Raw genomic sequence first — 72,089 nt, forward strand, 5'->3', positions numbered from 1 at the left:
AAGCGAAAGAGGGACAAGACGACTCTTGCTCGCAACAACCGAAGCAGGACTGAGGTCCCGAGGACTGAAGCAAGGAAATTCACGACTAATGATCTAAGGCCAACCAGGCAGTTTCATTCAAGGGACAAGGACTTCACGTACCGTCCAGGGGTCACTTGCTACGCTTGTGGTGAAGAGGGACACTATGCCAAACAGTGCCCAAAGCCAAGGAACTCGGCCCCCAAGCCGAACAATGGTGGGAATAATCCATCCCCCAAGCGCAACAATTTCAGTCCCAGCAACAATCACAGGAAGGGTCACCCGAACCATGTGACCAGGGAAGAAGCCCAGAATGCCCCAGATATCATGCTCAGTACATTCCCTGTCAACACAGTACCTGCCATGGTTTTGTTTGATTCTGGAGCTTCCCATTCGTTCGTTTCGAAGAGTTTTGTTTTACAACATGGTTTTCCGATACTTCCCTTGGAAAAATCTATGATCATCAAGTCCCCCGGAAATAAGCAGATCGCTCAGAGTTACTGCCAAGGAGTGATCATTGAGTTCGAAGGACTACAGTTTCAAGCTAATCTTATCGTGTTGGAAAATAAAGGACTGGATGTCATCCTAGGGATGGACTGGTTGACCACCAAGAAGGGATTTATTGACTGTTTCAATCGGACCGTGATTCTCACTCATCATCACGGCAAGACAATAAAGGTTACAGCTCAAGAAAGACCACGGTCACGGCGACCAAAGCTGAACAAAGTGGACATTTCAGAACTGAGAAAAGTTCTAGTGGTGTGCGAGTTTCCTGACGTATTTCCTGAAGAACTACCAGGCATGCCACCAGACTGAGAAATAGAATTCAGCATCGAACTAGCACCTGGCACCGCTCCCATCTATAAGAAACCTTATAGGATGGCACCCTCAGAATTGGTAGAGTTGAAGAAGCAGATAAAGGAGTTATTGGACAAAGGATTTATTCGAGCCAGCTCCTCACCATGGGGTTCACCAGTGCTGTTTGCCAAGAAAAAGGATGGGACACTGAGATTGTGTATAGACTATCGAGCTCTCAATATGGTCACCATCAAAAACAAATATCCGATGCCACGGATAAATGATTTGTTTGACCAGCTCGCTCAAGCCAAGGTGTTCTCAAAAATTGATTTGAGATCGGGATACCATCAATTGAAAGTACGGACAGAAGATATCCCTAAGACAGCCTTCACTTCCAGATATGGATTATATGAGTTCACAGTAATGCCATTTGGATTAACGAACGCCCCCGCATATTTCGTCCACCTCCTGAACAAAGTGTTTATGAAATTTATGGACAAATTTGTTGTGGTGTTCATTGACGATATTCTAATATATTCAACGACACCAGAAGAGCATGCTGAGCATCTCAGAATTGTTTTGGGAGAATTAAGGAAACATCAGTTGTACGCCAAATTTAGCAAGTGTGAATTTTGGCTAAGGCAAGTTGGTTTCCTAGGCCACATATTAACCCAAGAAGGCGTTGCCGTAGACCCAGAAAAAGTCAAAGCCGTACTTGACTGGAAGCCACCAGCCAACGTAACAGATGTGCGGAGTTTCCTTGGAATGGCCGGATATTACAGAAGATTTATTGAAGGATTCTCCACTGTGGCAAAACCAATGACCCAATTGCTCAAGAAAGACAAGAAGTCGTATGGACAGAAGCATGCGAGAAAAGCTTCCAAGAACTCAAGAAGAAACTAACAACCGCACCGGTCTTAACTGTGCCAGACATACACAAGAGTTTCGAAGTATATTGTGACGCATCCCGGAAGGGCCTCGGATGTGTGCTGATGCAGGATGGCAAAGTTGTCGCGTATGCTTCCAGGCAACTAAGGAAGCATGAGGAAAATTATCCAACTCATGACTTGGAGCTAGCAGCGGTCATCCATGCACTCAAGGAGTGGAGGCACTTTCTGTTGGGAAATCGTTGTGAAATATATACGGACCATAAGAGCCTTAAATATATTTTCACACAGCCAGAGCTAAATTTACGCCAACGACGCTGGTTGTAATTGGTCAAGGACTATGATGTCGGCATTCACTACCATCCAGGGAAGGCAAATGTAGTGGCTGATGCCCTTAGTCGGAACCCCAGCCTGGACAACGACACTCCACAGAACTTGAGGCCTGAGTTTCAGCAGGAGTTCGTTAGACTCAACATGGTGTTGGTCTCTGAGGGCACCGTATCGAATCTGGAGGTACATCCCACCCTAGTGGAACAAATTAAGAAGGCTCAGCAAGGGCACCCCAGCATCGAAGGAATAAAGAGAAAAATGAGTCTTGGCAAAGCTTCAGAGTTCGTCACAGACAGTGAAGGAACATTATGGTACGGGGACAGACTTTGCGTACCTAACATTGAGGAACTCAAGCAACAAATCCTAACCGAGAGCCACACTGCTCCATACTCGATCCACCCTGGAGGAACCAAAATGTACAAAGACATTCAGGAAAGATTTTGGTGGCACGGTATGAAAAGGGACATAGCCGCATTTATTGCTTGTTGCGATTCATGTCAACGCATAAAAGCCGAGCATCAAAAGCCAGTAGGGCTGCTGCAACCAAACAGGATACCTGAGTGGAAGTGGGATGAGATTGGGATGGACTTCATCGTCGGACTACCTCGATCTCAACGCGGAAATGGTGCCATATGGGTCATAACAGATAGGCTAACCAAGGTAGCCCATTTCATTCCCGTAAAGACGACCTACTCCACACAAAGGCTAGCCAAGCTTTATCTCTCTCGTATAGTCTGTCTGCATGGAGTCCCAAAGACTATAATATCCGACCGAGGCACTCAATTTGTCTCTAAATTCTGGGATCACTTACAACAAGCTCCGGGCACGCAACTAGCTTTCAGTATAGCGTACCACCCTCAGACTGATGGACAGACGGAACGCGTAAACCAAATCCTAGAGGACATGCTCAGAGCCTGTGTGCTCACCTATGGATCCAGTTGGGAAGAAAGTTTGCCGTATGCCGAGTTTGCTTACAACAACAGTAACCAAGCCAGCTTACAAATGGCACCCTTCAAAGCATTGTACGGACGAAGGTGTCGTACCCCACTAAATTGGTCAGAGACAGGTGACAGTCGTATCTTCGGCCCAGACATGCTCAAGGAGGCCGAGGAGAAAGTTAAGCAGATCAGGGACAGACTCAAGACAGCGCAAAGCCGACAAAAGAGCTACTACGATCAAAAGCATCGTGAGGTCAGCTTTGAACCCGGAGATTTCGTATACCTACAAGTGTCTCCTATGAGGGGCCTGCAACGGTTCAAAATTAAGGGGAAGCTAGCCCCGAGATTTATTGGACCATTCTGTATAGTTGCACGAAGAGGCACAGTGGCCTACAAACTAGACCTACCCAAGGAGCTGTCAGACGTCCATGACGTATTCCACGTCTCACAATTGAGGAAATGTGTAAGTAACCCGGAGAAGCATGTACCTCATGAGAGCATCGATGTGCAACCAGACCTCACCTATAGAGAGCGGCCAGTAAAGATATTGGAAGAGTCTGAAAGGAGGACCCGGCAGAAAACGATAAAAAATTTCAAGGTCCAATGGAGCAACCACACTGAGGATGAGGCTACGTGGGAAAGGGGAGATTTTCTCCAGGCAGAGTACCCATATCTATTTGAGGATCAGCTGAAATCTCGAGGACGAGATTTTTCCTAAGGGGGTAGGTGTTGTGACACCAGAAAAAAAATTATTGAATTTTTTCAAACTTTTATTTTATTTGAGGAGGGTATTTAAATTTTTTCCAAAGGACTCTCCCTCCCAAAATATTTTCTTTTATGGCAAGTGTTTTATTTGATTCACCCAAGACTAGATTTTGGTCTTGGAGGTTTGCCCTTTTTATTTTGGACTCAAGACCAAATGCTTTTCACTTGGGAAAATTCCTTTTTTTTTAAGTGAAATCTTTTAAATAGCCCTATGGCATTTTGAAGTAATCTTCTCCCCTTTTCAAAAATCCCTCTTGCCATGGCATAAGTGGAAATCCACTCCCATAAACCTTTCCCCGTCTTTGGATCATGATATACCTCAAGTCCAGCAAGTTGTACCTCTCCGTATAATTATTTTCCATTTATTTCTTATCAAAAACAATTTCTGCCCTCTATTCTAGCTCTTAGAGATTTTCAAAGGAGTTACCCTTTCTGCTTTGAGTTTTGCTTCCAATCCAGTTTCCCTATCTAGTCCTTTGAGCCCTCAACCAGGATCCATGAAGATCCACTGGTCCCCAGTTCAAATTTTTCAAACTACACTTGCTGCAAGTTTGGACCTCATTTGCCAAATTTGATGAAATTCATTTGAATCCTTCTCCTAAAAATCTGAGAAAAATCAGGAAGCCTCTGGGTGCATTGAGAGGTCACCTCACCAAGTCCCAGCTCCAGAAGAATTTTTTTTCATGCCAAATCATTTCGTCGAACACCTGACTGGCACTGTTTCTATAATGTTCAGTCAAGTTCAGTTAACAGTGTCTGAAACTACTGTCGTTTCTTCAGTGTCCGTTGTCGATCTCGACAGTGCCGCGGTGGCGCCTTGCTCCCCATCCCCTCCCCCTTGTCCCTGTGCCGCACGAACACCTGGAAGGTTGCGGGCGTCGGCGACGAGCAGGAGGAGGTGCGCCTCCCCGTGAGCGACGGCAGCGGCGGCTTTGCGGCCGCCAGAGAGAGGCGTAGCGTGGACGGCGCCACCTAGCGCCGCCCAGGCCACCGGAGGCCGCCGCGTGGCCACCCACTCCCCAGTGCGCGCTGCCACCCTCGTCGTGAACTGCCAGGCGCGGAGCGCGCTCTCTGCCGCCGCAGTGCCCGTACAGCCACCCCGTCGAGGACCGACGCCATTACGCCAAGCCCGACCAGGATTAGCGGGGGAACGGCACCAGTACACCTCCCTGATGATGCCTGGCCACTTAAGCTCCCTGCCAAGCCATTGCCTCGCCGTAATTGCTCGCAGGAGCGATCCCGTTCACGGCCACCCCCTCGAACCGCCTATAAATAGAGGCCCCGAGCTCCAACTCGAACCCACACCACCTCTGCACACCTCCAACACCACACCTAGCCACTGGAAGAGCCACGGGAGAGCCTTCTTCCCCAACTCCGGCCGCCGCGACCCGCCACGGGATCCAGCTCGATTCACTCCCGTGCGTGCACCTCTACCTCTCAGCTCTTGCCAGTAGCTTCCTTATGCATCCACTCTCCTGACCCGCACTTCAATTCGGAGTTTGCAGCACCCACCGGCGTTCTCCACCATCGCCCGAGCCGCCGTCCGCCGGAGATAGTGTCGCCGTTGACGTGGTGCTCTCCGGCAGTCGAGTCCACCACCCACCGACGCGGAAGGACACGCTGAAACTCTTGGTACACTCCGATCTCCCTGCCTCTCTCCTCTCACCCGTGAACCGTTTTCAGTTGGCACCTTCGGGCAAAATACGTCTTCCCTTTGGGTTGGCGCGTTTCTTTCCGAAGCGTTTTCTGTTTTCTCAGTTAAGTCCCTGGATCTTTTCTGTTTCATCACAGATTAGTCCCTGGACTAAAACACTTATAACTTTTTAATAAAAGATGATTTTTGAGTGATTCTTTTTCTGACAGTCTTATATTTTTGTCTAGTTTTTTATAATATTTATTTGGAAAAATTTTGGGACAAATTTTATGCACGCGATGATTTTCACGCTAGTATACATTTTCGCTATACCGTAGGTTCCGGAAGAGGTGACGGAGCCGCGAACTTCGCCGAGCTAGACTCCGACTTCTCCGAACTAGGCAAGCATGTTTGAACCTTTGATATGACGGGTGTTTTGCATGTTTGCTTGAATGGTTTGTGCATGGCATGCGAGCATCGGTGAGTATCTCGTTGCATGTAAGGCAACTACCCGTGTGTTCCGAAGTTACTGTGATCTCTGATGAGAGATGGCCTAGTCATGTGGTGACATGAAAGGCAGTAAGGTGGTATTGTTGTAGCATGCCAGCCTTACGATGTCCGATAAAATCCGACATTAACATGGACTGAGTCACGTTATCGTTCTTCCCCTTTCCGTGCCGCCACATGTTTTCTGCCAAGAATACGGTTTAGTAAGTTGGTAACCTCTTTCCGTGTACACACCAAATAGAGGGGCCGGGATGAGGGTTCCATGGCCCTGGATTAAAGCCAGTCATCCGGTCAGGGGGCATGGGTGTTTCCGGTTGGGACCGAGAGGGGGGCACCCCTTAGAGCGCGCGTATACAAATTTGATCCCATGTTACGCGAGGTTGTAGCCTCCCCGTCTCAAGGTTTTTCTTGAACGTTGCCGAGGTGATTCCTGGCTTCGGAATGTTGAATGGGTGTGTACTGGTTAGATGTGTTTCTTCCAAAACACCGTAAACGGAACTAGTCCCCGTGACTACTGAAATCCGTTGGCTGTGGTTAAAGTACAAACTCTGCAGAGGCAAATCCTTCTGAGTCATCGTATCTATGGTCAAGGACCATGGCCAGTATACCCATATCTATGGCAATCCTCTTGGTAAATCCCCAGTGAACAAGCTTGAGTGGTAAACCCAGTTTAAATTGTTATTCCTGTGGATGGACTAACCTTTTATTTATCTCGTACTCGTAATGATTTATATTCTTGAGCTACTGAATTATTGAGTTATGATATAAGCCCTTTACGTGATGTCGCTCAGACGTCCGACTGTGGCACTCTTGTTAATTACTTTTAATATAAGCCCTTTGTGATGTCGCTCAGACGTCCGACTGTGGCATGCACTGTCATTTATATTATGTTATATGCCCTTTATGTGGTGTCGCCTTGACGCCCGACTGCGGCATTGTTATTTCTTTTGTTTACTCTCGAGGAGTCATTCAGACACTCGTTTGGCCCTCAGTATTACTTTGGGATTTCGGGAGGACTACCGCCCGACATCCCTTTACTTTCCCATGCATTATTATCTCGTTGTCTGAGTGCACTTGTTAATCGGTTCATATGCATCATGTTTACATTTGTTATATCTTATGTCCGAACTGTCTTGCGAGTACTTTCATAGTACTCACCTGGCTTGTTGATTTGGCCAGATGTTGACGAAGGCGATCTCATGGATGAAGAATTTGATAGTGAGTCTGACGCCTAGAGGAATCCCAGTCAGTCCCGTGCGATCCTGGATTTGGGCACTTGTATCACATACGCTTCCGCCACCCACAATAAGTATCCTCGAGCCTCACTCCGACGCTCAAGGAGCTGTTAGTTGTCAGGAGTCATATCACCCACTCCGCTGTGATATATCCACCACCGCTTTTATCGCGAGTTAGTAGTTATGCCACCCTATCCGCCTTTATGTATTATTGGCGTGTTTGTAATAAATTGTTGAGCAGTCTCCGCTCAACCTTGTATTATATTCAGTACTCCTGGTATTTTATTCGGTGATCAATATTTTGTCTACCAGTAAGAAGGAATTCTTCTCTACTGGTCCGTAAAAGGGATCGGTCTCTCAATAAATATTTTTATTGGAAAACCGGTCGTGACAATTCCGCCAAATTCCAGGCTCGGCCCGTTGGCGCACTCGTTCTGGCGGTTCAGATAAAATAGCTCCCTAAAGAGCAGTAGGCTGGGTTCTTCTCCAAGATATACTTCGCAGAATACTTGAAAGTTGCAGATATTGGACACAGAATTGGGTCCTATGTCTTGCGGCCGCAGATCGAAGAAGTTCAGAACATCTCTAAAGAATTTCGAGCCGGGAGGTGCGAAGCCCCAGCTCATGTGATCAGCAAATATCACCACCTCACCATCTCTTAGTTGAGGTCTTTCCTCCGACGGGTCAAGGGCACGATAAGACATGATCTCCTTCTTGGGCAAGTAACCCGTCTTCACGAAATCAGCTAAAGTATCGTCGGTGACATTGGATCTCATCCAGTTGCACGTGATGGGTGCCTTGGGCGCTTTGGGTGGCATTGTGAAAGATGAAGCCTATGACAAAAGGGAAATGTCCGGTTCAATTATAAGCCGGAAGACGTCTATAGTTCAATACTCAAATGGCGGCTTATGAAGGGGCCTAATGACATATGGCTAAGTGCACCGGGTTATCTAAGCCACTGAGGGATCATGAGTAATTCAAACTGTCTACAGTTTTATCATAAATGAGCCGGAAATTCTACAGCGCATGGCCTCTTTTAAGCCGGAGATATGAGCCGCCATATCTAAACAGAGGCAATTTTTGACTAAGTGCGGCGCAAACAAGTTTCACAGATCACAGTAGTTATTCTGGATCAAACGGTCGACTGAAAAGGGAAAATTTCTAGACCTAGAACTGACACAGAGGAAGTTCACAGGTTCGAACGGAGCCTCTGTGCAATGAAAAGGGATCTATGTACATTTGGAACGAGTGCGAAACAGCTACCGCAGCAGTTCTATACTGTCTAAAGATCAAGAAGGGGTATTAAGAGTGGAATCTATCAAGTGTTCATGACGAACGGCGACGAACACCGACGAACTCGAAGGTCGCTAATGCGGATCTGAGGAACAGGGAGGAGAAAGCTTACAGATGCGGAGTTACTGTGGAGGTTCATCGCGTTTCTCTGGTCACGTCAGGTTGATGCAGCGGCCTGAGTTGGTGAAGACGAGGAAACCCGCGGCGGCGGCGGCGGAGCTCGGGCGGCAGCACAGTGGCGAGAGGAGGAAGAAGATGGAGGCGACGAGTAACTGGAGGCTCATGGGCCGGGCTATTTATAAGGTGAGGCTCATAAGTCGGCGCGAGAAACGTGGAGGCCACGGCATGATTATCTCGCCACAGAAGCGCCTCGATTTTTGGGATGGCCATTAAAGATAAGATCTGTTGGGATATAACGGAATAAAAAATGAACTTAATGGAAGATGACGTCATGGCGGGTTACCATGAATCCAGAAGATGACGTCGCGGCGGGTTATAACTTTCGCGCGAATATAAGCCGGAAGATTTTCTCTCAAAGGAATTGAAGATTGACATGAACCGGTTCAAATCAATCTGGGGCCTAATGTTGAGGAGATAACCATTAGAGTCACCCACCCAGGAGGGGCCGGTTTACGTTACAATGGTCATCGCGCGAAGCCCAGTGCCAAGCTTGAAGACGGCGGCCCAATGATGGGCTTAAGACCCGGAGATGGCTTAAGGCCCGTAGTTGTAAACCACCGTCATGGCAAGACTTGTAGTGTAGGGCAAGAATAGTTAGGAGTCCGAGCCGGACACTGTTATGAGCCGGCCGGGACTCTGAGGGCCGCTGGGCGTTAACCTCTCTATATAAAGGGACGACCCGGCGGCGGTTCAGGGACAAGCAAGATCAAATCGATAACCCGGCAGGGCGGTTTAGCTCCTGGTCGTCGAAACCCTAAGCAATACAACCTCAACTGGACGTAGGCTTTTACCTTCACCGGAAGGGGCCGAACCAGTATAACCCTCGTGTTCCTTGTCCCGTTTAACCCCTTTAAGCTTCCTAGCAGCGATGGCTCCACGACTAAGTCCTAGCATGAGGACATCTGACGTGACAATTCCACGACAATCTCCAAAATAAGCATGGATCTCTCTGTAGCCACATGGATACATGGCAACAAACTAACAGCAGTCACAGACTTAGAAAAACTACTAAGTCTCTGAAATCAGAAACATTACGGAGCCTAGTTTGCATGCTTGTGCTAGTCACCACAGAGATCACAAAAATACATGTCATACACCCCTGTAAAGATGGCATGGCATACAACAAAACACATGTAGAGCTCATTCCCATAAGATGCACACATCAACAGCAACAAAAATAACAAATCCTCAAGTTCTGATAAGTAACAACAGATAACAGCAACTAGCACTCTTGCATCAGAGATTTGGGCATCAAGATGGACGCAAATGAACATGGTGCAATGGAACAAAATGAAGAGCATCTAGAGACAAACATTTCGATATATTACACGCACTAAACGGAGCTATATGAAGAGAGTTATGATGTGATGAACAGGTGCACATATTGTAAAATAATAGGACTTGTAGAAAAAAATGGGGGAGGAGAGAAAGTCAACCCTCGTCTCTTCCAGATCCGATCGGATCGAGGCCGAGCTCGGCTCGCCGGCGCTGGGGCTGCCGGAGCCGGGGAAGAGGAGGCGCTGGCGGGGAGAGGACGGGGCGCCGGAGAGGAGGGACGGGGAGGCGGCGCCGGCCGGAGTGGTCGCGGGGAGGCGTCGGGCGGCGGAGGCGGGCGGGCTCGCCGGCGCGGCGGTGTGGCTACGATGGCGGCGGAGGGCGGCGCCGGACCTCGGCGGCGAGGTGGCGGGCGTCAGGGGGAGCCGCGCGGGCTCGGGCGCGCGGCGCGGGGCGAAGGAGGCGCGGGCCAGGAGGGCCCCGCACGGGCTCCTGCGGGCCGGCGGCGATGTGGGCGCGGGGCGCCATGTGGCGGCGTCCCGTTGGCTGCGGGCGGCGGCGGCTTCTGTCCGGCCCCGGCCGGACGTGTCCGGCGGCGCGGAGGAGCGGGTTAGGGTTTGATCTGCGAATGTATTTCGGGAGGGATGCATATATATGGGTAGAGGGCGCTAGGAGACTCCAAACAGAGTGCGGTTTTCGCCCACGCGATCGTGATCGAACGACCTAGAGCATGGAAGTGACTTAGAGGGGTTTTGGGCTGTTTAGAGAGGGGTTTTGCTGCAACACACAAACGGACTTTGCGGTTGCTCGGTTAACCGTTGGAGTACCAAACGACCTCCAAATGGAACGAAACTTGACCGGTGGTCTCCCGGTGGTATACCAAGGCCACTTGACAAGCCTTGGTCCATTCCGAGAACGTTTGACACCCGCTCACGAAAAGAAACAAGAGGGGTGCGCCGGAGGAGGTGGGAGTGCCGGATTGCAAAACGGACAACGGGGAAAATGCTCGGATGCATGACGAACACGTATGCAAATGCAATGCACATGATGACATGATATGTGATGCATGACATGAACAAAATGCAAAACGAAAACAAAACCCGACCACGGAGGGAATATCATAACACATAGCCGAAAATGGCAAGAGTTGGAGTTACAAATATGGAAAGTTACATCCGGGGTGTTACATGAGGTAACTGTACCTTCTCCCGAATTGGAAAGTAGTTCATCACAGAAAACAGTTCCAATGATTCCTACACCAATTAGTGAGGAAGGTAATGATGATGATCATGAAACTTCAGACCAAGTTACTACTGAACCTCATAGGTCAACCAGAGTAAGATCTGCACCAGAATGGTACGGTAATCCTGTTCTAGACGTCATCTTACTAGACCATAACAAACCTACGAACTATGAGGAAGCGATGATGAGCCCAGATTCCGCGAAATGGCTTGAGGCCATGAAATCTGAGATGGGATCCATGTATGAGAACAAAGTGTGGACTTTGGTTGACTTGCCCGATGATCGGCAAGCCATCCAGAATAAATGGATCTTCAAGTAGAAGACTGACGCTGACAGTAATGTTACTGTCTACAAAGCTCGACTTGTTGCGAAAGGTTTTCGACAAGTTCAAGGAGTTAACTATGATGAGACTTTCTCACCTGTACCAATGCTTAAGTGTGTCCGAATCATGTTAGTAATTGCCGCATTTTATGATTATGAAATTTGGCAAATGGATGTCAAAACTGCATTCCTGAATGGATTTCTGGAAGAAGAGTTGTATATGATGCAGCCAGAAGGTTTTATCGATCCAAAGGATGCTAACAAAGTGTGCAAGCTCCAGCGATCCATTTATGGACTGGTGCAACCTTCTCGGAGATGGAATAAACGTTTTGATAGTGTGATCAAAGCATATGGTTTTATACAGACTTTTGGAGAAGTCTGTATTTACAAGAAAGTGAGGATGACATAGTCTAATATTATATGTGGATGACATATTGTTGATTGGAAACGATACAGTATTTCTAGATAGCATGAAAGGATATTTGAATAAGAATTTTTCAATGAAAGACCTCTGTGAAGCTGCTTATATATTGGGCATCAAGATCTATAGAGATAGATCAAGACGCTTAATTGGACTTTCACAAAGCACATACCCTGATAAGATTTTGAAGAACTTCAAAATGGACCAGTCAGAGAAAGGGTTCTTGCCTGTGTTACATGGTGTGAAGTTGACTAAGACTCAATGCCCGACCACTGCAGAAGATAGAGAGAAAATGAAAGTCATTCCCTATGCTTCAGCCATAGGTTCTATCATGTATGCAATGCTGTGTACCAGACCTGATGTGTGCCTTGCTATAAGTATAGTAGGGAGGTACCAAAGTAATCCAGGAGTGGATCACTGGACAGCGGTCAAGAACATCCTGAAATACCTGAAAAGGACTAAGGATATGTTTCTCGTTTATGGAGGTGACAAAGAGCTCGCCGTAAATGGTTACGTCGATGCAAGCTTTGTCACTGATCCGGATGACTCTAAGTCACAAACCGGATACGTATTTTTATTAAATGGTGGAGCTGTCAGTTGGTGCAGTTCTAAGCAGAGCATCATAGCGGGATCTACGTGTGAAGCGGAATACATAGCTGCTTCAGAAGCAGCAAATGAAGGAGTCTGGATGAAGGAGCTCATATCTGATCTAGGTGTAATACCTAGTGCATCGGCTCCAATGAAAATCTTTTGTGACAATACTGGAGCAATTGCCTTGGCGAAAGAATCTAGATTTCATAAGAGAACCAAGCACATCAAGAGACGCTTCAATTCCATCCGCGATCTAGTCAAGGAAGGAGACATAGAGATTTGCAAGATACAAACGGATCTGAATGTTGCAGACCCGTTGACTAAGCCTCTCTCACGAGCAAAACATGATCAGCACCAAGACTCCATGGGTGTTAGAATCATTACAATGTAATCTAGATTATTGACTCTAGTGCAAGTGGGAGACTAAAGAAAATATGCCCTAGAGGCAATAATAAAGTTGTTATTTATATTTCCTTATATCATGATAAAATGTTTATTATTCATGCTAGAATTGTATTAATCGGAAACTTAGTACATGTGTGAATACATAGACAAACAGAGTGTCCCTAGTACGCCTCTACTTGACTAGCTCGTTAATCAAAGATGGTTAAGTTTCCTAGCCATAGACATGTGTTGTCATTTGACGAACAGAATCACATCATTAGAGAATGATGTGATGGACAAGACCCATCCGTTAACTTAGCACTGTGATCGTTAAGTTTATTGCTATTGCTTTCTTCATTACTTATACATGTTCCTATGACTATGAGATTATGCAACTCCCGAATACCGGAGGAACACTTAGTCTGCTATCAAACGTCACAACATAACTGGGTGATTATAAACCGGTTCAGTTGCTAAGATTAGTACCTGGAAACGGGAGTTGCAGAATGAACTGAGACTAGTTAAGGGTGAAGTGACGATGTGTGTTGGAAGTGGTTCCAAGATTGATATGATGATCATCGCACACTCCCTATACTTTCCGGATTAGTGTTGAAACCTAAATAAATGTTATTTGGTGTTTGCTTTGAGCATGATTATGATTTGATCATGTTTATTGCAATATGGTTATTCATTTAAAGTCAGAGAATAATTGTTGTTCTGTTTACATGAATAAAACCTTCGATGGTCATACACCCAATGAAAATAGTTTGTTGGATCTCGATCGTAGTGATACACATATTCATAATATTGAAGCCAAAAGATGCAAAGTTAATAATGATAGTGCAACTTATTTGTGGCACTGCCGTTTAGGTCATATCGGTATAAAGCGCATGAAGAAACTCCATGCTGATGGGCTTTTGGAATCACTTGATTATGAATCACTTGGTGCTTGCGAACTGTGCCTCATGGGCAAGATGACTAAAACTCCATTCTCTAGAACAATGGTACGAGCTACTGACTTATTGGAAATAATACATAGCGATGTATGTGGTCCAATGAGTGTTGAGGCTCGTGGCGGGTATCGTTATTTTCTTACCTTCAGAGATGATTTGGGCAGATATGGTTATATCTACTTAATGAGGCATAAGTCTAAAACATTTGAAAATTCAAAGAATTTCAGAGTGAAGTGGAAAATCATCGTACCCCTGGGTATAATGGTGTGTACGAACGTCGTAACCGTACTTTATTGGATATGGTGCGATCTATGATGTCTCTTACCGATTTACCATTATCGTTTTGGGGTTATGCATTAGAGACAACTGCATTCACGTTAAATAGGTCCCCATCTAAATCTGTTGAGACGACACCATATGAACAGTGGTTTAGCAAGAAACCTAAGCTGTTGTTTCTTAAAGTTTGGGGCTACAATGCTTATGTGAAAAAGCTTCAACCTGATAAGCTCGAACCCAAGTCAGAAAAATGTGCCTTCATAGGATACCCAAAGGAGACTGTTGGGTACACCTTCTATCACAGATCCGAAGGCACGATATTCGTTGCTGAGAATGGATCCTTTCTAGAGAAGGAGTTTCTGTCGAAAGAAGTGAGTGGGAGGAAAATAGAACTTGATGAGGTAATTGTACCTTCTCTCGAATTGGAAAGTAGCTCATCACTGAAATCAGTTCCAGTGATGCCTACACGAATTAGTGAGGAAGTTAATGATGATGATCATGAAACTTGAGATCAAGTTACTACCGAACCTCGTAGGTCAACCAGACTACGATCCGCACCAGAGTGGTATGGTAATCCTGTTCTGGAAATCATGTTAATAGACCATGATGAACCTACGAACTATGAGGAAGCGATGATGAGCCCAGATTCCGTGAAATGGCTTGAGGCCATAAAATCTGAGATGGGATCCATGTATGAGAACAAAGTATGGACTTTGATTGACTTGCCCGATGATCGGAGAGCCAGTAAGAATAAATAGATCTTCAAGGGGAAGACAGACGCTGATAGTAGTGTTACTATCTACAAAGCTCGAATTGTCGCAAAAAGTTTTCGACAAGTTCAAGGTGTTGACTAGGATGAGATTTTCTCACTCGTAGCGATGCTTAAGTCTATCTGAATCATGTTAGCAATTGCCACATTTTATGAAATCTGGCAAATGGATGTCAAAACTGCATTCCTTAATGGATTTCTTAAAGAAGAGTTGTATATGATACAACAAGAAGGTTTTGTCAATCCTAAAGGTGCTAACAAAGTGTGCAAGCTCCAGCGATCCATCTATGGAATGGTGCAAGCATCTCGGAGTTGCAATATATGCTTTGATGAGTTGATCAAAGCATATAGATTTATACATACTTGCGGTGAAGCCTGTATTTACAAGAAAGTGAGTGGGAGCACTACATTTTTTCTGATAAGTATATGTGAAAGACATATTGTTGATCGGAAATGATGTAGAATATTCTGGAAAGCATAAAGGAGTGTTTGAATGGAGTTTTTCAAAGAAAGAGCTCGGTAAAGCTGCTTACATATTGAGCATCAAGATCTATAGAGATAGATCAAAATGCTTGATAAGTTTTTTCAATGAGTACATACCTTGACAAGATTTTGAAGTAGTTCAAAATGGAACAGTCAAAGAAGGAGTTCTTGCCTGTATTGCAAGGTGTGAAGTTGAGTAAGACTCAAAGCCCGACCACGACAGAAGATAGAGAGAGAATGAAAGTCATTCCCTATGCCTCACCAATAGGTTCTATAAAGTATGTCATGTTGTGTACCAGACCTATTGTATACCCTACATTGAGTTTGGCAAGGGAGTACAATAGTGATCTAGGAGTAGATCACTAGGCAGCGGTCAAAATTATCCTTAGAGAACTAAGGAAATATTTCTCGGTTATGGAGGTAATAAAGAGTTTGTCATAAAGAGTTACATCGATGCAAGCTTTAACACCGATCTGGATGACTCTGAGTCTCTATCTAGATACATATTGAAAGTGGGAGCAATTATCTAGAGTAGCTCCGTGCAGAGCATTATAGACATAGAAATTTGCAAAATACATACGGATCTGAATGTTGCAGACCCGTAGACTAAAATTTATCTCACAAGCAAATTATGATCACACCTTAGTGCTGTTGGGTGTTAATCACATAGCGATGTGAACTAGATTATTGACTCTAGTAAACCCTTTGGGTGTTGATCACATGGCGATGTGAACGATGGGTGTTAATCAGATGGTAAAGTGAACTATTGGTGTTAAATCACGTGGCGATGTGAACTAGATTATTGACTCTAGTGCAAGTGGGAGACTGAAGAAAATAGGCCCTAGAGGCAATAATAAAGTTATTATTTATTTCCTTATTTCATGATAAATGTTTATTATTCATGCTAGAATTGTATTAACCGGAAATTTAGTACATGTGTGAATACATAGACAAAACATAAGTGTCCCTGGTATGCGTCTACTTGACTAGCTCGTTTATCAAAGATGGTTATGTTTCCCAACCATAGACATGTGTTGTCATTTGATGAATGGGGTCACATCATTAGGAGAATGATGTGATGGACAAGACCCATCCGTTAGGTTAGCATTATGATCGTTATGTTTTATTGTTATTACTTTCTTCATGACTTATACATGTTCCTCTGACTATGAGATTATGCAACTCCTGAATACCGGAGGAACACCTTGTGTGCTATCAAACGTCACAACGTAACTGGGTGATTATAAAGATGCTCTACAGGTGTCTCCGAAGGTGTTTGTTGGGTTGGCATAGATCGAGATTAGGATTTGTCACTCTGTGTATCGGAGAGGTATCTCTGGGACCTCTCGGTAATGCACAACACTATAAGCCTTGCAAGCAATGTGACTAATGAGTTAGCTGCGGGATGATGCATTACGGAACAAGTAAAGAGACTTTCCGGTAACGAGATTGAATCTCGGGCAAGTAACATACCGATGACAAAGGGAACAAGGTATGTTGTTATGCGGTTTGACCGATAAAGATCTTCTAGAATATGTAGGAGCCAATATGGGCATCCAGGTTCCGGTATTGGTTATTGACCGGAGATGTGTCTCGGTCATGTCTACATAGTTCTCGAACCTGTAGGGTCCGCACGCTTAACGTTCGATGGCGATTTGTATTATGAGTTATGTGATTTGATGACCGAAGTTTGTTCGGAGTCCCGGATGAGATCACCAACATGACGAGGAGTCTCGAAATGGTCGAGAGGTAAAGATTCATATATTGGAAGGCTATATTCGGACACCGGAAGTGTTCCGGGTGATACCGGGTCACCGGAAAGGGTTCCGGGCAACCCCCGGCAAAGATACGGGCTTTATGGGCCAAGTAAGGGAACACACCAGCCCACAAGGGGTTGGTGCGCCCCCTATAGGGCCACCCACATGGGGAGAAAGGGAAAGGAGAGGAGGAAAAGGAAAGTATGAAGTAGGACTCCTACTTCCTTCCCCTCCGCCCTCCTTCCTTTCCCCCTTGAGTATGAAGCTGAACGTGTGCAGATCGCGGAGGTGCCGTACCTTCAGTACTAGGATCGGTCAGATCGTGAAGATGTACGACTACATCAACTGCATTGTCATAAAGCTTCTGCTTTCGGTCTACGAGGGTACGTAGACAACACTCTCCCGTCTCATTGCTATGCATTTTTGAAATTACTGCGTTCCCCAACAAGGGGGGCACCCAAAGGGACAACAGACAATCTCTTAGCCGTGTGCGGTGCCCCCTCCACAGTTTTACACCTCTGTCATATCGTCGTAGTGCTTAGGCGAAGCCCTGCGCCGGTAACTTCATCATCACCGTCGCCACGCCGTCGCGCTGATGAAACTCTCCCTCGGCCTCAACTGGATCAAGAGTACAAGGGACGTCATCGAGCTAAACGTGTCCTGAACACGGAGGTGATGTACGTTCGGTGCTAGGATTGGTCGGATCGTGAAGACGTACGACTACATCAGCCGCGTTGATAAAACGCTTCTGCTTTTGGTCTATGAGGGTACGTGGACACACTCTCCTCGATCGTTGCTATGCTTCTCCTGGATAGATATTGCGTGATCGTAGGAAAATTTTGAAATACTACGTTCCCCAACAGCGCCGACGTCTCGAGGCGGAACCAATCTAGGGATCCTGCAGGGTTGTTCTGCCGGGGAAACATCCCTCGGGGAAGGGGAAATAGAAGCCATCGTCATCACCAACGATCCTCTCATCGAGAGGGGGTCAATATCCATCAACATCTTCACTAGCACCATCTCCTCTCAAACAGTAGTTCATCTCTTGTATTTGATCTTGGTTCCAAAACCCCAGATTGGTACCTGTGGGTTGCTAGTAGTGTTGATTACTCCTTGTAGTTGATGCTAGTTGGTTTATTTGGTGGAAGATCATATGTTCAGATCCATTATGCATATTAATACCCCTCTGATAACGAACATGAATATGATTTGTGAGTAGTTACGTTTGTTCCTGAGGACATGGGAGAAGTCTTGCTATAAGTAGTCATGTGAATTTGGTATTCGTTCGATATTTTGATGAGATGTATGTTGTCTTTCCTCTAGTGGTGTTATGTGAACGTCGACTACATGACACTTCACCATTGTTTGGGCCTAGGGGAAAGCATTGGGAAGTAATAAGTATATGATGGGTTGCTAGAGTGACAGAAGCTTAAACCCTAGTTTATGTGTTGCTTCATAAGGGGCTGATTTGGATCCATATGTTTCATGCTATGGTTAGGTTTACCTTAATTCTTCTTTCGTAGTTGCGGATGCTTGCGAGAGGGGTTAATCATAAGTGGGAGGCTTGTCAAAGGAAGGGCAGCACCCAAGCACCGGTCCACCCACATATCAAATCTTCAAACTAACGAACGCGAATCATATGAGCATGATGAAAACTAACTTGACAACAATTCCCATGTGTCCTCGGGAGCGCTTTGCTTTATATAAGAGTTCGTCCAGGCTTGTCCTTGGCTACAAAAAAGATTGGGCCACCTTGCTGCACCGTGTGTACTTTTGTTACTTGTTACCCGTTACGATTTATCTTATCACAAAACTATCTATTACCGATAATTTCAGTGCTTGCAGAGAATACCTTGCTGAAAACCGCTTGTCATTTCCTTCTGCTCCTCGTTGGGTTCGACACTCTTACTTATCGAAAGGACTACGACAGATCCCCTATACTTGTGGGTCATCAAGACTCTTTTCTAGCGCCGTTGCCGGGGAGTGAAGCGCCTTTGGTAAGTGGAATTTGGTAAGGAAACATTTATATAGTGTGCTGAAATTACTGTCACTTGTTACTATGGAAAATAATCCTTTGAGGGGCTTGTTCAGGGTATCTTCACCTCGACCGGAAGATCAAAGAGTTGCTCCTCAACCTACAGCACCTACTAAAAATATTTATTATGAAATTCCTACGGGTATGATAGAGAAACTGCTAGCTAATCCTTATGCAGGAGATGGAACATTACATCCCGATATGCACCTAATCTATGTGGATGAAGTTTGCGGATTATTTAAGCTTGTAGGTATGCCCGAGGATGTTGTCAAAAAGAAGGTCTTCCCTTTATCTTTGAAGGGAAAGGCATTGACATGGTATAGGCTATTGGATGATATTGGATCATGGAACTACAACCGATTGAAATTGGAATTTCATCACAAGTTTTATCCTATGCATCTGGTTCATCGTGATCGGAATTATATATATAATTTTTGGTATATAATGTTTGGCCTGAAGGAGAAAGTATCGCTCAAGCTTGGGGGAGGCTTAAGTGAATGTTATATTCATGCCCCAATCATGAGCTCTCAAGAGAAATTATTATTCAAAAATTTTATGCTCGGCTTTCTCATAATGATCGATCCATGCTCGATACTGCTTGTATTGGTTCCTATATGACGAAGGATATTGAATTCAAATGGAATTTATTGGAAAGAATTATACGCAACTCTGAAGATTGGGAACTCGACGACGGTAAGGAGTCAGGTATAAACCTTAAGTTTGATTGTGTTAAATCTTTTGTGGATACCGATGCCTTTCATGATTTTAGCACTAAATATGGACTTGACTCTGAGATGTTAGCTTCTTTCTGTGAATCTTTTGCTACTCATGTTGATCTTCCTAAGGAGAAGTGGTTTAAATATCATCCTCCCATTGAAGTTAAAGTAGTAGAACCTATTAAAGTTGAAGAAGAAACCATTGCTTATAATGTTGATCCTATTGTTCCTACTGCTTATATTGAGAAACCACCTTTTCCTGATAGAATAAAGGATCATGCTAAAGCTTCAACTGTGGTGCGTAAGAGTTTTACTAGAACACCTACACCCCCTGAACAAATTAAAGTCGAACCTAGTATTGCTATGGTTAAAGATCTTCTGGTTGATAATATTGATGGGCATGTTATTTATTTCTATGATGAAGCTGCTAGAATTGCTAAACCTGATACTAAAGATAAACATAGACCTGTTGTTGGCATGCCTATTGTTTTTTTTTTAAATAGGAGATCATTGTTATCATGGCTTATGTGATGTGTGTGCTAGTGTGAGTGCAATTCCTTATACCTTATATAAAGAAATTATGAATGATATTGCACCTGCTGAGATAGAAGATATTGATGTTACTATTAAGCTTGCCAATAGAGATACCATATCACCAATTGGGATTGTTAGAGATGTTGAAGTCTTGTGTGGGAAAATTAAACATCCTACCAATTTTCTTGTTCTGGGTTCCCCACAAGATAATTTTTGTCCCATTATATTTGGTAGACCTTTCTTGAATAATGTTAATTCTAAGATAGACTCCGAGAAAGATATTGTTACTATTGGTTTAGGAGATATGTCTCATGATTTTAATTTACCTAAATTTCATAGACAACCCCATGATAAAGAATTGCCTAGTAAGGATGAAATTATTGGTCTTGCTTCTATTGTCGTACCTCCTACAGATCCCTTAGAACAATATTTGCTAGACCATGAAAATGATATGTTTATGAATGAAAGAAGGAAAATAGATGAAGTATTCTTTAATCAAGGGCCTATTTTGAAACACAATTTTCCTGGTGAAATCCTCGGAGATCCTCCTCCACCCAAGGATGATCCCGTGTTTGAGCTTAAACAATTACCTGATACTATGAAATATGCTTATCTTGATGAAAAGAAGATATATCCTGTTATTATTAGCGCTAACCTTTCAGACCATGAAGAAAAGAAATTATTTAAAACTCTGAAGAAGCACCGTGTCGCTATTGGATATACTCTCGATGATCTTAAGGGCAATAGTCCCACTCTATGTCAGCACAAAATAAAATTGGAGAAAGATGCTAAACCAGTTGTTGATGATCAACCACGGTTAAATCCTAAGATGAAAGAAGTGGTAAGAAATGAAATACTAAAGCTTCTGGAGGCAGGTATAATTTATCCTATTGCTAATAGTCAATGGGTAAGCCCTGTTCATTGTGTCCCTCAGAAGGGAGGTATCACTATTGTTCCTATGATAAGAATGAATTGATTCCTCAAAGAATTGTTACAGGTTATAGAATGGTAATTGATTTTCGCAAATTGAATGAAGCTACTAGAAAAGATCATTACCCTCTACCTTTTATTGATCAAATGCTAGAAAGATTACCCAAGCATACGCATTTTTGCTTTCTAGATGGTTATTCTGGTTTCTCTCAAATACCTGTGTCAAAAGAGGATCAAGAGAAATCCACTTTTACTTGCCCTTTCGGTACCTTTGCGTATAGACGTATGCCTTTTGGTTTATGCAATGCACCTGCTACCTTTCAAAGATGTATGACTGCTATATTCTCTGACTTTTGTGAAAAGATTGTTGAGGTTTTCATGGATGATTTCTCCTTTTATGGAACTTCTTTTGATGATTGCTTAAGCAACCTTGATCGAGTTTTGCAGAGATGTGAAGAAACTAATCTTGTCTTGAATTGGGAGAAGTGCTACTTTATGGTTAATGAAGGTATTGTCCTGGGGCATAAAATTTCTGAAAGAGGTATTGAAGTTGATAAAGCCAAAGTAGATGCTATTGAAAAGAAGTCGTGTCCTGACCACAGACATGCTATGGGCCCTCTCGATAAGTAAGAGTGTTGAACCCAACAAGGAGCAGAAGGAAATGACAAGCGGTTTTCAGCAAGGTATTCTCTGCAAAGCACTGAAATTATCGGTAACAGATAGTTTTGTGATAAGATAAATTGTAACAAGTAATAAGTAATAAAAGTAAACAAAGTGCAGCAAGGTGGCCCAATCCTTTTTGTAGAAGAGGACAAGCCTGGACGAACACTTATATAAAGCAAAGCGCTCCCGAGGACACGTGGGAATTGTTGTCAAGTTAGTTTTCATCATGCTCATTTGATTCGCGTTCCTTACTTTGATAATTTTTATATGTGGGTGGACCGGTGCTTGGGTGCTGCCCTTCCTTGGACAAGCCTCCCACTTATGATTAACCCCTCTCGCAAGCATCCGCAACTACGAAAGAAGAATTAAGGTAAACCTAACCATAGCATGAAACATATGGATCCAAATCAGCCCCTTACGAAGCAACGCATAAACTAGGGTTTAAGCTTCTGTCACTCTAGCAACCCATCATCTACTTATTACTTCCCAATGCCTTCCCCTAGGCCCAAATAATGGTGTAGTGTCATGTAGTCGACGTTCACATAACACCACTAGAGGAAAGACAACATACATCTCATCAAAATATCGAACGAATACCAAATTCACATGATTACTTATAACAAGACTTCTCTCATGTCCTCAGGAACAAACGTAACTACTCACAAAGCATATTCATAATCAAGATCAAAGGAGTATTAATTGTCATTAAGGATCTGAAAATATAATCTTCCACTGAATAAATCAACTAGCATCAACTACATGGAGTAATCAACACTACTAGCAACCTACAGGTACCAATCTGAGGTTTTGAGACAAAGATCGGATACAAGAGATGAACTAGGGTTTGAGAGGAGATGGTGCTGGTGAAGATGTTAATGGAGATTGACCCCCTCTCGATGAGAGGATCGATGGTGATAACGATGGCGGTGATTTTCCCCTCCCGGAGGGATGTTTCCCCGGCAGAACAGCTCTGCCTGAGCCCCGGATTGGTTCTGCCCAGGTTCCGCCTCGAGACGGCGGAGCTTTGTCCCGAAAGCTTCCTTCTGATTTTTTTCTAAGTCAAAACACACCATATAGCCAAAGATGGGCACCGGAGGCCCACAAGGACGGGGGGGGTGCTCTCCACCCTTGTGGCTGGCTGGTGCCCCCCTCTGTATTTTCATCACCCAATATTTTTCATATATTCCAAAAAGATGCTTTGTGAAGTTTCAGGACTTTTGGAGTTGTGCAGAATAGGTCTCTAATATTTGCTCCTTTTCCAGTCCAGAATTCCAGCTGCCAGCGTTCTCCTTCTTCATGTAAACCTTATAAAATAAGAGAGAAAAGGCATAAGTATTGTGATATAATGTGTATAACAGCCCATAATGCAATAAATATCAATATAAAAGCATGATGCAAAATGGATGTATCAGACAGTGAAGCCGGTCACATCCTAGAGTGGGATCTTTGGGTATAAAACTTTTTCTTCGCGTGTGTCCCTTTGCGTTGAAACCATGGACAATCTTCATCATTTAACTAGATGTTCGGGTCAATATTCACTGTGAAGGGAGCAATTTCATGAAATTTTTCATAATCTTCTGACATGTCTGTCTTGTCCTCCACTCCCACGATGTTTCTTTTCCCTGAAAGAACTATGTGGCGCTTTGGCTCATCGTATGATTTATTCGCTTCCTTATCTTTTCTTTTTCTCAGCTTCATAGACATGTCCTTCACATAGAAAACCTGTGCCACATCATTGGCTAGGACGAATGGTTCGTCTGCGTACGCAAGATTGTTGAGATCCACTGTTGTCATTCCGTACTGCGGGTGTTCCGTTGCCCGCCTCCTGTCAAATTGACCCATTTGCACCGAAACAAAGGGACCTTCAAATCACGTCCATAGTCAAGTTCCCATATCACCTCAATGTAACCATAATATGTGTCCTTTGTCCTATTGGTGTTTGCTGCATCAAAGCGGACGCCACTGTTTTGGTTGGTGCTCTTTTTATCTTGGGCGATTGTGTAAAATGTATTCCCATTTATCTCGTACCCTTTGAAAGTCAATATATTCGAAGATTGTAAGTTGGACAGCAAGTACAACTCATCTTCAACAACGTCGTCATGCATGAGACGTGTCTACAACCAACCGGCGAAGGTCCGCGTTTGTTCACGTGTAATCCAGTCGTCAGACTGCTCCGGGTGTTTGGAGCGTAGAATATTCTTGTGTTCCTCGATATACGGAGTCACCAAGGAGGAATTTTGTAGAACTGTGTCATGTGCTTGAGTGAGAGAATGCACGTCCATACATATTATTGCTTTCGGTCCTAGCGTGCCTTTTCTATCCAGTTTGCCCTCATGCCGCGATTCAGGAACACCAATCGGCTTAAGGTCAGGAATAAAGTCAACACAAAACTCAATGACCTCCTCATTTTCATGGCCCTTGGAGATGCTTCCTTCTGTCCTAGCATGGTTGTGAACATATTTCTTTAAGACTCCCATGAACCTCTCAAAGGGGAACATATTGTGTAGAAATACATGACCCAGAATGGAAATCTCTTCGGCTAGGTGAACTAGGACGTGCATTGTGATATTGAAGAAGGATGGTGGGAACACCAACTCGAAACTGACAAGACATTGCACCAAATCATTCTCTAACCTTGGTATGATTTCTAGATCGATTACGTTCTGAGAGATTGGATTGAGGAATGCACATAGCTTCACAATAGCTAATTGAACGTTTTCCGGTAGAAGCCCCCTCAATGCAACCGGAAGCAGTTGCGTCATAATTAATCATGTGGCAGTCATGAGACTTTAGGTTCTAGAACTTTTTCTCTGCCATATTTATTATTCCCTTTATATTCGACGAGAAGCCAGACGGGACCTTCATACTGAGCAGGCATTCAAGGAAGATTTCCTTCTCTTCTTTGGTAAGAGTGTAGCTGGCACGACCCTGATGTATGTCGTCTTTTCCGTTCATACGTTGTTGGTCCTCCCGTGCCTCCGGTATATCTTTTGTCTTCCCATACACGCCCAAGAAGCCTAGAAAGTTCGCATAAAGATTCTTCGTCACGTGCATCACATTGATTGCAGAGCAGACCTCTAGATCTTTCCAATAGGGTAGGTCCCAAAATATAGATTTCTTCTTCCACATGGGTGTGCGTCCGTCAGCGTCATTCGGAACAGATTGTCCGCCAGGACCCTTTCCAAAGATTAGTTTTAAATCCTTGACCATATCAAGTACATCATCACCAGTACGGTGGCGAGGCTTCTTCCGGTGATCTGCCTCACCTTTGAAATGATTGCCTTTCTTTCTTACGGGATGCCTGCTCGGAAGAAATTGACGATGTCCCAGTTACACATTCTTCTTACATTTATTGAAATATATATTGTCGGTATCATCTAAACAGTTCGTGCATGCGCGGTGTCCCTTGTTTGTCTGTCCTGAAAGGTTACTGAGAGCAGGCCAATCATTGATGGTCACAAACAGCAACGCATGTAGGTCAAATTCCTCCTGTCCGTGCTCATCCCACGCACGTACACCTTTTTCATTCCATGGCTGTAAGAGTTCTTCAACTAATGGCCTTAGGTACACATCAATGTTGTTGCCGGGTTTCTTAGGGCCTTGGATGAGCACTGGCATCATAATGAACTTCTGCTTCATGCACAACCAAGGAGGAAGGTTATACATACATAGAGTCACAGGCGAGGTGCTATGATTGCTGCTCTGCTCCCCAAAAGGATTAATGCCATCTGCGCTTAGACCAAACCATACGTTCCTTGCGTCATCTGCAAAGTCCCGCCACTTTCTCTCAATTTTTCTCCACTGTGACCCGTCAGCGGGTACTCTCAACTTCCCATCTTTCTTACGGTCTTCTCTGTGCCATCGCATCAACTCGGCATGCTCTTTGTTTTGGAACAAACATTTCAATCGTGGTATTATAGGAGCATACCACATCACCTCGGTAGGAATCTTCTTCCCGGGGCGCTCACCCTCAACATCACCAGGGTCACCGCGGCTGATCTTATAGCGCAATGCACCACATACTTGGCATGCATTCAAATCCTCGTACTCATTGCGATAGAGGATGCAGTCATTATGGCATGCATGTATCTTCTGCACCTCTAATCCTAGAGGGTAGACAGCCTTCTTTGCTTCGTACTTACTATCGGGTAATTCGTTGTCCTTTGGAAGCATCTTCTTTAAAATTATCAGCAACTTTTCAAATCCCTTGTCAGATACACCATTCTCTGCCTTCCATTACAACAATTCCAGTGTGGTGCCCAGCTTTTTCTTTTCCTCTTCGCAATTTGGGTACAACAATTTCTTGTGATCCTCTAACATGCGTTGCAACTTCAGCCTCTCCTTTTCACTTGTGCACTTTCTCTTTGCATCAGCAATGTCCCGACCAAGATCATCAGCGGGCTCATCTGATGCCTCTTCTTCAGCTTCTTCCCGCATTGCCGGCCCAGCTTCTTCCCCCATTGTTGTACCATCGTATTCAGGGAAACCATGGCTAGGATAGCTGTCGTCATCCCCTTCTTCTTCGTTCTCTTCCATTAGGACCCCTCTTTCTCCGTGCTTGGTCCAACAGTTATAGCCGGACATGAAACCGGACTCAAACAAGTGGACGCGAATGGTTCTTGAGTTAGAGTAATTTCGATCATTCTTACAGTCAGCACATGGCCAACACATAAAACCATCCGCCCGCTTGTTTGCCTCAGTTGTAAACAAAAAAGTATGCACACCCTTAATGAGCTGGGGAGAGCATCGGTCATCGTACATCCATTGTCGGCTCATCTTCATTACACAACACCGAAAAGACCAAATTAATATAAGTTCATACATAAAGTTCATACACACTTATTCTCATAAAACAACATACAAACTCTATAGCTAAAGCATTTAAATGCAACAACAAATGCGATCAAGATCACAACTAAGGTAACAATTGATCCAACATCATAATGATACCAAGCATCACTATCAATGGCATATTTTCAAATCATTCTAATCTTCAAGCGCATTGCATCCATCTTGACCTTGTGATCATCGACGACATCGGCAACATACAACTCCAGATTCATCTTCTCTTCTTCAATTCTATTCAATTTTTCTTTCAAATACTCATTTTCTTGTTCAACTAAATTTAACCTCTCGACAAGAGGGTCGGTTGGAATTTCCAGTTCACATACCTCCTAGATAAAAACATCTCTGTCACGTTGGTCGGCATAATTATCATAAACGCGAAATGCAACAAATAGTTATAAAAGAGAATATATACCACATCCGAATCATAAACCGGACGAGGGCCGACGGGGACGGATATCAAAACCATGCCACTATGTATAACAAACAACGTACGGGTAAGAAAATTATACAAGTAACTATAAATCTAAATCACACAAACATGATTTTTTTTATAAAAAAATAAGAAAAAGAGGCTCACCAAGGTGGTGCCAGCGATGGGATGGTGCGGGCGATAGACGGTGGTTAGGACAGGGACGGGAAGGCACTAAGTAAACCACACCTAGATATGCAAACTAGGAGTTAATTTGAGCTCAAATTGCATACAAATTAATTAAACTACCACATATAATTACTCCCAAAGTAAAACCCACAAATCACTATACTTATAGAGCATTGCAAGAGCTAATCTAGCAACGAGAGATAAAAGGACAAAGTTGCTAACCTTTGTGATCACTTGGATGGATGGGGGGCCTTCAAATCTTAAATTTTGGGCAAAATGAAGGATGAGCTCGAGCTTTGGGGAAGAACAAAGAGGAGAGGAAAGGGGAAGAACAGAGAGCTCGATCGTCGGCTGGACGAATGGTTTATGTAGGAAAACCTTTAGTCCCGGTTCATGACACAAACCGGGACTAAATGTGAGCTTCTAGTACCGGTTCGTGCCACGAACCGGAACTAAAAAGACTGTGGGGCCCAGCCTGCCACCAGCCTGCCACCACCCCTTTAGTCCCGGTTCGTGTCACGAACCGGTACTATAGGTTCAACACGAACCGGGATTAATGATGCCCTCCCCCCTAGCCATTGGAACCGACACTAATGGTCACATTAGTGCCTGTCCGTTTACAAACCGGGACTAATGTATCTCACGTAAAGTAGTTTTTCAACTAGTGCATCCTTTCCTGGAGGGCGTCGGAGGTATCCATCCCCCACTCCCTTCCGCGTGCCGGGGGAAACCCTAGCACACGTCCGGGCAGCAGCATCTTCGGCGTCACATCCCTTCTTGGAGGTGCTTCTTGGTACGCGGTGGATTGGAGCCTTGGTCTGTGGTTGGTCGGTACCGAGGGCGCAGCGGTTGCGGGTCATCCGTGTTTTGTCGAGTTGTCGTTGTTGGCATTTGTTTCTTCTTCTTTGTTCTTTTCCTTTTCATTTGGGTTGGTTGTGCTACTCGCCTCAGCAATTGTTATGTGATCAGTGTTGGTTGCTTTGTAATACAAAGCGGGGAAATCCTTTTTGGGTGAAGGATCCAACCTCAAGACACACGAACTACGACCAGATCCGAGCAAATCCACCAAGGACAGATCCACCAAAGACATACCTCCACACGCCCAACGACGATGTTAGACACACCACGAGGATGGGGGCTTGACGAGGAGAACCTTATTCCATCTTCAGGGAGCCGCCGTCGTTTCTTCTTTCTGAGCAGGACACAAACCCTAACAAAACTCGAAGGAACACCTAAAAACAGAGCCCTTCCGTCGGCAAGGGTAGGGATCCACCGCGCCGCCATGGCCCTAAGGCCACCGGAGATTAGGCGGAGAGATGGCAACGCCGGCGGGAGGCAGAGGAACCCTAAGCTTTTCTTAGGGGAGAAGGCGGCTGCGTGAGACGTGCCTGATTAATGCTAAAGCGCTAATCGTTGGGTTACACTGTAGTTAGTTTGGTGGTGATGTTACATATTGCACTGCGATTTGAATTATTGGTGACAAGACATGTCACCGTTGAATTATTGGTGGATGCCCCATCATACCGATCGACAAGGACAACTAAACTCCCGCCAAAACAAAAAAAGCCAAGGACAACTAAACTGAAATTTTCTGTGCGTGCTGACATGTAGTGGCATATATAGACAAGAGGAAGTCGTAGCAGCTACAGGCCTACAGCTCAATTATATTCATCAAGCAACCATGCAAGGCCTACTCCTCTTGGCGCTCCCCTTGGTTCCTCTGGTCGTCCTCGCCGTGATCCGGCATGCAGGCCCGATCAAAACGCGCCTCGCCACCGTCATGTCGGCCCTAGCACCGAAGCTCCCCGCCGCCTGGAGGAAGCCAGTCTTCGTCAGCGACTGTGCCACGGCGTACCGCCTTCTCGTGCGCGGCAGCGCCAGCGGGTCCTTCTCCAACCGCCTGCCGTCCATGGCGCCCAGCGCCGTCCTGTCCGCCGGCCGGCACCACAACATCACCTCGGCGCCCCATGGCCCATTCTGGCGCGCCATCCGCCACAACCTCACCTCCCAACTCTTCCACCTGACGCGCCTCCACCGCTACGCCTTGGCGCGCCGCAATGCGCTCCGAGGTCTCGTGGCGGACCTCCGCGAGCAGCAGCAGCAGCAGCACGGCGTGGTCCTCGCAGCGGAGAGCTTCCGTGACGCCATTTTCAACGTGGTCTGCACCATGTGTTTCGGCGACGGCGTTTACCCAGCCCTCGTACGCGCCATAGCCGATGCCCAGGACGAGCTCGTCCACTACCGGAATCGCACCCTATGCCGACGGCCAGGGCCGTCGGCATAGCCATGACTAGCCGTCGGGTCAAGCCTATGCCGACGGCCCCCGTCGGCATTGGGCCGTCGGCAAAATATCCGTCGGCGTAGCCAGGATGATCGTCGGCATAGAAAAGCCGTCGGCATAGACCCTATCCCGACGGTGGCCGTACATCTATGCCGACGGCCCTAGCCGTCGGCAACGTCATCGCCTAACGGCGGCCGCCGTCAAGTGCTGCCCAATGGCTTCTCGCCACGTGGCGAGACGCGGTTCAGTATGGGCGTGTCTATGCCGACGGCCTTGCCGTCGGCTTAGTTTGAAATTATGCCGACGGCTAGGCCGTCGGCATAGACACGCCACGTGTCAGAAACTGGGCGCTCCTGGAGCAGGTCTATGCCGACGGCCTAGCCGTCGGCATAGACGTGCCACGTGTCGGCCACTGGGAGCTCACGCCAGGCCTATGCCGACGGTCAAACTAAGCCGACGGCTAGGCCGTCGGCATAGACGTGCCACGTGTCGGCCACTGGGAGCTCACGCCAGGCCTATATAACAAACAGCATATACACAGCATCACACAACAAATTGGCATCGCTAAGAAGCATCGCAAAGCATCACACATATAAGTATCATCACCACAAAGCATATAAGAATCTCACAAACAACAATAAGATAAGAAACATCACAAGCATACAAGTATCATAGCATCGAGAACAAGCATACAAGTATCATAGCATCGAGAAAGGCTTAAGCGCCAGGACGTTGAGCACCGCGGAGGTCGTCACTGCCAAGACCGCCGAAGCCCAGGTCGTCACTGCTAGCGGCAGCGCTACCGCCAAGACCGCCTCCCCGTCCGCCTCCGCCTCCGTCTCCGTGGATCGGAGTGGTCAGGCTCCGTGTCTCGGGAGTGTTGCGAAGACCACCGCCAACGGTAGATGCACCTGTTCCCTGGATGTTCAAAAGATATATTAACGGGATATAAGACTGTGTTGAAAGGCATGACATGCTTTGGGTGAATTGATTAGGGATGAACTAACCGGCGAGGGGCCAGCGTTCTGTGCCACAAACTCCTCAAAGGTCAGCAGCACTGGTTGTGCTGGAGGACCCTCTGCTGATGGCCATTGAGGACACCTGCCGGCCGCCATTTCCTGAAAAGTGTGCTGAATCTCGCGATCCCTCTGCTGATGGTATGCATGAAGGCGGTCGTGCCACGCCATGGTCTCCTAGCGTGTGTACTCCATGTAGGCCTACAGTATGACATGATGAGACTCATAAAACTACTAAATGCGGAAATAAAGGGAACAATGAAGATAAAAGGGAAAATACTTACAGTTTGCTGCTCCTAAAAGAGGGACAGTGACGGTGCACTGCTCATGCGCGTGCTCGTGCGCTGGCTCAGGGTCGGGTCGATCCGACGGAGCTGTGTGTAGGAGATAGACGGAGTGATCACAGCATCGAGAACCGCCTCCCGACCGTGCTCCTTCGGCCCCATGCCCACCACCACCCTTTCGTCCAGATCCGCCGCAATGGGGTCAGGTGTGTCAAGATGTAACGCCAGATACCCTTCGGAGTAGGCCTTCTTCCTCCCCGCGGTCTTCTTGCCGTAGTACTTGGGCTCGCCAGGCTTGGGGTCCTTCCGCGTATGGGCGATCTCCCATGCCTGCATGTGTGAGAGCGGCCGCTTCAGTTTCTCCTCCTGCACCACCAAACAGAGGTTAGTCATACATAAGAAAGCAATGCCACCCGAGCGTCGCACCGGGCCCTCATACATGCGGGGTGGTGTGGTGGCATGTCCGAAGAGGCGGCACGCGTCTCCCGGGTGTGCCCCCATCCAAGTGACGGCGGCACTGCTTTGTGTGCAGGGGGCACACCGCGGAGCCCCAAGACGGGCGTCTACGCATGCCTGAACACTTTCACATATGCATTGGGACCCGTGCGATGTTTCGGTGACACAGCTACACCCCGAATCCCCCCACCAACTAGAATTCCCTCCGTGTCGACCGTTTCCCCCCTCCGTGACACGGCGATAGCGACGTTCGTAACGGGGGGCAATCGATATACAATCAGGGTATGTTTTTTTAGATAAGGCATAATTATCTTATACAAAAACAAAAACTAAAATAAAGTAAAAATGAGAAAATAAAGTAAAAATAAAAAATAGTATGCCGACGGCGAGGCCGTCGGCATACCTGTGCACACGCGGAGGTGCAGTCCCATGGATCGATGACGTGGCAGATGGGCCTATGCCGACGGCTATACCGTAGGCATATATTTGCCATAGGTAGTATAAAGCGAAATTTAAAATAAAACTAAATAAATGTATGCCGATGGCTAGGCCGTCGGCATATCTGTGCACACACGGAGGTGCAGTCCCACGGATCGATGACGTGGCATAGCACACGGATCGATGACGTGGCAGAGGGGTATGGGCCAGGTCTATGCCGACGGCACAGCCGTCGGCATAGGGCTGGCACGGGTATGCCGATGGCCGCCGTTACGACCCGTCGGCGTAGGCTCAACATCGTCAAACGGTCAGCGCTGACGGCAAGGGCTATGCCGACGGCCGCTCCTATGCCAACGGGCCTTGTAGGCGTACCTCGAGCGGTCCCGACGGCCTCATATATGCCGACGGCCCCGTCGGCATATATGGATTTATGCCGATGGCTTTTCTACGCCTACGGCCTGCCCTTGGCCGTCGGCATAGCTGCATTTATGCCGACGGGTGCCGTCGACATAGATTTGGCCGTCGGCAAACGAAGTTTTTCTGGTAGTGACGTCCAGTCGTTGCCTGTGGTGCGCGTCTTCGTCTGCTCGGTGTTCCCGGTGACGGTGACCAGGCTAATCTACCGCAAGCAATGGAACGAGCTGGTCTCAGTACGGCAGAAGCAGGAGGATATGTATCTCCCGCTCATTGACGCATGTCGCCGCTGCTCCGACGAGCCGCCGTGCTATGTCGACACGCTCCTCGACCTCGAGGTCCCGGTCAAAGACGACGACCAGGTGGCCTCTGTAGGTGTAGGCGGCTCTGGGCAGAACAAGAGGATCAGCGACGCAGAACTCGTAGGGTTGTGCTCGGAGTTCCTCGGTGCTGGGAGTGAAACCGTAGCCGCGGCAATCCAGTGGATCATGGCGAACCTGGTGAAGCGCCCAGACATAAAGGAGGCTGTCTGTAGAGAGATCGACGATTCTATGGGCGCTGAGGCCGACGAGGTCGGCGAGGAGGTTCTTGAGAAGCTGGAGTACCTCAACGCCGTCGTCATGGAGGCTCTTCGGCTACATCCTACCACAGCTTTGGTGTTTAGGCAAGTAAGTGAAATCCTTAATACGGTACTCCCTCCGTTATAGGAAAGTAGTGATCTTATATTTCTTTACAGAGGGAGTAGTAGATAACAATTATTGCTATTCATGAGGTGCTTGAGAATCTAATTACTTTTCATTAACGAAGTCTAGCTAAGTTATCTTATGAAATATTTTGACTGCTGAGAAGGTAATGAAAGAAGATGACGTCGTTCTTGATGGCCGACGCATTGGAGTGGGCACCACGGTGATCTTTCCACTGGAGACTCTAGCGTGTGACAAGACGGTGTGGGCTGACCCCGATGTGTTCAAGCCGGAGAGATTCCTAGCTTCCGGAGGTGGAGAAACCATGAACCTCGTGGCAGCGGCAGGTAGCGCCCGGAAGATGAAGATGATGCCGTTTGGTGCCGGCCGGAGGATTTGCCCCGGCATGGGCGTCGCGATGATCCACATAGGCTACTTTGTGGCAAATCTCGTGAGGGAGTTCGTGTGGAAGGAGGCAGAGGGTGAACACACCATTGATCTTCAGCCACACACCATCGTGTTGGTCACTGTCATGAAGCGGCCACTACGAGCTCATCTTTTGCAACGGCGATGGGACGCAAAAAATATAAGTTAATTATTTCTTGCAGGCGCTTTGCTAGGTGCAAGTTTGGTCTCTGAATGATTTCTATTTTGTACATAGTATAATGTACTTGTGTTGCTATGGGCTACATGCATATAAATGAATCGAATAAATGATTAAGGTCGTTGTTAAGGTCGAATCTCATTTCTTTGTCCAGGGTTAGGACATCAAACACGCGCCCACCACTACCGGACTCGGGCACTATGCCTATAGCCCAGGGCCGTCGGCATAGATCTATGCCTACGGCTGCCGTCGGCATATCCCCGTCGGCGTAGATCACGTCAGCGTAGTCTTGTCAGACCGTCGGCGTAGTATAGCCATCGGCATAGGGGCCTATGCCGACGGCCGGGCGTCAGCCGTCGGCATAGTTTAGCCGTCGGCCGTGTTTTTCACCTGACGGCAACGGACGGCGCCGTCAAAAGCGCTAACGATTCACGGAATGCCACGTGGCAGAGGTATGCCGACGGCTTGGCCGTCGGCATACCTCTGCCACGTGGCACTCCCTGGTGCCTCCTGGTGGTAGGGCTATGCCTACGGCAATAGATGAAATCTATGCCGACAGCTTTGCCGTGGGCATAGCCGTGCCACGTGTCGTCCCCTGGTGTCTCCTGGCGGCAGAGCTATGCCTACGGCAAAGCCGTCGGCATAGATGCATAGCTGTGCCACGTGTCGTCCCCTGGTGCCTCCTAGCGGCAGAGCTATGCCTACGGCAAAGCCGTCGGCATAGATTTTTTTTGAAAAAAAATTTGAATTTATTTTTTGAATTTTTTTTGATTTTCAAATTTCTGAATTATTTTAACCTCTAATCTCTAATCACCACCCCTCACCACTGCTCAATTTATCCTCTAATCTCTAATCACCCCTCATCATTCCAAATCATCTAACTTCCCAAACGGTCACCCATCCTCCCACTCCCCCAGCCTGAGCACGCTTAACTTCCGAATTCTATTCTCCCTCGTTTCCATGTCTGCACTTGTTGTTTTCCTGACAATAGTAAGACGTCAATCGTATTAACCCTCAGGAATTTAGCTTGAGCATGAAGTGACACATTTCACTGTTTGAGTTTGAAATTATTGTTTTAAAAAGCAATAATTATTTAGTAACACTAATATTTCTTGAATAATTAGTTTGACCACAGTTTGACCACAGTTTGACCACTGTTTGACCACTGTTTGACCACAGTTGACCAAAATTCAAAAAAACTGAAATAATTATTTAGTAACAGTAATATTCTAGAATAATTAGTTTGACCACAATTTGACCACAGTTTGACCAGACTGCACCACATTTTTTCCAAATATAAAGGGCAATACGGGTAGAGGGAATTGTTCGGATACTTCTCCATCACCAAAAATTATGAAAAATTACCATCGTTCCTATAGCACATGTTCTCACGTCTTGTAAAAAACTCATGATTTTATCGCGGTCCGAATATTTAATAATATTCACGCCGCACTGTACCGCAGAACGTCTACTACTGTGTCATCGCCGTCCGTGAGGGGGGCCACACCCCGGAGACGCGTGCCGCCTCTTCGAACATGCCACAACACCACCCCCCATGTATGAGGGGCCGGTGCGACACTCCGGTGGCCTTGCTACCCCCCTAGGGCCCCCGTCCCGCCTAACCCTGGAGCGGTTGACCACGAGATCTAGCCCTTTGACTTCCCACGGGCGGGCTTTGACCAGTGGACCTCTCCACCCGGTTGTGTCAGGTCAGCACAGAGGGATACCTGGGAGCAACATCCGGGCCAAACCCACAGCTACATCCCCTCCGTGTAGACCCGACGCGTCCGTTTCCCCCCTTCAGGTGCCGGCGACGGCGCCGTCCGTGAGCTAGGAGGCCACGCCCCGGAGACGCGTGCCCGGCGTTTGCAACCGCCACAACACCTTCAGACTTGTGAGAAGCCGCGTACGCAAGATTGGCGGCATGCTAGCCCACGGAGGCCGCCGGCCACAGTCGTAGACATGCGAAGGGCAATCCGGGTAGAGGGAATTGTTCGGATACTTCTCCATGACCAAAAATTATGAAAAATTACCATCGTTCCTATAGCACATGTTCCCACGTCTTGTAAAAAACTCATGATTTTATCGCGATCCGAATATTTAATAATATTCACGCCGCACCGTTACCGCAGAACGTCTACTACTGTGTCATCGCCGTCCGTGCGGGGGGCCACACCCCGGAGACGCGTGCCGCCTCTTCGGACATGCCACAACACCACCCCCATGTATGAGGGGCCGGTGCGACGCTCCGGTGGCATTGCTACCCCCCTAGGGCCCCCGTCCCGCCTAACCCTGGAGCGGTTGACCACGAGATCTAGCCCTTTGACTTCCCACGGGCGGGCTTTGACCAGTGGACCTCTCCACCCGGTTGTGTCAGGTCAGCACAGAGGGACACCTGGGAGCAACATCCGGGCCAAACCCACAGCTACATCCCCTCCGTGTAGACCCGACGCGTCCGTTTCCCCCCTTCAGGTGCCGGCGACGGCGCCGTCCGTGAGCTGGGAGGCCACGCCCCGGAGACGCGTGCCGGGCGTTTGCAACCGCCACAACACCTTCAGACTTGTGAGAAGCCGCGTACGCAAGATTGGCGGCATGCTAGCCCACGGAGGCCGCCGGCCACAGTCGTAGACATGCGAAGGGCAATCCGGGTAGAGGGAATTGTTCGGATACTTCTCCATCACCAAAAATTATGAAAAATTACCATCGTTCCTATAGCACATGTTCCCACGTCTTGTAAAAAACTCATGATTTTATCGCGATCCGAATATTTAATAATATTCACGCCGCACCGTTACCGCAGAACGTCTACTACTGTGTCATCGCCGTCCGTGAGGGGGGCCACACCCCGGAGACGCGTGCCGCCTCTTCGGACATGCCACAACACCACCCCCATGTATGAGGGGCCGGTGCGACGCTCCGGTGGCATTGCTACCCCCAGGGCCCCCGTCCCGCCTAACCCTGGAGCGGTTGACCACGAGATCTAGCCCTTTGACTTCCCACGGGCGGGCTTTGACCAGTGGACCTCTCCACCCGGTTGTGTCAGGTCAGCACAGAGGGACACCTGGGAGCAACATCCGGGCCAAACCCACAGCTACATCCCCTCCGTGTAGACCCGACGCGTCCGTTTCCCCCCTTCAGGTGCCGGCGACGGCGCCGTCCGTGAGCTGGGAGGCCACGCCCCGGAGACGCGTGCCGGGCGTTTGCAACCGCCACAACACCTTCAGACTTGTGAGAAGCCGCGTACGCAAGATTGGCGGCATGCTAGCCCACGGAGGCCGCCGGCCACAGTCGTAGACATGCGAAGGGCAATCCGGGTAGAGGGAATTGTTCGGATACTTCTCCATAACCAAAAATTATGAAAAATTACCATCGTTCCTATAGCACATGTTCCCACGTCTTGTAAAAAACTCATGATTTTATCGCGATCCGAATATTTAATAATATTCACGCCGCACCGTTACCGCAGAACGTCTACTACTGTGTCATCGCCGTCCGTGAGGGGGGCCACACCCCGGAGACGCGTGCCGCCTCTTCGGACATGCCACAACACCACCCCCATGTATGAGGGGCCGGTGCGACGCTCCGGTGGCATTGCTACCCCCCCTAGGGCCCCCGTCCCGCCTAACCCTGGAGCGGTTGACCACGAGATCTAGCCCTTTGACTTCCCACGGGCGGGCTTTGACCAGTGGACCTCTCCACCCGGTTGTGTCAGGTCAGCACAGAGGGACACCTGGGAGCAACATCCGGGCCAAACCCACAGCTACATCCCCTCCGTGTAGACCCGACGCGTCCGTTTCCCCCCTTCAGGTGCCGGCGACGGCGCCGTCCGTGAGCTGGGAGGCCACGCCCCGGAGACGCGTGCCGGGCGTTTGCAACCGCCACAACACCTTCAGACTTGTGAGAAGCCGCGTACGCAAGATTGGCGGCATGCTAGCCCACGGAGGCCGCCGGCCACAGTCGTAGACATGCGAAGGGCAATCCGGGTAGAGGGAATTGTTCGGATACTTCTCCATCACCAAAAATTATGAAAAATTACCATCGTTCCTATAGCACATGTTCCCACGTCTTGTAAAAAACTCATGATTTTATCGCGATCCGAATATTTAATAATATTCACGCCGCACCGTTACCGCAGAACGTCTACTACTGTGTCATCGCCGTCCGTGAGGGGGGCCACACCCCGGAGACGCGTGCCGCCTCTTCGGACATGCCACAACACCACCCCCATGTATGAGGGGCCGGTGCGACGCTCCGGTGGCATTGCTACCCCCCCAGGGCCCCCGTCCCGCCTAACCCTGGAGCGGTTGACCACGAGATCTAGCCCTTTGACTTCCCACGGGCGGGCTTTGACCAGTGGACCTCTCCACCCGGTTGTGTCAGGTCAGCACAGAGGGACACCTGGGAGCAACATCCGGGCCAAACCCACAGCTACATCCCCTCCGTGTAGACCCGACGCGTCCGTTTCCCCCCTTCAGGTGCCGGCGACGGCGCCGTCCGTGAGCTGGGAGGCCACGCCCCGGAGACGCGTGCCGGGCGTTTGCAACCGCCACAACACCTTCAGACTTGTGAGAAGCCGCGTATGCAAGATTGGCGGCATGCTAGCCCACGGAGGCCGCTGGCCACAGTCGTAGACATGCGAAGGGCAATCCGGGTAGAGGGAATTGTTCGGATACTTCTCCATAACCAAAAATTATGAAAAATTACCATCGTTCCTATAGCACATGTTCCCACGTCTTGTAAAAAACTCATGATTTTATCGCGATCTGAATATTTAATAATATTCACGCCGCACCGTTACCGCAGAACGTCTACTACTGTGTCATCGCCGTCCGTGAGGGGGGCCACACCCCGGAGACGCGTGCCGCCTCTTCGGACATGCCACAACACCACCCCCATGTATGAGGGGCCGATGCGACGCTTCGGTGGCATTGCTACACCCCCAGGGCCCCCGTCCCGCCTAACCCTGGAGCGGTTGACCACGAGATCTAGCCCTTTGACTTCCCACGGGCGGGCTTTGACCAGCGGACCTCTCCACCCGGTTGTGCCACAACACCACCCGGTTGTGGTAGGTCATCCCATAGAAACACTTGGGAGCAACGTCCCCTCCGTATAGACCCGATGCGGCTGTTTCCGCCCTCCAGATGCCGGCGGCGGACCGTCCGTGAGGGGGGCACACCGCGGACGTGAGGGGGTCACACTCCGGAGACGGGTGCCGGGCGTTTGCAACCGCCAGAAAACTTCTGTCGGCATAGCTGTTTTTTATTTTAATAAAATATAAGGACCTATATTCAAAAGAACATGACGGCACATTATTAATGTGCTCGAAAAAAATTCAAACTATATATATATATATATTCATAATCTATGGAAAAAATTACAAACTACATATATATTCATATAATACATAAAAAAAGCATAAAAACATATGTAAAAAAAGCAGAAAAACAAATGTAAAAAAAACACATATAAAAAAATAACTATGCCGACGGCATTGCCGTCGGCATATCTACGCCGCGGATCAGTGACGTGGCATGCGGAGATATGTAAAAAAAAGCAGAAAAACAAATGTAAAAAAACACATATAAAAAAATAACTATGCCGACGGCATTGCCGTCGGCATAGAGACGGCAGGGTTTTGGGTGGGCGCCGTGCCGCGGATCGGTGAGGTGGCGCCTATGCCAACGGCTGCCGTCGGCATATCTACGCCGCGGATCGGTGACGTGGCATGCGGAGATATGCCGACGGCCGCCCGTTCCGACCGTCGGCATAGGTTTGACGGCGTTAGCCGCTGGTCACGGGCGGCGTCGCCGGGCCCACAGGTATGCCGACGGCTGATTTATGCCGACGGCTGCTGTCGGCGTGTCTGCATCTAGGTCGACGGTCGTTCTGTGCCGACGGCTGCCGTCGGCGTAGATCGAGGTAGCCCGACGGCCAGGATAAGCCGACGGCCAGGACTAGGCTGTCGGCATAGCTCCAAGTATGCCGACGGCTGCCGTAGGCATAGTTTTGGCCGTCGGGGTAGGACCGTTTTCCGGTAGTGCACGGGCTCCTAAAATTCAACCGTCTAGACAGTTCGGGCTCCCCAAATCTATCTCATGCTATCTTCAACACGCGGTCCCAACACAAAAACCGCACCCCCATGACACACCCTACCATTTTTCTGACGGACCCTCCCTTCCCGCTTGGTTTCTTGCCGTAGGGCGACATTTCTCACTGGAGCCCTCTCCTTTAAAACCGTTTGACGCCCACCTCACATTCTCTATGGAGCCATCTCTCCTTCACATTGTACTTCCCCACTGGCCACCAAGGAGGAGTCCCTCGCCAACCACCCCGCTCCCCTCCTACGAGTTCATGCGAATCTGCCACCGCCATCAAAGGGGGATGTCATCCCTCTGTAACTTCTTTGTAGCCCCCCTAACCCCCCCCCCCCCCCTCCATGTAAATCATGTTTGCAATCTTAATATATCGATGAGGCGTTGCTGTATTCGCCCCCGAAAACAATCAGATCAGGTCATAGGTCCGTTGGATGGTGAAATGGATATTGACACCGGTTACTACTTAATCAGAGCAAGTTGTTGATCAGCTGATATAATGGTCATTATTTCATGAGTGAGTTCCAGCTTTTACCCCTAAGTTTGACATTTTTTATGCTAATTACCCCATTTTAGAGAATTTCATCCATTATACCCCATTAAACAAAGGTGTTGCCACCCATAAAAAAAGTGTTGCCACAATTTATCCTTTCCTATTTTTGTGAGTGTTCTGATCTATGGGCCCCGATTATCAGGTCCCCGTGGCGTGCCACATTGACGGGTTTTTCCTTGGCGATTTTTCTGCAGACTGAACCGGTTCGCCAGCTTCTGCCGACTGGACCTGGCCGATGGCAAGCACACGCAGGCGCAGGTCCTCACTGATTTACAGGTCGCTCGAGTCCGATGCACCACGATCCCTTCCAATCCTACCACGCATATCTCACCTGAGTCTGTTGCGCCACGCTCGCCTCCAATCGCGGCACGCATCGCTCACCCTCCAGTCCCATGCACGGTCGCCCATGTCTGGCCCACCCCACTCGTCCTTCGTTCAGAGAGGGCAGGACGAACGTAGGCGCGGAGCGGCAGGCGACACTTGTAGTTAATGTTGGTGATCGTTGGAGCCGGAAGCAGCAACTGGCATGGCAATCTCCTCCCCTCTCATGCATGCCCGAATTTTCTGATTTTCACATCCGGTGGTTAGGCTTTTAGTTCTCTTGCAGTTCGGGATGCATATTAGATGGGTTCAGGACTTCAGGTCACTTTTTCTTGTTTTGAAGATCTGCCATGAGATGGCTGTACTTGATCACTGTAGCATATTATCAATGTGGAGAAGGTTTTGTGGATATAATCCTGAAACATGTATGTTTTTTCTTCAGTATTATCATAAAGCGACCTTAATTTTTTCTTCAGTATTATCATAAACCGACAGTAAATTATGTATACCTGGATGGATCGGATTAGAACAAATGTATATATACTACTTTACTACTAGACTTACTATATGGTATCTTATTACCTTGTCAGTGTGAACATTGTCATTCCCTCAAAAAACAAGTATGAACAATGTTACTGACCAGTGCTTGACTGCTTGTCTACTTACCTCCATTGTACTCCCTCCGTCCCATAATATAAAAACGTTTTTTACACTACACTAGTGTCAAAAAACATCTTATATACTCCCTCCGTCCCGTAATGTAAGACGTTTTTTTGACACTAGTGTAGCGTCAAAAACACTTTTATATTATGGGACGGATGGAGTACTGATGTTAAAAGGAACTTGAACTTTTCTATATATAAAATCAGAGCATTAGATAACCATATATCCGGAGGTAATAACATGATGAAAACACACAGTAATAGGGAAACTGTCTATAATTTGTCTGTGTGTAGTTCTGGCTTCTACTGAGACCTGAGAGTCACAAACAAGATTGTGTTTTTTGTGTGGTACCCTTAATCACCGATCCCAGAAGAAAATGTTGAAGAGGTGGCCATTTAGTTATTGCGTGCGCGGTTAGGCGACCAGTGCGTGCTCTACAGGCAAGCGTGGTGCGGGTCGGGACAGGCGCCAGGAGTGTGGTGCGCCGGTTCCACCGTGCGTGTGATTCACATCAGGCAGTCCGGTCGGGCGCAGCGGCACGGCCTGGTTCACATGAGGAAAAAAAACTCCAGGAAAAAACCGACGACATGGCACGCCACATGGACCTGGTAATCGGGGCCTATAGATCGGAACACTCACAAAAATAGAAAAGGGTAATTTATGGCAACACTTTTGTTAAATGGGGTATAATGGATGAAATTTTCTTAAATGAGGTAATTAGCGTCAAAAATGTCGAACTTAGGGGTAAAAACTGCAATTCACTCTTATTTCACATGGTGCCACTAATGCCACCGTTGCAAAATTGCACAAGTATACCTAATATAGAGGCTTACGGGTCAGAAATGGGACCCTGAAAACGAGCACTAGACAAGCCTATATCTATATAAGATGCACGTACATATGCATTGCTTGAGCAACAACAACTTGTGTACTACACACTCCTCTCTATATGTATGTGTGCAATAAAAGGTAAGAAACAGATGATAGAACTTATCTGTCGATTCATGGAACAGGGACGGCTAGTTGTAACAGCAAAGTGTTTTAAGTAGTTCACTCCATCCTTGATCCGGCAAGAGCATCTGAGCTTCCATATGTATGATCATATCTGCAATAGGAAAAGCTTCTTCCTGAATCAAGCTCATCTCTAGAGAGAAAATCTTCTCCGCGAAACAATGGCATGTGCAGCAGAAGAAGCTTCTTGCAGAGTCAATGCCGTGTGCAGCAGAAGAAGCTTCTTCGTCGGTATAAAGAGAGGGGCAGCCCAGCGACTGTCACAGCTCACAGGCAAGAAGAAGAACCAGAACCAATGGAGGGGAAGAAGGAGAAGAGAGTGAAGCCTGCGGCCGTCTGCGTGCTCCTCGTCATCCTGCTGTCGGCGCAGCAGCAGCCGGCGGCGAACGCGGCGTCGGCGTTCTGCAAATGCTACGTCAGCTGCTACTCCGACTGCAGGCTCAGGCACCCCCGGCTGTTCTGCAAGCCGCTCTGCGGCGTGGTGTGCGCCCTGGGCGGCGGGTGCCCAGGGGTATGCGGGGAGGCCTCGGGCTGCGTCGTCGACGGCGAGCCGGACGCTGCTGATGCTGATGCGGCGGCGACCTGCGTGGAGCACTGCCGCAAGCTCCGCAAGGCCTTGCACGGTTAAAGCCGCCGGCTTTGGGGTTCATGATGTCTTGTCTCTTGTGTGGTGGAATAAATAAGTTGATATGTGAGTGTTGGAGATGGCACAGCATATATGAGAATTTGGTTGGTTGTCACTCGGATCAGTGAAATTTACTGTGTTCTTTGTGAAATATTGTAGTACTACACTGAAGAAAGCTTCTTTTGAGATATGTGAGAACCAGCAAATAAAAAGATGACCAGGTTCAGAGTTGCTCGATTTCACCTGCGTGAAAGAGGCTCGAAATCTCAACCTCAGGATCACTCACGTTTAGCTATGAGACCTACGCGCTGGAAACTGCGCCACCACCCCCTTGTTGTATTAGGGAGCCAAACGGAGCCCTGTATATAAATCTCTTGGTTCAGATAACGCAAAGGACCACTAAACATGCGATCAGGCTGCCCAAATCGGCTGGTTCTTCCATCGTTAAACCTAGAGTTGAATAAATGGAGAAAGGAACTACAGAAATAAACTGTCCGTTTACTTGTGCACAAATAGCACATGATAGTACACGGATCAGATGGAAAATCAAGATGGAGAGATCTTCCACTAGACATCAAATGAGCTCCAAAAAAAAAAGAAACTCAGTGCTTCTGTAGATACTGGTGAGCAACTCTGCATCAACCACAGGCATCAGAGTGTCCACAGCTCATACAATATGCTAACTGAAGATAACCTGAGCGTTGGGTCACTCATGCCACCGCATCAATCACGACAGATCCTAGCACCAAGCGGAAATAATCTAAGTCGCAACTTAATATCTTAATAACCAATTTGGTACAGCACTGAGCGACTGCGGCTCGTCTTTGCGCTGATACAGATAGAACTAACTGTGCGCTTACTGGCGCAGCAGCTATGTCCGGGCCAAATCTTCCGTAAACAAGAACAGAAATTGGCACTAGTAAACTAGTAGTAGGTAGATCAGGTAGGCACCATAACTACGGGTTTCCATACAGAACCAATGGTGTGATTACAAAATATCATCAACGGGCGACTGCAGTAGAACCCTTCACGTCGAACAGAGATCCCAGCGGAGCAATCAAGCCCAGGCTCTGCATGATCTTGATCTGGCGCGCGCTACGCTACTCCGATCCCCCCGTGCCCCTGCTCTGGTGGAGTTTGATCAAATCAGTGTGCGGAATTCATTCAGACAATCGTATTCACGAGTGCGGAGCGTCTACTTACAGGAGAAGAGTTGGGATCCTTGGTCTCCGGCTTTGCCGCCTTCCCCTTTCTAGGTTTCTTCTTCGCAGCACGGCTCGAGTCAGCCTCCAGCCCACTAGCGGCTTGCTTGGTGCTTATTAGTCCACCCTCTGTTGTCTCAGTAGCAACAGCAGCACCATGAGTCGCCTTCGCCTCGGTGGCTTCACAGTTTCGGGTAAGATCAAAATTGGATGGCTTCCGATGGTCTCTAGTTGTTGTATATGGGGCAGCACAACCCGAACTTAAACCTGATTTTCTAGCTGACTTGGTGCGGATCTGTGGGGACGAGACTCTTCCAATCCTAGTCGGAGGGGATTTTAACATAATTCGGAGGAGAGATGAAAAGAACAATGATAACTTTGATGGACGTTGATCCATGATGTTTAACATGATTATTGAGAGTCTTAATTTGAGAGAAATTGAGCTTACCGATAGACAGTTTACATGGGCCAATTAATTGCCCACTCCAACTTATGAGAAGTTAGATAGGGTGCTCGCTAGCGTGGAATGGGAACAAAAATACCCACTTGTGCCGGTACACGCGATGCAGAGGGCGATCTCAGATTGCACACCATTACTTGTAGACTCGGGTGAGGCTACACATATTGCAAACAAGAATGCTTTCTCTTTCAAACTTGGGTGGTTCGAGAGAGAAAAGTTTTTGGAGATCATTGCACGTGAATAGGCAAAGCCTGTTAGTGGACAAACTAGTATTGAGAGATGGCAAAATAAAATTAGACATATGAGGCAGTTCTTGCGAGGTTGGGCTAGAAATGAGAGTGGCAAACAAGGAAAAGAGCGACTCACCCAATTAATTGAAGATTTAGATTTAAAAGATGAAGTTAACCTTCTTTCGGTGGATGAGCAGCGCTCTAAGTCCAAAGCTGAGCAAGCCTTACGAGCTCTTCTTAGAGAAGAGGAGCTCAAGTGGGCTTTGCGTGCTAAAGTACTTAAGGTTGTCCAAGGGGATGACAATACACAATTCTTCCATATGATCGCGAATGGTAAACATAGGAAGAAGAAAATAATACAGCTTGAGCAGGACGAGGGGACAATAGTGGGATACGAGAATCTGAAAGAATATATCTCTAATTATTATAAACAACTTTCTGGGCCTCCAGAAGTAAGCACGGTGTCCGTAGATGAATTTGTTGTGGGAGATATCCCTCAGCTCCAGGTAGAGGAGAATGATATTCTATCTGCACCGTTTACTGAGAAAGAGGTTCTGGATGCAATCTTACAAATGAAACCGAATAAGGCACCGGGACCAGATGGGTTTCCAGTTGAATTCTATAAGAAATGTTGGCATATTATTAAGCATGATCTTATGCCTATGTTTCATGATTTCTTTAACGGTCATTTAGAGCTGTTTCATCTCAACTTTGGTATGATTACTTGTTGCCAAAGAAAGAAGAGGCAGTTCGGATTGAATAATTTAGACCAATATGTCTTCTTAACGTGAGTTTCCAAATATTCACAAAGGTGGGTACCAATAGATTGACAAAGATTGCTCACTCGGTGGTGCAACCGAGCCAGACAACGTTCATGCCAGGGTGACACATACTTGCAGGGGTGGTCGTTCTGCATGAAACGTTACATGAAATTCATTCGAATAAGCTAGATGGGGTTATCTTCAAAGTGGATTTTGAGAAGGCCTATGATAAAAGTTAAGTGGTCTTTCCTTCAGCAGGCAATGCGTATGAAAGGATTTAGTGAGCACTGGCGGAACCAAGTGGATTCTCAAGTCCAGAAGGGTAGTGTCGGAATCAAGGTTAACGATGATATCGGCCATTACTTTCAGACACACAAGGGATTGAGACAAGGGGATTCCATGTCTCCTCTCTTGTTTAATATAGTGGCCGAAATGTTGACCATTCTTATTGGCAGGGCTCTGGCATGTGGGCATGGTCTGAAGGAAATATGGCCTAGAGGCAATAATAAAATTATTATTTATTTCCTTATTTCATGATAAATGTTTATTATTCATGCTAGAATTGTATTAACCGGAAACATAATACATGTGTGAATACATAGAAAAACAGAGTGTCACTAGGATGCCTCTACTTGATTAGCTCGTTTATCAAAGATGGTTAAGTTTCCTAACCATAGGCATGAGTTATCATTTGATAAACAGGATCACATTATTAGGAGAATGATGTGATTGACTTGACCCATTCCGTTAGCTTAGCACTTGATCGTTTTAGTTTACTGCTATTGCTTTCTTCATGACTTATACATGTTCCTATGACTATGAGATTATGCAACTCCCGATTACCGGAGGAACACTTTGTGTTCTACCAAACGTCACAACGTAACTGGGTGATTATAAAGGTGCTCTACTGGTGTCTCCGATGGTACTTGTTGACTTGGCATAGATCGAGACTAGGATTTGTCACTCCGATTGTCGGAGAGGTATCTCTGGGCCCTCTCGGTAATGCACATCACTATAACCCTTGCAAGCAATGTGACTAATGAGTTAGTTGCGGGATGATGCATTATGGAACGAGTAAAGAGACTTTCCAGTAACGAGATTGAGCTAGGTATGAGGATACCGACGATCGAATCTCGAGCAAGTAACATACCGATGACAAAGGGAACAACGTATGTTGTTATGCGGTTTGACCGATAAAGATCTTCGTAGAATATGTAGGAACCAATATGGGCATCCAGGTTCCGCTATTGGTTATTGACCGGAGACGAGTCTCTGTCATGTCTACATAGTTCTCGAACCCGTAGGGTCCACACGCTTAATGTTCAGTGACGATCGGTATTATGAGTTTATGAGATTTGATGTACCGAAGGTAGTTCGGAGTCCCGGATGTGATCATGGACATGACGAGGAGTGTCGAAATTATCGAGACGTAAAGATTGATATATTTGATGGCTATATTCGGACACCGGAAGTGTTCCGAGTGGTTTCGGAGAAAACCGGAGTGCCGGAGGGGTTACGGGAAACCCCCGGGGAAGTATTGGGCCTTAGTGGGCCTGAGGGGAGAGAGAGGGCAGCAGCCCAGGAGGTGGCGCGCCCCCTCCTGTGAGGAGTCCGAATTGGACTAGGGGAGGGGGGCGCGGCCCCTCTTTCCCTCACCCTCTCCTTCTCTTTCCTTCCCCCTTCCCTCTTCCTTGTTGGACTAGGAAAGGGGAGTCCTACTCCTACTAGGAGAAGGACTCCCCCTCCTTGGCGCGCCCCAAGGGCCGGCCGGGCTTCCCCCTTGCTCCTTTATATACGGGGGCAGGGGGGCACCCTAGAACACACAAGTTGATTGTTCCAAGCCGTGTGCGGTGCCCCCCTCCACCATAATCCACCTCGGTCATATCGTAGCGATGCTTAGGCGAAGCCCTGCGTCGGTAGCAACATCATCACTGTCATCACGCCGTCGTGCTGACGGAACTCTCCCGCAAAGCTCTGCTGGATCGGAGTTCGGACGTCATCGAGCTGTACGTGTGCTGAACTCGGAGGTGCCGTGCATTCGGTACTTGGATCAGTCGTATCGTGAAGACGTACGACTACATCAACCGCGTTGTTATAACGCTTCAGCTTTCGGTATACGAGGGTACGTGGACAACACTCTCCCCTCTCATTGCTATGCATCACCATGATCTTGCGTGTGCGTAGATTTTTTTTGAAATTACTACGTTCCCCAACAGTGGCATCCGAGCCAGGTTTATGCGTAGATGTTATATGCACGAGTAGAACACAAGTGAGTTGTGGGCGATACTAGTCATACTGCTTACCAGCATGTCATACTTTGATTCGGCGGTATTGTTGGATGAAGCGGCCCGGACCGACATTACGCGTACGCTTACGCGAGACTGGTTCTACCGACGTGCTTCGCACATAGGTGGCTGGCGGGTGTCAGTTTATCCAACTTTAGTTGAATCGAGTGTGGCTACGCCCGGTCCTTGTGAAGGTTAAACCAACACTAACTTGACGAAGTATCATTGTGGTTTTGATGCGTAGGTAAGAACGGTTCTTGCTCAGCCTGTAGCAGCCACGTAAAACTTGCAACAACGAAGTAGAGGACGTCTAACTTGTTTTTGTAGGGCATGCTGTGATGTGATATGGTCAAGACATGATGCTAAATTTTATTGTATGAGATGATCATGTTTTGTAACCGAGTTATCGACAACTGGCAGGAGCCATATGGTTGTCGCTTTATTGTATGAAATGCAATCGCCATGTAATTGCTTTACTTTATCACTAAGCGGTAGCGATAGTCGTAGAAGCAATAGTTGGCGAGACGACAACGATTCTACGATGGAGATCAAGGTGTCGCGCCGGTGACAATGGTGATCATGACGGTGCTTTGGAGATGGAGATCGAAGGCACAAGATGATGATGGCCATATCATATCACTTATATTGATTGCATGTGACCTTTATCTTTTATGCATCTTATTCTGCTTTGATTGACGTTAGCATTATAAGATGACCTCTCACTAAATTTCAAGGTACAAGTGTTCTCCCTGAGTATGCACCGTTGCCAAAGTTCGTCCTGCCGAGACACCACGTGATGATCGGGTGTGATAAGCTCTACGTTCATATACAACGGGTGCAAGCCAGTTTTACACACGCAGAAATACTCAGGTTAAACTTGACGAGCCTAGCATATGCAGATATGGCCTCGGAACACTGAGACTGAAAGGTCGAGCGTGAATCATATAGTAGATATGATCAACATAGTGATGTTCACCATTGAAAACTACTCCATCTCACGTGATGATCGGACATGGTTTAGTTGATATGGATCACGTGATCACTTAGATGATTAGAGGGATGTCTATCTAACTGGGAGTTCTTAAGTAATTTGATTAATTGAACTTTAATTTATCATGAACTTAGTACCTGATAGTATTTTACATGTCTATGTTGTTGTAGATAGATGGCTCGTGTTGTTGTTCCATTAATTTTAATGCATTCCTTGAGAAAGCAAAGTTGAAAGATGATGGTAGCAATTACATGGACCGGGTCCGTAACTTGAGGATTATCCTCATTGCTGGATAGAAGAATTACGTCCTGGAAGCACCGCTAGGTGCCAAACCCACTGCAGGAGCAACGCCAGATGTTATGAACGTCTGACAGAGCAAAGCTGATGACTACTCGATAGTTCAGTGTGGCATGCTTTACGGCTTAGAACCGGGACTTCAACGACGTTTTGAACGTCATGGAGCATATCAGATGTTCCAGGAGTTGAAGTTAATATTTCAAGAAAATGCCCGGATTGAGAGATATGAAGTCTCCAATAAGTTCTACATCTTCAAGATGGAGGACAATAGTTCTGTCAGTGAGCATATACTCAAAATGTCTGGGTATAACAATCACTTGATTCAACTGGGAGTTAATCTTCGGGATGATAGTGTCATTGACAGAATTCTTCAATCACTGCCAGCAAGCTACAAAAGCTTCGTGATGAACTATAACATGCAAGGGATGGATAAGACAATTCCCGAGCTCTTCGCGATGCTAAAGGCTGCGGAGGTAGAAATCAAGAAGGAGCATCAAGTGTTGATGGTCAACAAGACCACCAGTTTCAAGAAAAAGGGTAAAGGGAAGAAGAAGGGGAACTTCAAGAAGAACGGCAAACAAGTTGCTGCTCAGGAGAAGAAACCCAAGTCTGGACCTAAGCCTGAGACTGAGTGCTTCTACTGCAAAGGGACTGGCCACTGGAAGCGAAACTGCCCCAAGTATTTGGCAGATAAGAAGGATGGCAAGATGAACAAAGGTATATGTGATATACATGTTATTGATGTGTACCTTACTAAAGCTCGCAGTAGCACCTGGGTATTTGATACTGGTTCTGTTGCTAATATTTGCAACTCGAAACAGGAACTACAGATTAAGCAAAGATTGGCTAAGGACGAGGCGACGATACGCGTGTGAAATGGTTCCAAAGTCGATGTGATCGCCGTCGGCACGCTACCTCTACATCCACCTTCGGGATTAGTTTTAGACCGGAATAATTGTTATTTGGTGCCAGCGTTGAGCATGAACATTATATCTGGATCTTGTTTAATGCGAGACGGTTATTCATTTAAATCTGAGAATAATGGTTGTTCTATTTATATGAGTAATATCTTTTATGGTCATGCACCCTTTAAGAGTGGTCTATTTTTGATGAATCTCGATAGTAGTAGTACACATATTCATAATGTTGAAGCCAAAAGATGCAGAGTTGATAATGATAGTGCAACTTACTTGTGGCACTGCCGTTTGGGTCATATTGGTGTAAAGCGCGTGAAGAAACTCCATTCTGATGGACTTTTGGAATCACTTGATTGTGAATCACTTGGTACTTGCGAACCATGCCTCATGGGAAAGATGACTAAAACGCCGTTCTCCTGAACAATGGAGCGAGCAACAGATTTGTTGGAAATCATACATACTGATGTATGTGGTCCAATGAATATTGAGGCTCGCGGCATGTATCGTTATTTTCTCACCTTCACAGATGATTTGAGCAGATATGGGTATATCTACTTAATGAAACATAAGTCAGAAACATTTGAAAAGTTCAAAGAATTTCAGAGTGAAGTGGAAAATCATCGTAACAAGAAAATAAAGTTTCTACGATCTAATCATGGAGGAGAATATTTGAGTTATGAGTTTGGTCTTCATTTGAAACAGTGCGGAATAGTTTCCCAACTCACGCCACCCGGAACACCACAGCGTTTTGGTGTGTCCGAACGTCGTAATCGTACTTTACTAAATATGGTGCGATCTATGATGTCTCTTACTGATTTACCGCTATCGTTTTGGGGTTATGCTTTAGAGACGACTGCATTCACATTAAATAGGGCACCATCTAAATAGATTGAGAAGACGCCTTATGAACTATGGTTTGGCAAGAAACCAAAGTTGTTGTTTCTTAAAGTTTGGGGCTGCGATGCTTATGTGAAAAAGCTTCAACCTGATAAGCTCGAACCCAAATCGGAGAAATGTGTCTTCATAGGATACCCAAAGGAGACTGTTGGGTACACCTTCTATCACAAATCCGAAGGCAAGACATTCGTTGCTAAGAATGGATCCTTTCTAGAGAAGGAGTTTCCTTCGAACGAAGTGAGTGGGAGGAAAGTAGAACTTGATGAGGTAACTGTACCTACTCCCTTATTGGAAAGTAGTTCATCACAGAAAACTATTCATGTGACTCCTACACCAATTAGTGAGGAAGCTAATGATGATGATCATGTAACTTCAGATCAACTCACTACCGAACCTCGTAGGTCAACCAGAGTAAGATCCGCACCAGAGTGGTATGGTAATCCTGTTCTGAAGGTCATCTTACTTGACCATGACGAACCTACGAACTATGAGGAAGCGATGATGAGCCCAGATTCCGCAAAATGGCTTGAGGCCATGAAATCTGAGATGGGATCCATGTATGAGAACAAAGTGTGGACTTTGGTTGACTTGCCCGATGATCGGCAAGCCATCGAGAATAAATGGATCTTCAAGAAGAAGACTGACGCTGACAGTAATGTTACTGTCTACAAAGCTCGACTTGTTGCGAAAGGTTTTCGAAAAGTTCAAGGAGTTGACTATGATGAGACATTCTCACCCGTAGCGATGCTTAAGTCCGTCTGAATCATGTTTGCAATTGCCGCATTTTATGATTATGAAATTTGGCAACTGGATGTAAAGACTGCATTCCTGAATGGATTTCTGGAAGAAGAGTTGTATATGATGCAACCTGAAGGTTTTATCAATCCAAAGGATGCTAACAAAGTGTACGAGCTCCAGCGATCCATCTATGGACTGGTGCAAGCATATCGGAGTTGGAATAAACGTTTTGATAGTGTGATCAAAGCATATGGTTTTATGCAGACTTTTGGAGAAGCCAGTATTTACAAGAAAGTGAGTGGGAGCTCTGTAGCATTTCTAATATTATATGTGGATGACATATTGTTGATTGGAAATGATATAGAATTTCTGGATAGCATGAAAGGATACTTGAATAAGAGTTTTTCGATGAAAGACCTCGGTGAAGCTGCTTATATATTGGGCATCAAGATCTATAGTGATAGATCAAGACGCTTAATTGGACTTTCACAAAGCACATACCTTGATAAAGTTTTGAAGAAGTTCAAAATGGATCAAAAAAGAAAGGGTTCTTGCCTGTATTACAAGGTGTGAAGTTGAGTCAGACTCAATTCCCGACCACTGCAGAAGATAGAGACAAGATGAAAGATGTTCCCTATGCTTCAGCCATAGGCTCTATCATGTATGCAATGCTGTGTACGAGACCTGATGTGTGCCTTGCTATTAGTTTAGCAGGGAGGTACCAAAGTAATCCAGGAGTGGATCACTGGACAGCGGTCAAGAACATCCTGAAATACCTGAAAAGGACTAAGGATATGTTTCTCGTTTATGGAGGTGACAAAGAGCTCGTCGTAAATGGTTACGTCAATGCAAAGCTTTGAAACTAATCCGGACGATTCTAAATCGCAAACTGGATACGTGTTTTTATTGAACGGTGGAGCTGTTAGTTGGTGCAGTTCTATGCAAAGCGTCGTGGCGGGATCTACGTGTGAAGCGGAGTACATAGCTGCTTCGGAAGCAGCAAATGAAGGAGTCTGGATGAACGAGTTCATATCTGATCTAGGTGTCATACCTAGTGCATCGGGTCCAATGAAAATCTTTTGTGACAATACTAGTGCAATTACCTTGGCAAAGGAATCCAGATTTCACAAGAGAACCAAGCACATCAAGAGATGCTTCAATTCCATCCGCAATCAAGTCCAGGTGGAAGACGTAGCGATTTGCAAGATACATACGGATCTGAATGTTGCAGACCCGTTGAGGGAGTCCTGGACTAAGGGGTCCTCGGGCGTCCGACTTGTTATCTATTGAGCCGGACTGATGGGTTGTGAAGACCGAAGACTATACCCGTGTCCGGATTGGGCTCTCCTTGGCATGGAAGGCAAGCTAGGCGACCGACTATGAAGATTCCCTCTTATGTAACCGACCTCATGTAACCCTAGATCTCTCCGGTGTCTATATAAACCGGAGAGAATAGTCCGGATAGGACAGATTCATTACAATCTACTCATAGGCTAGACCTCTGGGGTTTAGCCATTACGCTCTCGTGGTAGATCAACTCTTGTAACACTCATATTCATCAAGATCAATCAAGCAGAAAGTAGGGTATTACCTCCATAGAGAGGACCCGAACCTGGGGAAACATTGTGTCCCCCGTCTCCTGTTACCATCGATCCTAGACGCACAGTTCGGGACCCCCTACCCGAGATCCGCCGGTTTTGACACCGACATTGGTCCTTTCATTGAGAGTTCCACTGTGCCGTCGCCAGGAGGGTTAATGGCTCGCCTTGTTGTCAAGAATAATATCATCTCCGGAGGAGCCCTGGCCCCAGGTCAGACCCTCCGACTCGGCGGCTTCGTCATGACCGCCGGCTCGGCCATTAAGCCGACGATGACCTCTCAAGTCATCGAAAATCGCCTTCGCGTCGATCCCAAATACTCCGCTCGCATGGATCCAATGGAGTTATCGTCGTTGAACGAACTCCTGGATCGCATGGCCGCCTTGGGGGTCACTACAGACTACGATCGGGTCGGGCTTAAACCTGACTAGAGAGAAATTAAAACTCCACCGATCACCCATCAGATAGGGGTAGTCGAGGAGCGCAGCAACTCTTCCACTATATTGAAGACGAACTATGTTCGGATCGCCGATCTTGAAGAGCCAGATATTTTCCGGTAGAAATGCTTGTCTCTTCCTCCGAACATAGAGTCGGACGACGAGCCTAAAAAATCAGTCGATATCCCGGAGCCCGAACTGTCAGGCCCGGTAGACCTCCAAATTCCGGATCCAAAATCGGGTCAGGGTTCGGATTCAATCCCTCCCACCCACCTGGACATAGATGCCCTCAGGAGCATCGAACAACAACCTCGGGAAACGGTCCACCACTTCTGGGCTAGATTCCTCCTTGTTAAAAACAAGGTAAAAGACTGCCGCGACAAAGACGCGATAGCAGCATTCCGCAACAACTGCGCGGACGAAGGTATCCTTAACGATCAATCGCTGCCGCATACTAAAGTCCGCTGACCTAGCAACTATCGTACAAAAGTACAGCGCAATGGAAAGCGCCTAGAAAACTCAGGCAGCTTGCTGGGAACCGTCCCGGCTCCCCTTACAGGCGAAAAGGACGCGCCCCCGTGGCACGCCCAGACGAACAGTCAAAAAACATAAACCTGTTATGTTGCATGGCACCGTTCTGGAGGGATGGCTCAATGGCCCATGCAAAATACACACGACGCCGGATACCATGGCAACCCACAGCCTTACAGCATGTTGGATACTCCGGCAGGTAGCCAAGAGCGGCGAGGATATCCTTACCAAAGACACCCTAGAACAACACCCTCCGCCAAACGACAACAATAGAATATTGGCAGTCTTCGAGACATTCGCTTCAAACAACAAGCGTAAAAGGGCCCTACGCGATCTCGCCGAAGTTTCCAGGTCGCTACAATTGACCCCTAGAATGACACGGCCATAACCTTCAACGCCGGTGACGAACCTAAATACAGAACAGTCCGAGCGCCAGCTCCCCTAGTCCTCAGTCCCATCATGGACGGCTTTCAACTTACAAAAGTCCTCATGGACGGCGGCATGGGACTAAACCTCATTTACGAGGACACGCTCCACAAGATGGAAATAGATAGGAGCCGCATCGGTGAAAGCAACACAACCTTTCAATGTATCATTCCCAGCCGGGAAGCTCGGTGTGCAAGAAAAATTACACTTGATGTGGTGTTCGGCACGCCGGAGAATTATCGGTTCGAAGAAATAACCTTCTAGGTGGCCCCTTTCAACAGTGGGTACCACGCCCTGTTAGGGCGAGAGGCCTTCATACGCTTTCAAGCCATACCTCATTATGGGTATATGAAGCTAAAAATGCCCGGGCCTAATGGAATAATCACCCTCGTCAGTGATCCGGACATAGCCCTCCGCGCCGAGAATAAAACCGCATCCTTGGCCATCGAGGCATTATCCGAGGCCCTTGCGGCCGAAGAACTAAGCGCACTACGCTCCACCGTGGATAAGGATGATGTGATCCTGGACAAACGACCCAAATCCACTTCCTTCAAGCCAGCAGAAGAAATAGTCAAATTTCAGGTCCATCCAACAGACCCGAAGAAGACAGTGTCCATCGAAGCACAACTCAGCCCTGCAGTCGAGCCGCACTTCGAGACTTCCTGCGCGAAAACTGGGATATATTCGCCTGGCATCCTTCCGATATGCCAGGAATCCCGCGCGAGTTGGCCGAACATAGCCTCAACATACTAAAGGGATATAAGCCGGTCAAGCAAACTCTGCGGCGCTTTTCCGAACCCAAACGACAAGCTACGGGGGAGGAGCTAGCCAAACTCATTGAGGCCGGATTCATCAAAGACATTAAACATCCGGACTGGCTGGCAAACTTGGTAATGGTACCAAAGAAGGATAGATCCTAGCGCCCATGCGTCGATTTCAAAGACCTTAACAAGGCCTGCCCTAAGGATCCCTTCCCTCTTCCCCGCATTGATCAAATCATTGACGCTACCGAAGGTCACGACTCTCTATGCTTCCTTGATGCATATTCCGGATACCATCAAATCAAAATGAAGGAGATCAAGCGGCAACAACATTCATTACATCATACGGGCCGTTTTGCTTCAACACCATGCCTTTCGGGCTCAAGAACGACGGCGCCACCTACCAGCGCATGATCCAAACATGCCTCGAGAAACAGATCGGCAAAACAGTGGAGGCCTACGTGGACGACGTCATCATCAAAACCAGACACATCGAAACACTAATAGACGACTTGCGTCTCACATTCGACAACCTCCGTACATACGACATCAAGCTTAACCCGGAGAAGTGCGTCTTCGGTGTCCCCGCCGGTAAACTATTGGGCTTCATCGTCTCCAATAGAGGAATTGAAGCAAATCCAGCCAAAATCCAAGCACTGTCACCACTGGCCATGCCAATCGAACTCAAACAGGTCCAAAAACTCGCTGGGTGCATGCTACCTCTTGAGCACTGCGGTGGTTTTCCCTTGAAGAGGAAAGGGTGATACAGTAAAAGCAACGTAAGTATTTCCCTCAGTTTTTGAGAACCAAGGTATCAATCCAATAGGAGGCCACGCACGAGTCCCTCACACCTACAGAAACAAATAAATCCTCGCAACCAACGCAATAAAGGGGTTGTCAATCCCTTCATGGTCACTTACGAGAGTAAGATCTGATAGATATGATAAGATAATATTTTTGGTATTTTTATAATAAAGATGCAAAGTAAAATAAAAGGCAATAAAAATGGCTAAGTATTGGAAAATTAATATGATGGAAGATAGACCCGGGGGCCATAGGTTTCACTAGTGGCTTCTCCCGAGAGCATAAGTATTACGGTGGGTGAACGAATTACTGTTGATCAATTGACAGAATTGAGCATAGTTATGATAATATCTAGGTATGATCATATATATAGGCATCACGTCCAAGACAAGTAGACCGACTCCTGCCTGCATCTACTACTATTACTCCACACATCGACCACTATCCAGCATGCATCTAGAGTATTAAGTTCATGAGAACAGAGTAACGCTTTAAGTAAGATGACATGATGTAGAGGGATAAACTCATGCAATATGATATAAACCCCATCTTGTTATCCTCGACGGCAACAATACAATACGTGCCTTGCTGCCCCTACTGTCACTGGGAAAGGACACCGCAAGATTGAACCCAAAGCTAAGCACTTCTCCCATTGCAAGAAAGATCAATCTAGTAGGCCAAACCAAACTGATAATTCAAAGAGACTTGCAAAGATAACCAATCATACATAAAAGAATTAAGAGAAGATTCAAATATTGTTCATAGATAAACTTGATCATATACCCACAATTCATCGGTCTCAACATTCACACTGCAAAAGAAGATTACATCGAATAGATCTCCATGAGAATCGTGAAGAACTTTGTATTGAGATCCAAAGAGAGAGAAGAAGCCATCTAGCTAATAACTATTGACCCGAAGGTCTTAGGTAAACTACTCACACATCATCGGAGAGGCTATGGTGTTGATGTAGAAGCCCTCCGTGATCGATGCCCCCTCCGACGGAGCTCCGGAAAAGGCCCCAAGATGGGATCTCACGGGTACAGAAGGTTGCGGTGGTGGAATTAGGTTTTTGGCTCCGTATCTGGTAGTTTGGGGGTACATAGGTATATATAGGAGGAAGAAGTACGTCGGTGGAGCAACATGAGGCCCACGAGGGTGGAGGGCGCGCCCAGGGGGGGTAGGCGCGCCCCCCTACCTCGTGCCTTCCTGGTTGATGTCTTGACGTAGGGTCCAAGTCCTCTGGATCACGTTCGTTCCAAAAATCACGTTCCCGAAGGTTTCATTCCGTTTGGACTCCGTTTGATATTCTTTTTCTGCGGAACTCTGAAATAGGCAAAAAACAGCAATTCTGGGCTGGGCCTCCGGTTAATAGGTTAGTCCCAAAAATAATATAAAAGTATATAATAAATCCCAATAATGTCCAAAACAGAATATAATATAGCATGGAACAATCAAAAATTATAGATACGTTGGAGACGTATCAAGCATACCCAAGCTTATTTCCTGCTCATCCTCGAGTAGGTAAATGATAAAAACAGAATTTTTGATGTTGAATGCTACTTAGCATAATTTCAATATAATTCTTCTTATTGTGGCACGAATGTTCAGATTTAATATGATTCAAGATAAAATTTTAATGTTGACATAAAAATAATAATACTTCAAGCATGTTAACCAAGCAATTATGTCTTATCAAAATAACATAGCCAAAGCAAGTTATCCCTATAAAATCATATAGTCTGGCTATGCTCCATCTTCCCCACACAAAATATTCATATCATGTACAACCCCGGTTTTAGCCAAGCAATTGGTTCATACTTTTTAACGCGCTTCAGCCTTTTCAACTCTTACGCAATACATGAGCGCAAGACATGGATATAGCACTATGGTGGAATAAGGTATAATGGTAGGGGTTATGTGGGAAGACAAAAAAGGAGAAAGTCTCACATCAATGAGGCTAATCAACGGGCTATGGAGATGCCCATGAATTGATGTCAATGCAAGGAGTAGGGATTGCCATTCAACGGATGCACTAGAGCTATAAGTGTATGAAAGCTCAAACAAAAGAAACTAAGTGGGTGTGCATCCAACTTGCTTGCTCACGAAGACCTCGGGCATTTTGAGGAAGCCCATCATTGGAATATACAAGCCAAGTTCTATAATGAAATTTCCCACTAGTATATGAAAGTGACAAAATGAGATACTCTCTATCATGAAGATCACGGTGCTACTTTGAAGCACAAGTGTGGTAAAAGGATAGTAACATTGTCCCTTCTCTCTTTTTCTCTCATTTTTGGGCCTTTTCTCTTCTTTTATGGCCTCTTTTTTTTATTTAGTCCGGAGTCTCATCCCGACTTGTGGGGGAATCATAGTCTCCATCATCCTTTCCTCACTTGGGACAATGCTCTAATAATGATGATCATCACACTTTTATTTACTTACAACTCATGAATTAAAACTCAATACTTAGAACAAGATATGACTCTATGTGAATGCCTCCAGCGGTGTACCGGGATATGCAATGAATCAAGAAGGACATGTATGAAAGAATTATGAATGGTGGCTTTGCCACAAATACGATGTCAACTACATGATCATGCAAAGCAATATGACAATGATGGAGGGTGTCATGATAAACGAAACGATGGAAAGTTGCGTGGCAATATATCTCTGAATGGCTATGGAAATGCCATAATAGGTAGGTATGGTGGCTGTTTTGAGGAGGATATAAGGAGGTTTATGTGTGATAGGGCATATCATATCACGGGGTTTGGATGCACCGGCGAAGTTTGCACCAACTCTCAAGGTGAGAAAGGGCAATGCACGGTACCGAAGAGGCTAGAAAATTGCGGAAAGGTAAGTGTGCGTATAATCCATGGACTCACATTAGTCATAAAGAACTCATATACTTCTTGCAAGAATTTATTAGCCCTTGAAGCAAAGTACTACTAAGCATGCTCCCAGGGGAAGGGTTGGTAGGAGTTAACCATCACGCGATCCCGACCGCCACACAAAGGATGACAATCAATAAATACCTCATGCTCCGACTTCATTACATAACGGTTCACCATATGTGCATGCTACGGGAATCACAAACTCCAACACAAGTATTTTTCAATTCCACAATTACTCAACTAGCACAACTATGATATTACCACCTTTATATCTCAAAACAATTATCTAGTATCAAATTTCTCATGATATTTAGTTAAAGAAAATTGCCATGCTATTTTATAGGACTCTCAAAATGATATAAGTGAAGCATGACAGAACAATAGTTTCTATAAAACAAATCCACCGCCATGCTCTAAAAGATATAAGTGAAGCACTAGAGCAAAAACTATATAACTCAAAAAATATAAGTGAAGCACATAGAGTATTCTAACAATTTCCGAATCATGTGTGTCTCTCTCAAAAGGTGTGTATAGAAAGGATGATTGTGGTAAACTAAAATGTCACGACCGGTCTTCCAATAAAAATATTTATTGAGAAACCGATCCCTTTTACGGACCAGTAGAGAAGAATCCTCCTCACTGGTAGACAATTTCTTGATCGCAGAAGAAAAACCAGGAGTACTAAATATAATACAAGGTTGAGTGGAGACGGCTCAACAATTTATTACAAGCGCGCCGATAATACATAAAGGCGGATAGGGTGGCATAACTACTGACTCACAATAAAAACGGTGGTGGATATGTCACAGTGAAGTGGGTGACATGACTCCTGAATCTAACAGCTCTTCGAGCGTCGGAGTGAGGCTCGAGGATCCTTATTGTGGGTGGCGGAAGCGTATATAATACAAGTGACCAATATCCAGGATCGCACGGGGCTGACTGGGACTCCTCTAGGCGTCGGACTCACTATCAAACTCTTCATCCATGAGATCGCCTTCGTCAACATCTGGCCAAATCAACAAGCCAGGTGAGTACTATGAAAGTACTCGCAAGACAGTTTGGACATAAAATATAACAAATGCAAACATGATGCACATGAACAGATTAATAAAGCGCACTCAGATAATAAAATAACTATGCATGGGAAATAAAAAAGGAAGTCGGGCGGTAGTCCTCCCGAAATCCCAAAGTAATGCTGAAGGCCAATCGAGTGTCTGAATGACTCCTCGGAAGGGTACAAATGAAATAACAATGCCGCAGTCGGGCGTCAAGGCGACACCACATCAAGGGCTTATAATAGAATATAAATGACAGTGCGTGCCACAGTCGGACGTCTGAGCGACATCACGTAAAGGGCTTATATCAAAAGTAAATAACGAGCGTGCCACAGTCGGACGTCGGAGCGACATCACATAAAGGGCTTATATCAAAAGTAAATGACAAGAGTGCCACAGTCGGACGTCCGAGCGACATCACATAAAGGGCTTATATTTCATAACTTGATATTTCAGTAGCTCATGAATTTAAATAATTTCAAGGGAATATTCAGGTACGAGATAAATAAAAGGGGTTAGTCCATCCACAGGAATAACGTTCAACTGGGTTTACCACTCAAGCTTGTTCACCGGGGATTTCCACGAAAACTGACACAGGGACTGACATGGATATAGATATGCTGGCCACGGTCTTTGACCATGGACACGATGACTTGGAGGGATTTGACTCTGCAGAGTTTGTACTCTTAACCACAGCCAACGGATTTCAGTAGTCACAAGGGACTAGTTCCGTTTACGGTATTTTAGGAGAAACACATCTAACCAGTACACACCCATTCAACATTCCGATGCCAGGAATCACCCTCGGCAATGTTCAAGAAAAACCTTGAGACGGGGAGGCTACAACCTCGCGTAGCATGGGATCAAATTTATACCGCGCGCTCTAAGGGGTGCCCCCCTCTCGGTCCCAACCGGAAACACCCATGCCCCCTGACTGGATGACTGGCTTTAATCCAGGGCCATGGAACCCTCATCCCGGCCCCTCTATTTGGTGTGTACAAGGAAAGAGGTTAGCAACTTACTAAACCGTATTCTTTGCAGAAAACATGTTGCAGCACGAAAAGGGGGAAGAACGGTAACGTGGCTCAGTCCACGTTAACGTCGGAGTTTATCAGATGACGTAAGACTGGCATGCTACAACAATACCATCTTACTACCTTTCATGTCACCACATGATCAGGTCATCTCTCATCAAAGATCACAGTAACTTCGAAGCACACGGTTTGTTGCCTTGCATGCAACGTATTACTCACCGATGCTCATATGCCATGCACAAACCATTCAAGCATACATGCAAAACACCTATCATATCAAAGGTTCAAACATGCTTGCCTGGTTCGGAGAAGTCGGAGTCTAGCTCGGCGAAGTTTGCGGCTCCGTCACCTCCTCCGGAACCTACGGTATAACGAAACCGTATACTAACGTGAAAATCGTTGCGTGCATAAAAATTGTTCCAATTTTTTTCCAAATAAATACTATAAAAAACTAGACAAAAATACAAGACTGACACAAAAAGAATCAATCAAAAAGCATCTTTTATTAAAAAAGATATAAGGGTTTTAGTCCAAGGACCAATCTTTAATGAAACAGAAAAGATCCAGGGGCTTGTTTGAGAAAACAGAAAACGGTTCGGTAGGAAATACGCCAGCCCAGAGAGAAAACACGTTTTGCCCGAAGGCGTTTTCAGAAAACGGTTCGAGGGAGAGAGGAGAGAGGCTGACGGGGGGTCCCACCCGTCAGGTTCAAAACTCCCAACGGAGTTCGCCGGTGCCCGAAGGCTGCGGTGGTCGCCGGCGTTGAACCACGGCGAGGCAGAGTGATCGGAGGGTACCTACAGGTTCAGGGGGTTCTTCCGCGTCGGTGGGTGGTGGACTTGGCCGTCGGAGAGCACCACGTCGACGGCGACACTATCTCCGGCGGACGGTGGTTCGGGCGATGGTGGAACTCTCCGGTGGGTGTTGCAAGCTTCAAATTGATGCGTGGGTCAGAGATGTGGATGCCCTAGGAGGCTACTGACAAGAGTTGAGAGGTAGGGGTGCACGCACGGGGGTGAAACGAGCTGGGTCCCGAAGTGGGCCGAGGCGGCCGGAGTTGGGGAAGAAGACTCCCTCGGGGCTCTTCCAGTGGCTTGGCGTGGTACTGGTGGTGTGCAGAGGTGGTGCGGGTTCGAGTTCGAGCTCGGGGTCTCCTTTTATAGGCGATCCGCGGGGGTGGCCGTGAACGGGATAGCTCCGGCGAGCAATTACGGTGAGGCAGGGGTTGGGCAGGGGGTTTAGGTGGCTAGGCATCACCGTGGTGGATCACTGGCACCGTTCCTCCGCTAAACCTCGGTCGGGCTTGGTGTAATACGCCAGTCCTCGACGGAGCGGCCGTACGGCCACGGCGGCGGCAGGGAGCGCGCTGCGCGCCTACCAGTTCACGACGACGGACGCAAGCGTGCACGGGTGAGTGGATGGCCACGCGGCGGCCTCTGGTGGCTTGGGCGGCGCTGGACGGCGCCGTCCAACACTGCGCCTCTCTGGCAGCCGCAAAGGGCGCTGCTGCCGTCGCTCACGGGGTGGCGCACCTCCACCAGCTCGTCGCCGATGCCCGCAAGCTTCCAGGCGAACGTGCGGCGCAGGGATAAGAAGGAGGCACAGGGCGCACTGCGCCACCGCAGCTACTGGCGAGATCGAGAAGGGGTTCTGAAGAAAACGACATCGGCCACTGAGACTACACCTCTGAATTTCTGAACTTGACAGTAACAGTGTCCTTCAGGTGTTCGACGAAATGATTTGGCATGAAGAAATTTTTTTTCTGCAGCCGGGACTTGGTGAGGTGACCTCTCAATGCATCCAGAGGCTGCGTGAATTTTCTCAGATTTTTAGGAAGAGAAAACAAATGAATTTCATCAAATTTGGCAAATATGGTCCAAACTTGCAGCAAGTTCAATTTGAAATATTTGAACTGGAGACCAGTGGTTCATCATGGATCTTGGTTGAGGGCTCTAAGGACTAGCCAGGGAAATTGGTTTGGAGGCAAAACTCAAAGGAGAAAAGTAGCTCCTTTGTAAATCTCCAAGAGCCAAGGTAGAAGGCAGAAAATATTTTTGATTAGAAATAAATGGAGGAAAAATCATGGGGAGGTTCAACTTGCTGGATTTGAAGTATATCTTGACACAAAGGTGGGGAATGGCTTTTGGGAGGGAAATTCCACTCATGTCATGGCAAGAGGAGTTTTTGGAAGGGAAAAAGGATCACTCCAAATGCCATAGGCTATTTTAAAAAGATTATCAAAAACTTTTCCAAATGAAAAACATTTGTGATGAGCCAACATGAGATGGAAAAACCTCCAAGACCAAAGATCAAGTCTTGGGTAAATCCCAACAAAACACTTGTCATAAAAGAAAATTTTTGAGAGGGAGAGTTCTTTAGAAGAAAATTTTAAAAACCCTCCTTCAAGTAAAATAAAGATTTTGATAAAAAACCAAAAATAAAATTTTTGGGTGTCACATAAAAGCAAAGACTCAAATCATACAAGACGCTCCAAGCAAAACACATATCATGTGGTGAATAAAAATATAGCTCCAAGTAAATTTACCGATGGAAGTATACAAAAGAGGGGATGCCTTCCGGGGCATCCCCAAGCTTTGGCTTTTAGGTGTCCTTAGATTATCTTGGGGTGCCATGGGAATCCCCAAGATTAGGCTCTTGCCACTCCTTGTTCCATAATCCATCAAATCTTTCACCCAAAACTTGAAAACTTCACAACACAAAACTCAGCAGAAAATCTCGTGAGCTCCGTTAGCGAAAGAAAACAAAACACCACTTCAAGGTACTGTAATGAACTCATTATTTATTTATATTGGTGTTAAACCTACTGTATTACAACTTCTATATGGTTTATAAACTATTTTACTAGCCATAGATTCATCAAAATAAGCAAACAACACACGAAAAACAGAATCTGTCAAAAACAGAACAGTCTGTAGTAATCTGTAACTAACGCAAACTTCTGGAACTCCAAAAATTCAGCCAAAATAGTAAGACCTAGAAAATTTGTTTATTGATCAGCAGCAATTGGAATCAATATTTTATCACGTTCTAGTGATTTTTAACAATTGTTTTCGTGAACAGAAAGTTTCTGGAATTTTCAGCAAGATCAAATGACTATCATCCAAGAAGATCCTATGGGTTTAACTTGGCACAAACACTAATTAAAACATAAAAGCACATCTAACCAGAGGCTAGATCAAATATTTATTCCTAAACAGAAGCAAAAAGCAAAAAAAACTAAAACTAAAATTGGGTTGCCTCCCAACAAGCGCTATCGTTTAACGCCCCTAGCAAGGCATAAAAGCAAGGATAGATCTAGGTATTACCATCTTTGGTAGGCAATCCATATGTGGCTCTCATAATAGATTCATAAGGTAATTTTATTTTCTTTCCAGGGAAGTGTTCCATGCCTTTCCTTAACGGAAATTGGAATCTAAAATTCCCATCCTTCATATCAATAATTGCACCAATCGTTCTAAGGAAAGGTCTACCATGAATAATACGACATGAAGGATTGCAATCTATATCAAGAACAATAAAATCTACGGGCACATAATTACTATTTGCAACAATAAGAACATCATTAATTTGTCCCATAGGTTTCTTAATGGTGGAATTCGCAAGGTGCAAGTTTAGAGAGCAATCATCAAAATCACGGAAACCTAGCAAATCGCACAAAGTTTTTGGGATCGTGGAAACACCAAATCACACAAAGCATAGCATTCATGATCTTTAATTTTAATTTTAGTAGTAGGTTCCCACTCATCATAAAGTTTTCTAGGGATAGAAACTTCCAACTCAAGTTTTCTTCATAAGATTGCATCAAAGCATCAACGATATGTTTCGTAAAACCTTTATTTTGGCTATAAGCATGAGGAGAATTTAGCACGGATTGCAACAAGGAAATACAATCTATCAAAGAGCAATTATCATAATTAAATTCCTTGAAATCAAAAATAGTGGGTTCATTAATATCTAGAGCTTTGATCTCTTCAATCCCACTTTTACCAATTTTTGCATCAAGATCTAAAAACTCAGAATTTTTTGAACGCCTTCTAGGTAAAGGTGGATCATATTCAGTCCCATCATTATCAAGATTCATATTGCAAAACAAAGATTTAATAGGGGACACATCAATAACTTTTAGATCTTCATCTTTATTTTCATAGAAATTAGAAGAACACGCTTTCACAAAGCAATCTTTCTTAGCACACATCCTAGCGGTTCTTTCTTTGCACTCATGAATGGAAATTCTCATGGCTTTGAGAGACTCATTGATATCATGCTTAGGTGGAATAGATCTAAGTTTCAAGGAATCAACATCAAGAGAAATTCTATCAACGTTCCTAGCCAATTCATCAAGTTTAAGCAATTTTTCTTCAAGCAAAGCATTGAAATTCTTTTGCGAATTCATAAACTCCTTAACACTAGTCTCAAATTCAGAGGGCATCTTATTAAAATTTCCATAAGAATTGTTGTAGGAATTACCATAATTATTAGAGGAATTACTAGGATACAGCCTAGGATTAAAGTTTCCTCTATACGCGTTGTTACCAAAATTATTCCTACCAACAAAATTCACACCCATAGATTCATTATTATTCTCAATCAAAGTAGACAAAGGCATATCATTAGGATCAGAAGAAACACTTTTATTAGCAAATAATTTCATAAGTTCATTCATCTTTCCACTCAAAACAATAATTTCTTCTATCGCATGCACTTTCTTATTAGTAGATCTTTCAGTGTGCCATTGAGAATAATTAACCATAGTATTATCTAGGAGTTTAGTAGCTTCTCCTAAAGTGATTTCCATAAAAGTGCCTCTTGCGGCCGAATCTAAAAGATTTCTAGAAGCAAAATTCAATACGGCATAAATTTTTTGTATAATCATCCATAAATTCAAACCATGCGTAGGCAATTACTTATCATTAATTTCATCCTCTCCCAAGCTTGTGCAACATGTTCATGATCAAGTTGCTTAAAATTCATGATATCGTTTCTAAGAGAGATGATCTTAGCGGGAGGATAATACTGAGAGATAAAAGCATCTTTGCACTTATTCCAAGAATCAATACTATTTTTAGGCGAAGATGAAAACCAAGCTTTAGCACGATCTCTAAACGAAAAAGGAAATAGCTTCAATTTAACAATATCATTGTCCACATCTTTCTTCTTTTGCATATCACACAAATCAACGAAGCTATTTAGATGAGTAGCGGCATCTTCACTAGGAAGGCTGGCGAATTGATCTTTCATGACAAGATTCAACAAAGCAGCATTAATTTCACAAGATTCAGTATCGGTAAGAGGAGCAATTGGAGTGCTAAGGAAATCATAGTTGTTGGTATTGGTAAAGTCACACAACTTAGTATTATCTTGAGCCATCGCGACAAGCAAGCAATCCAACACACAAGCAAACAAGAAGCAAGCGAAAAAGAGGTGAACGGAAGAGAGAGGGCGAATAAAACGACAAGGGTGAAGTGGGGGAGAGGAAAACGAGATGCAAATGGAAAATAATGTAATGTGGGAGATAAGGGTTTGTGATGGGTACTTGGTATGTTGACTTTTGCGTAGACTCCCCGGCAACGTCGCCAGAAATCCTTCTTGCTACCTCTTGAGCACTGTGTTGGTTTTCCCTTGAAGAGGAAAGGGTGATGCAGTAAAACCAGCGTAAGTATTTCCCTCAGTTTTCGAGAACCAAGGTATCAATCCAGTAGGAGGCCATGCACGAGTCCCTCGCACCTACACAAATAAATAAATCCTCGCAACCAACACAATAAAGGGGTTGTCAATCCCTTCACGGTCACTTACGAGAGTGAGATCTGATAGATATGATAAGATAATATTTTTGGTATTTTTATGATAAAGATGCAAAGTAAAATAAAACGCAATAAAAATGGCTAAGTATTGGAAAATTAATATGATGGAAGATAGACCCCGGGGCCATAGGTTTCACTAGTGGCTTCTCCCGAGAGCATAAGTATTACGGTGGGTGAACGAATTACTGTTGATCAATTGACAGAATTGAGCATAGTTATGATAATATCTAGGTATGATCATATATATAGGCATCACGTCCAAGACAAGTAGACCGACTCCTTCCTGCATCTACTACTATTACTCCACACATCGACCGCTATCCAGCATGCATCTAGAGTATTAAGTTCATGAGAACAGAGTAACGCTTTAAGTAAGATGACATGATGTAGAGGGATAAACTCATGCAATATGATATAAACCCCATCTTGTTATCCTCGATGTCAACAATACAATATGTGCCTTGCTGCCCCTACTGTCACTGGGAAGGGACACCGCAAGATTGCACCCAAAGTTAAGCACTTCTCCCATTGCAAGAAAGATCAATCTATTAGGCCAAACCAAACTGATAATTCAAAGAGACTTGCAAAGATAACCAATCATACATAAAAGAATTAAGAGAAGATTCAAATATTGTTCATAGATAAACTTGATCATATACCCACAATTCATCGGTCTCAACATTCACACCGCAAAAGAAGATTACATCGAATAGATCTCCATGAGAATCGTGAAGAACTTTGTATTGAGATCCAAAGAGAGAGAAGAAGCCATCTAGCTAATAACTATGGACCCGAAGGTCTGAGGTAAACTACTCACACATCATCGAAGAGGCTATGGTGTTGATGTAGAAGCCATCCGTGATCGATGCCCCCTCCGGCGGAGCTTCGGAAAAGGCCCCAAGATGGGATCTCACGGGTACAGAAGGTTGCGGCGGTGGTATTAGGTTATTGGCTCCGTATCTGGTAGTTTGGGGGTACGTAGGTATATATAAGAGGAAGAAGTACGTCGGTGGAGCAACATGGGGCCCTCGAGGGTGGAGGGCGTGCCCGGGGGGTGGGCGCGCCCCCTACCTCGTGCCTTCCTGGTTGATGTCTTGACGTAGGGTCCAAGTCCTCTGGATCACGTTCGTTCCAAAAATCACGTTCCCGAAGGTTTCATTCCGTTTGGACTCCGTTTGATATTCTTTTTCTGCGAAACTCTGAAATAGGCAAAAAACAGCAATTCTGGGCTGGGCCTCCGGTTAACAGGTTAGTCCCAAAAATAATATAAAAGTGTATAATAAATCCCAATAATGTCCAAAACAGAATATAATATAGCATGGAAGAATAAAAAAAATTTAGATACGTTGGAGACGTATCAGTGAGTGGCAGCTTTAAGCCGCTTCATCTCCAGGTTGGGAGAAAAGGCGCTGCCGCACTATTGCCTTCTACGGCGCACCGACAACTTCGAGTGGACCAACGTGGCGACAACTGGACTGGAAGAAATAAAAGCCCTTCTGGCAACCAACCCAATCCTGGCCGCGCCAAACGCCGGCGAACCAATGCTCTTATACATATCGGCAACACACCATGTGGTGAGCGCTGTACTCGTCGTCGAATGAGAATAGGAGGGACACAAATTCCCGCTCCAGAAGCCGGTATACTACGTATCCACCGTCCTCACACCTTGCAAATCCCGGTACCCTCATTATCAAAAAATTGCATATGCAGTCTTCATGGCATCCCGAAAATTGCGACACTACTTTCATGACTGCTTTATCACGGTGGCCTCCGAAGTGCCCCTCAATGATATAATTAACAACCGGATGCAACGGACCGGATTGCCAAATGGGCCATTGAGCTCCTGCCATTCGACATCACATACAAACCACGTAGAGCCATCAAATCCCAGGTACTAGCCGAGTTCGTCGCCGAATGGACAGAAGCTGAACTCCCTAAAGAGTATGGCGTGTACTCCAACTGGGTGATGCATTTTGACGGCTTCAAGATGTTGGCAGGGCTAGGGGCGGGCGTCGTTTTTACGTCCCCCACAGGAGACATGATCCAGTACGTACTCCAAATATTATACACAGACTCCAACAACGCAGCGAATACGAGGCCTTGCTACATGTCCTCCGGATGGCCGTATCAATGGGAATACAATGCCTGGAGGTGCGCGGGGACTCAAACCTCACAATATCCCAAATCAATGGAGACTTTGATGCCAAAGATCCAAAGATTCCAGCTTATCGCAATGCCGTTTTGAAGATGTCGGCTCGGTTCGAGGGACTCGAATTTCATCACATCGCCCGCGAAAGTAACCATGCGGCAGACGTCCTTTCTCGCATCGGCGCTAAGCGCGACCCCATCCCACCTAACATCTTCCTCGAAAGGCTCTTTAACCAATCCGTGGTATGGCAAGGGGGAGACAGCAACGACAGTCCCGTTCCGAACACAAACACAGATATTGTCGTGGAATTGTCACGGCAGATGTCCTAGTGTGAGGACTTAGTCGCGAGGCCAACGCATCTATGCGGTAGCTTGAGAGGGGTTGGGCGGAATCGAGAGACGCAACACAAGACAAGGATTTAGACAGCTTCGGGCCCCGGGAAACATCATCCGGTAATAACCCTACATGCTGTTTGTGGCTAGGTCTCATTATGATCATGAGTGAGTCGCCGGCTTGGCCGGCTCTTTGTGTCTAGCCCTAGAGATTGTTTCTAGTTCCTTTTTGTTGTGCCCTGCCCCTCCTTATATAAGTTAGAGGGGCGGGTTACATGCGGAGTCCTAGTAGGACTAGGACTAGTCTATCTTTTCTTACAAGTTGAATACAAGTCCGGGTCTTGCTCCCTCGTAAAGGAAATATTCGTCATCCCTTTCTCCTTAAGCTGGCCCACCAGAGTATAAGCCAGCCTGCTGGGCCTTGGGCCTTGTCGTCTGTCTGATCCGCCCGCCGGGTCTCCAGTGAGTCACAATGTCCAGGCGGGTTACGTGTGATCGCCATGTTCGGGCGGATCACCAGTCAGTCGCCAAGCTCTAGCCAGGTCCCTGGTGAGTCGCCAAGTCTGGCCAGGTCATACCGCGGGGTATATCCACAACATTAGCCCCCAGTTTAATTTGGATTTATCCATGTTGAACTGATCCTGCAAAATAACTCAAGAACAAATTTGACAGGTTGTGCTCTAGGTTAAATATTCTTGTAAGCCGGCACCTGATCATCCTTCAGTGCTTGACATTTTCTCCTGGAATATCCGGGTCAATAGGCCAGCTTCATAATCCGTTTGCTGACATTGGCTCTTGTAAAGAAATATTATAAGAAATAATCCATTTGAGTCGGCCTTCAATACTCTGATTTGACAGAAATATTGGTCTTGAAATATTCAACTGATATTCAGCTGGCTTAAAGATGTAGATCTTGCCGATTTATGATTGCCAAAATTGTCGCGTTATAAATAAATAAATGATGCCAGGTCATGATTGTTGTCATGCTTGCAGCAACCTGGGACTTGTAATTGCCTTATGCTCATGAAAACTTCAACCAGTGTAGCTCCCAAGGGCCGGGTCATTATGCAATAATGAGCAGGGACTTTGTAGATATAACCATGTAAACTTGAATAGCAACGTGTAGCCCCCAAGGGCCGGGTCAGTAAGATAATACTGAGCTGGGACTTTGTATATAATTTATTGATAATAACATCATATAATATAATCTCTACCATGGGGCTTGAACCCACGTCCACAATGTTAAGAGCTTTGTACTCTACCAACTGAGTAGTGGACCGTTCAATATAATGGATTAATGCTTGTGTACCTTGAATGTTTGACAGGAGCAATTGGTAGCTCCCAAGGGCCGGCTCATTACAATGTGATGAGTCGGGTCTTCAATAAGTTGAGCAAAAAATGACTTTGCATTAGCCCCCAAGTGCCATGGTGCATGCTGGCAGTGACATGGGACTTGCCTATTTGATGTAACCTCAACTTGAATAATATAGCCTCCAAGTACCGGATCGTAAGCCTGCAGCGACTCGGGATTATTCCCTCCATTGTAAAATAAATCATATACCTTGATAAAATAATAGCCATTGCGCTGAAGCGACTTTAAAGACCTCCATCATAATATTGATAATCATAATAAAAATCCAGCCATGTTGGCTATTCAATATTTGAATAATATAGTCTTATCGGTTGACAAGTAGATCCGAAGTTCAAATACTCGGCGGTTCTTGGCCGATGGCGACTTAATGCGCATTCATTGTAAGCCAGAATTTCATAACCCGGCGGCTTATAGCCTTTGAGAAAATCAAGAATTGATAACCCTTTTGAGACACCAATTTCAATCTTTGATGATGGGCTTGAACTTAATCATTTATGTAAGTCATAGCTCTGTAAATCCTGCACAGAGCTTAAACAACATATGCCCTGGCGACTTAACGTCAAAAGCCAGGGCGGGTAACCATCCAAATGTAGTCTTACCCTGCACACAAGTAGATCACAAGAACCCTGTGATATTGAATTTTCACTACCGGTTTATGTGACTTGTGCAGTAAGGGTGATAACCCAATCTTTAGAAATCAAGATTTCCAAATGTTTATGATTGTCATGTGATGGCGACTTATCGTCCAAAGTCAAGCCGGGTTAATCGAAGCCACATATATGCTTCAGATATGAACAAAAAGGGTCTCAAGACAAAATCAAAGATCACTTTCAAAAAACTTAAGCCAAATAGAAAGAAAAATTGAGGCTTCTGATTCGAATACGATCAGTAAACCGTTCCAAAGGGCTTAAGCTAGGATTCGAATACGATCATGTAGCCCCCAGTGGCTTTGGCGTTGCGCCGATCAAGAAGGTACCGACAGCTATGTTCTCTTTGGTTCGAATATGACCTATGTTTGAACAGGAAGCTCCCTAATGATCTTGAGAGTTTTTTAACGACTCTGATTCGAATACGATCAAAGTCGGTTCCCAAAAGGGGTTGATCTCTGATTCGAATACGATCAAGAAGCCCCCTAGTGAGCTCGGCAGTGTGCCGATCAAGAGGGTACCGACAGCTATGTTCTCTTTGGTTCGAATACGACCTATGTTTGAACAGGAAGCCCTCTAGTGATCATGAGAATATTTAACGACTCTGATTCGAATACGATCAGGG

General features: G+C 46.1%; 1 protein-coding gene and 1 pseudogene across 1 annotated transcript; one reads left to right on the plus strand and one right to left on the minus strand.

Moving 5' to 3' along the window:
- Window positions 1-29,061: 29,061 nt before the first annotated feature.
- Window positions 29,062-33,547, plus strand: LOC123142439 (cytochrome P450 89A2-like). The gene is made up of 3 exons (XM_044561352.1): window positions 29,062-29,609; window positions 32,403-32,937; window positions 33,119-33,547. Exons 1-3 carry the CDS (start codon window positions 29,062-29,064, stop codon window positions 33,545-33,547), a joined length of 1,512 nt encoding a protein of 503 aa, XP_044417287.1.
- A 10,030-nt stretch (window positions 33,548-43,577) lies between these two features.
- LOC123142440 (uncharacterized) overlaps window positions 43,578-72,089 on the minus strand; it is a 93,435-nt pseudogene continuing 64,923 nt past the window's right edge.

Source organism: Triticum aestivum, chromosome 6D (assembly GCF_018294505.1).
Source record: "Triticum aestivum cultivar Chinese Spring chromosome 6D, IWGSC CS RefSeq v2.1, whole genome shotgun sequence".
Taxonomy (NCBI): domain Eukaryota; kingdom Viridiplantae; phylum Streptophyta; class Magnoliopsida; order Poales; family Poaceae; genus Triticum; species Triticum aestivum.

Coding starts and splice junctions, on each gene's coding strand:
- LOC123142439 (XM_044561352.1), top strand. CDS start 29,062: ATGCAAGGCCTACTCCTCTTGGCGCTCCCCTTGGTTCCTCTGGTCGTC. Junction 29,610..32,402: donor ATAGCCGATGCCCAGGACGA/GCTCGTCCACTA, acceptor TTTTTCTGGTAG/TGACGTCCAGTCGTTGCCTG. Junction 32,938..33,118: donor CAGCTTTGGTGTTTAGGCAA/GTAAGTGAAATC, acceptor ACTGCTGAGAAG/GTAATGAAAGAAGATGACGT.